The 60948-nt window shown below is 40.2% G+C and overlaps 4 protein-coding genes and 1 non-coding gene across 7 annotated transcripts in view; 2 read left to right on the top strand and 3 right to left on the bottom strand.

Moving 5' to 3' along the window:
* The first annotated feature begins 2417 nt into the window (after positions 1–2417).
* LOC120560836 (ras-related protein Rab-14-like) lies at positions 2418–10422 on the top strand. Of its 2 annotated transcripts, none has more exons than XM_039803709.1 (8): positions 2418–2572; positions 3057–3115; positions 4890–4943; positions 5241–5418; positions 5522–5588; positions 6334–6421; positions 6543–6573; positions 7066–10422. In XM_039803709.1, the coding sequence occupies exons 2-8, from the start codon at positions 3064–3066 to the stop codon at positions 7241–7243; spliced, it is 648 nt and encodes a 215-aa protein (XP_039659643.1). In that variant the 5' UTR covers positions 2418–2572; positions 3057–3063; the 3' UTR covers positions 7244–10422. The 2 variants fall into 2 exon arrangements, with proteins under 2 accessions (XP_039659643.1, XP_039659644.1); XM_039803710.1 differs by having other exon boundaries at positions 2428–2540.
* A 2957-nt stretch (positions 10423–13379) lies between these two features.
* On the bottom strand, positions 13380–21080 carry mak16 (MAK16 homolog (S. cerevisiae)). Of its 2 annotated transcripts, none has more exons than XM_039803706.1 (10): positions 20944–21080; positions 19599–19648; positions 18664–18773; positions 18466–18530; positions 15857–16008; positions 15534–15588; positions 15337–15411; positions 15057–15185; positions 14865–14930; positions 13380–13934 (listed from the first exon to the last, which is right to left on the bottom strand). In XM_039803706.1, exons 1-10 carry the CDS (start codon positions 21043–21045, stop codon positions 13716–13718), a joined length of 1023 nt encoding a protein of 340 aa, XP_039659640.1. In that variant the 5' UTR covers positions 21046–21080; the 3' UTR covers positions 13380–13715. The 2 variants fall into 2 exon arrangements, with proteins under 2 accessions (XP_039659640.1, XP_039659642.1); XM_039803708.1 differs by lacking the exon at positions 20944–21080 and adding an exon at positions 20047–20245.
* LOC120561495 lies at positions 20837–20938 on the bottom strand. The gene has a single exon (XR_005639607.1). It is a non-coding gene; the product is annotated as a small nucleolar RNA U13 (small nucleolar RNA).
* Positions 21081–23252: 2172 nt separating the features above from the next.
* spinb (spindlin b) lies at positions 23253–37515 on the bottom strand. The gene is given in 8 exon segments (XM_039803705.1): positions 23253–27685; positions 27930–28163; positions 30966–31121; positions 31382–31476; positions 31596–31644; positions 31889–31916; positions 31918–32303; positions 37407–37515. Coding segments are annotated over 7 exon segments (792 nt in total). The 5' UTR covers positions 31948–32303; positions 37407–37515; the 3' UTR covers positions 23253–27485.
* A 3780-nt stretch (positions 37516–41295) lies between these two features.
* mfsd14bb (major facilitator superfamily domain containing 14Bb) overlaps positions 41296–60948 on the top strand; it is a 25570-nt gene continuing 5917 nt past the window's right edge. The window contains exons 1-10 of the mRNA XM_039803704.1: positions 41296–41702; positions 44724–44810; positions 48785–48847; positions 49528–49655; positions 53454–53568; positions 56997–57215; positions 57692–57805; positions 58189–58260; positions 59633–59745; positions 59950–60047. Of these exons, the coding sequence (XP_039659638.1) occupies positions 41646–41702; positions 44724–44810; positions 48785–48847; positions 49528–49655; positions 53454–53568; positions 56997–57215; positions 57692–57805; positions 58189–58260; positions 59633–59745; positions 59950–60047 (1066 nt within the window). The 5' untranslated portion in view covers positions 41296–41645. The remainder of the gene's footprint in view (positions 41703–44723; positions 44811–48784; positions 48848–49527; positions 49656–53453; positions 53569–56996; positions 57216–57691; positions 57806–58188; positions 58261–59632; positions 59746–59949; positions 60048–60948) is intronic.

Genomic DNA, 60948 nt, shown 5'->3' with positions numbered 1-60948 from the left:
AAGCTCACAAAGAGACGGTGAAAGAGCTGAAAACCAAACTCCAGTTCAGCCAAGATGAACTAGACACCATAAAACACCAGACATGTGACAGTGAGACAAACGCCAGGAAAGTTGTAGAACCACTGAAAGAGTATTTAGATTCTGCTGTATCGAGACTGCAAGCAGACCTTGAGAAGAGGCAGGCGGAGGAGAAAGACGTGCAAAATGGAAGTGGAGTACTTGAATAAACAGTTACACCGCAAACAACAGGATATTGGGACATTACACCTTCTGCAAGAACATGATGAAAATATGATTAAACGTTTAATGCATGCCAATCACCATTTAATAAATATTTTACTGGATAGAAAAGATTTCAAGGTCCATTATATATATGTCAATGGGAAAACCCAGCAACGGCGATTATGAAATTGTCCTCCATTTTCACGGAACTAATGTCTTGGTAGGAACAAAAGTTTATATCGTATGTTTCTCCAGAATCAGCCAGCGAGAAGGACGTCTTTATTCAGATTGGTTGCTGCAGTTTGCCGCTGCACCGCGTCATAGCTCATTACCATAAAGTTGACCAAAGTTAAACTTTCTGATTGACGCTCAAAACGCCCAAAACGCCCAAAACGCGACGCCGACAGATTTGCCGCTCCAGATAGCAGACACATTTGGGCCAAATTTGGGCCACTTTTGGCACTTATGGCTCAGTTCCGGCAATGGCAAATGTCGTGTGGGCCAGATGTGGCCCACTTGTAACCAGCCGCACCCAACTTGGGTTACGGCAGCTGTCGTGTGGGCCAGATGTGGCCCAAATGTAAGGAGCCAGGCCCGGCCTGAGTTATGGCAACTGTCATGTGGGCCAGACGTGGCCAAAATGTAAGGAGCCGGGCCCGGCCTGAGTTACGGTGAGTGCCATGTGGGCCAGACGTATGGAGTTATATTCCTATCTTTATTCAAGAGCGCATTCTTTCAATTTGAGAGCATTTCTCACTGATATTACGTTCAGATTTTGTAAAGATGTCCCTCAAAACCTTGCTCTCACACTCAAATGGTCATGCTTGCGCATGGATTTGCTCTGCTTGTGCTCAAACGTTGTGCTCGGATTCAGATATGTTGTTCTGTGGACAGATTTCCTGCTCTCAGCTTTGAACCTTCTCCTCGCACTCAGCCTGATTCTGCGCGCTTGCAAATCTGCTGCTCTCGGATCTCTCCTGCGCGCTTGGATTTTTCTGTGTTACAACACTATCAAAATTCCACAACCAATAGAATGCCAGGTGTAGTGTTGACCAATTAAATGATCCCTGCTCCGTTGAGGGTGCGTTCGTTTTATGTGAGAAGATCCGTTGTACATCCTCTGTAACCATGGGTCTGTAACCCAAGTTTATTTAACCCCGCCGTCCATCGCTTTATTATTAGTATATGTCAATAATGTGCACAGAATGGTCGACGGTCTTTCACCTGCACCCATCAGGAAACGGGAGAAAGCTTTGAAGTGGGACATATCAAGTTACGTAGCTACTGTTAAGAATTCTCTAAAAGACGTGTTCGTTCTGATTTCTGGAGGAGGAAGGAGAGGCTTGGGTCTAATTGAAAGTCAAGCAAAAGGGTTTAATAAAACAACATGAGAACGACAGTCCAAGCACAAATGTTACACTGCAGCTGACAGCGGACTGACCTCATGCTCTCCTTGCGGAGTCACATAAGACAGTCCTGAATTATTCTCAAGATCACACATTTATTCCCTTTGGAATTGTGGGTGTTTCCTTGACTGAAAAGTCTCTCAGTTTAAGGACACACCTTAACTCCAGGTCACAGACGTTTCTCTTCATATGTTAAATGTCGGTTTTAACCTAATCAATTTAACCAAAGACAGGAAAAGAGGGGGAGAGAAAATCTCTGTCTTTACCTTTTGTTTACAGAGACAAAAGGTGGTGACTGTGTTAACCAAATCAGTCTCGACATTAGCAGTTATATAGATATGTGCTGTTCAGCTCTCATAACGGGCCAGGTGGGCAGCGCACTGCCATGAGTTCATGACGCTAATGTCTGATTACTCCACATTTTCATTGTGATATTTTGTGATTACATTCTGAATCTGCCCCGTTCTCCGTCAGGTAAATACAGTAGTAGGTAGGCCTACAATGTCTTCATCTGATGTAGACGTAGCCAACACTGTAAGTCAGTAGTGGAGTAAGTCGTTTGGGGTCCTTCTGTAAGTAATTTTGGGGTACAATTTGGTTTTGAAGAATTCTACAAGCAGCAATACCACACGCCTGTTCCAAACAGGCACATTTTCAACGGGCTCTGTACCAGAGTGATAGAGAGAGACCTATATCTCTATGGCTCTGCTCTGTTAACTAAAAACTCTGTGGATTCAGGTATCAGTCTCCTCTCGTCCGCTGGGCGGCGGTAGACACCTGTCAGTCTAGCGGTGTTTCGCCGCATGATCGCTGAAGAAGAAGAATCGCGGAAGAAGGGAAAGGTTTCCTGACGGATCACCGGGCTAACCAGCTAACAAAGATAACTACCCGTCTTATCGGCAATTTAATCAGGTATACCGGTTAGATAGACACCCGGACCGAAGGTAAACATCCGCATTTATAGCTCATCCTCTCCTTCTGTCTGCTTAATTATATATTTAATATTTTTTTGTTGTGATAAAAGTGGCCTCCTGCTTGTTAGCAAGGCGTTGACAGCACTGCAGCTGTTAGCCGTTTAGCTCCGGAGCTAAGCTTTAAAAAAAAGGTTTTCTGAGAGAGGGAAGTCAGCTGATTGTGTTTAATAGGTCTGCTAAAGATGACTGCTTTCACGCTTCGGGACTGTCATGGTGTTTAACGTCTCATGCTAACTCTGAGCTCGCTGTGTTAGCCTAGCTGTGTGTTAGCCTAGCCGGTTGCTTCCTTTTGTCTGTTGCCCAGTTAAACGGTTTCTGATCAGGTTGTTTGACCGCAGAGGTGGTTACTGACACTGGTTCGGTCCAGACTATCGGACAGTATGTGTACTGCTTTGTCTGAAGTCAGAGTTTTGTTTAAGTCAGACTTCTTTTCCTGTTTTCATTTTCCTCACAGTATCAAGATGACAGCCGCACCTTACAACTACTCCTACATCTTCAAATACATCATCATCGGTGAGTTTTAAAGTCTTGTAGTGGGAACTAGCTAAGCTTTAGGTGTGACGGAGCCACGGTTCCGTTCATACCCTGGTTCAGGAGTCACGGTTCGGTGTGAGTTGTTCGGTACAGCGTAAAAAAACAAATACATCAGGATCCATTTGTTTTTATTAATTTTAACAGACTTGTTAAATGTAAAAAACAGACACAACCCTCTTGCTGAGGAATCTGGTAACATTTTGCCCACTGGCAACTATTTTAATTATAAAATTAAGGAATATTTCAAACACTTGTATATTACACTGTACGAACAATGAACACTGTACGAACAATGAACAAACACTTTCCCAAAAGACAACAGGTCACAACAGGCTATAAAACTGAAAGCCATGTCTTATACTGTGAAACTGATAAAAACACACCAAATAAATAAAATTATTTAAATTCCAAGCAGAATAATCTGTTTTAACTACAAATTGTGCACGCTTCACTTTGCAGGACCATTTTCTAAATAACACCATCAGTTTTTAAATTGATTTTCTAACTTCCAATCAGATATTTGCTCGGTTTTATGTGTGGGAACATTGATTTCTGGAGACATGAAACCTTCCAGTTCCAGATGACCAGTCTGTGACAGACTGACTGCTTGTGTTAGCTCGCCTGTTAACCTCATAGAGCTGTGAAGTTGGAGGAGTTATATCCAGAAGTCAAATTAATTTCCTCATACTGTTTTGGTGACAGGTGGAGATGAAACTCTCCTGGTTGAATCATCAGAACAAATATTTGTTTTTTTGATAGAAGTTAATAAGGTGCAAAACATCAAAACGTATGTAGAATAAGTAAACTACGTTTCCCAGGGTGCATTTCACTAACAAACAGCCAATCACAGAGCTTCACAGTATGTGATGTGCTCCGCTAACATTAAGCTAAAGCTAAAGATAAAAACATTCAGCAGTTTAAATCGGTTCTCATAGAGCTCAACAGTGACTGCCCCGACTTTTTGAATGGCTCCGGTTAAACCTCTCCATTGACGTTTCATTAAATGTTTATTTAAAAAGTTGTAATCCTGGAACCAGGCCAACTAACTAATAGCTGAATCATGGTCATTGGCGCAAAAGAAAATTTTGATAAGGGCAAAGGTACAAGACTGTGTACAGAAACGACCATAGACTTCAAAGGTAGCAGCTCACTACAGCGGTTCGTAGGTTCGCCGGTGCTGTAAACATTACCATGGTAACAGCAAACTCCATCAATCAGAGACGTCGCTGTTACACTTAAGATTGTGGGTAGTGTAGTACTCCATGACATAGAAAATAAATCACTTTTTCTTAAAACAAGGTTGATCTCATGCAGACGTGTGGCTTCTACAGGAGCAGAAACCTTCGTTTCACAACCTCGGGAACTCGCGGTCAGTCTACCTCGGACGGTTTTGACATTATGGCTGATCATCAAAATCCTTATGGAGAAAATGAGTGGGATTTTTATTTCCGGAACTACTCTGTTGAGCTCTATTCACATTCTGGATCAGCAGCTGAGGCTCCTGGGTATTGTAGTATTTAGGACCATCCAACAAACTGACAGACGAAACCTGATTTCTAAGAAACAAAGTTGAAATAATTTAAACTGATGGTCCGAACATAAATCTGTATGACTGTTACGTTATTAGACTCCCGTGCTCATTAAACGCAGACACTATTTTAAAAATAAAACTTTGAAATCAGGAAAACCTCTGAACTTGTGTTTTTACCTTTTCCCTCTCTCTCTGTCTCTCTTGCTTTCTCTCTCTCCCCAGGTGATATGGGAGTAGGGAAGTCCTGTCTGCTGCACCAGTTCACAGAGAAAAAATGTAAGTCCTTTCTTCTTCTTTTCTCCTACTGTCTTTCACCTCATAATGTATAATGTCCATAAAGCTGGACCTTTAACTAATAGAACATTAAAAAGAAGTAATAGTATGGTGAGACTTGCTCTTTATTGTTCCTGTGGGTAATCTATTCACACAGTTTTTACATTTTACATTGCAATTTAGCTTTCAAATCCAGAATGCAAAGGCTTTTACTCTGAAAATAAAGCTGCTAAAGCTTTGTGTCAGTGTTGATAGTAACTGTCAAAATAAAGTATATTTTCTGTGTGTGTGATCGTGCAGTCATGGCGGACTGTCCTCACACCATCGGGGTGGAGTTTGGGACGAGGATCATGGAGGTTAACGGTCAGAAAGTGAAGCTGCAGATCTGGGACACAGCCGGTCAGGAGCGCTTCAGGGCTGTCACCAGGTCCTATTACAGAGGGGCTGCCGGGGCCCTCATGGTGTACGACATCACCAGGTACTGTGTGTGTGTGAGTGAGTGAGTGAGTGAGTAAGAATTAGTTTTTTTTGTTTTTTTTTATGGATAATTTAGTTTTTGTCTCATTTCCTCCATGTTTTAGGAGAAGTACTTATAATCACTTGAGCAGCTGGTTAACAGATGCCAGGAACCTGACCAACCCAAACACAGTGAGTTCACACACACACTCATATACAAACACGTAAAGCCCAGGGGCTGTATTCACAAACCGGTTCTAGGAGCCAGAGTAACTTTTAAGTAATTTCTCTATGTTCCTATTTGGGTTTCTACCACATCTAAATAAAGACAAAACACGTGGCTGTGTTTGAGTTTTCACTTACAAGAGGACATCAGAAAGTAATATCCCTAGAGGTGGGACTTTGTTGAGTTGCCTTTTAGCGACGTGCTTTTATTGTGAAAGGTAAGGGGTGAAGCTGTAATGCAGTTGTCAATGTCAATAAAGAGTTGATCGTCTTGGTTCAGACAACTGAGCCTCCATGTTATTATTTTATTACCTTAATAAGTATAGGCACAACTCATAACTCTCGGCTACAGTAGTATATTGTTCTTTATTTAAGGCGTATACCATGAGGCAAGAATTATTTTTAAATACCACCATTCAAGACAAAATAACACAAACGGTTTCTGCAGTCAGAAAAGGAATCAGCTGAAGCCATAGCTTTTTATACCTTTTTCACACACACACACACAACACACACACACACACACACACACACACACACACACACACACACACACACTGTTTGACATCAAGAGGGAAAAAAAGATTGTTACATTGGTCCTCACAGTTAGTTTTTAAACCATGCTTTCTCCTCTTTTATAGTTTTTATTAATAAACCTCATGTGATAGACTCCTTGTCCTGTGTAGTTTCTCAGCTGTGTGTTTATGTCCAGGTGATCATTCTGATTGGTAACAAGGGCGACCTGGAGGCTCAGAGAGACGTGACGTACGAGGAGGCCAAACAGTTTGCGGAGGAGAATGGTAAGAAGTGTGTTTGTGTGACATTATGGGACAAGTATTGTGTGTGTGAGAATCTATAAATATATCCAAGCAAAAATTAGGATTAATTAAAATGTTATTTCTACTTCCTGTTGTTGACCAGGTTTGCTGTTTCTAGAGGCCAGCGCTAAGACGTAAGTACAAACGCACACACATACACACTTTCATCAACTATCCATCACACACAATAGGCTGGTTGTGGTGGAAAGAATATATAAATACTTAAGTATATATAAGTACAAATTTGAGGTACTTGAACTTTACATGAGTATTTCCAGCATTTTCTGCTACTTCTACTCCACTACATCTCAGAGGGAAATATTGTACTTTTTACTGCACTACATTTAGCTTTAGCTTTAGTCAGGTCAAGATTTTATACATTAAACATTTGATCAGTTTATAAAATATAGGTAGACCCAACAGTATATACAGTTGTTAAAATTAGCTCTACCTTGACAACATTTAGATGCTGCTCAGACAGTAATGCATCAGGAATAACATTCCAATAATAAATATATAGTAAAGTTAACACTTTGAATACTTTTACTTGTGTTACTTTAAGTATAATTTGCTGCTAATAGTTATATGTTTTACTTGAGTACAATTTTTTTACTTTTCTCCCTCAGAGGGGAGAATGTGGAAGAGGCCTTCCTGGAAGCGGCAAAGAGAATTTACCAGAACATCCAAGATGGCAGTCTGGACCTGAACGCTGCCGAGTCAGGAGTCCAGCATAAACCGTCTGCACCACAGGGAGGTCGCCTCAACGCCGACAGCCAGCCGGCCAAAGAAGGCTGCAGCTGCTAACCACAGACCCATCAGACAGACGGACGGACGGACAGAAGCAGACAGATAACGTACACAGAGATCCACCAGGCACTAACATGCATCTTCTATCCAGAGTGCGTCAAACAGGATTTAGCTGGATTACATTTAACAGTCCAACCAACTGTTGTCAAATCCAGACCTCAGTTCAATACCCAAAACAAGATTCAACCATCCTCCACCCAATCAGATATTTACCAGCTTTGGTTAAATCAGGACACCTGCTACCAAATCCAGAAACTATCCAGATGTATATGTGCCACCTCTGGATCAGTGTTGGTCAACTTCCAAATCAGGACCACCCTAGACCTTAGCTGGATCACTGTTTGCACAAATTGAATCCCTAAGCATAAATCCCGGCCACTCTTGGTCCACACTTGGATCATGCTAGGTCTCATTCCAGCTTAGTCACTATGCCCATCGCCAGGCAAACCTTTCCCCAAAACTGGATGACCCTCTGGACCTTCCAAGATTAAAGTGCTGTTGGCCTGACTCAAGTGAAGGTTGTCCAATTTAGGACTACTCTGGTCACACTTGATAACAATTTATTCATTATTATTAGTTAACAAATAAAGATACAAGACTCAAATTTGAATCAACCTACAGCCCAAATCTGATCTACACTTGCAGATCACCAAAATGCAGATCACCCAAAAAAACGTACACTTAAACTTTTGACATTTAGATTAGCCTCGACTCTTCTTGGTTCCAATTGAGGCCGCCTTCACCCCACATCCAGGCTGGCTTGGCCCAAAGGTAGGCCAAACTGGACTGTTGTAAGCTCAGAATAGCACCACCCTTAGCCCACCAACCGAAAACCATTTTCCCCAAGACTGAACCCAACTCAAGTGAGGGTATTCAAACTACTTTTGTCCCATATGTTAAACACCAATGAGACAGATAAAGATTCAATGCTTAAATTCGGACAAAAAAACGGATCACCCAAGTCTCAACTCCAGACATTCCTATGGACAGATTCAAAGCCTTGGCTCAAGCCAGACTGCTTACTGGTCCAAATCGAGGACCACCTCTAGTCCAAATATTCATATTTAGCTTTAATCTGATCTGCTATAAATCCAGATCGTCCAAACGCCCAACTCTGGCGTTCATGCTTTGATATAAACGTTGGGATTAATAGTCGTACTTATGTCTTATGTGTGTGGTATCCCATCATTTGTTGTTCAGTTGGAAAAGTCTTAAAAATTCATGCTTCAAATCCATTAATTCTAACCGAGTGGCCTGGACTCTCCTCATATCACTTGTTTCCAAACAGCTGCCCTTCGAGCTGACCCGTTGCATTTACACAGTGTCGGTAATGTGGATCCGAAGATGCATTTACACTGTAGTTGATGATGTGGATTGGAGACTTTTGAATTGAGTTGTTCTGTTGGAGTTCCAGCAATATTCGCACCTAAAAGCTGATGATATAATTTTACTTGTTTGACTACCAATCACCTCGAATGCAGGTTAAAGGGGTACTCCATGCTTAGTACACTTAACCTCTGAAAATACTTGTGTAATGTCTTCTGTGGCTATGGAGGAGCTTCCTAAAGTCTGCAAAAAATAACTCTGATGTAATTTGGCCTGGGTTAGAAGACCACCTATAACGAACGCCTGTTTCAAACAGCAGGTGTGCAGTTTGAAAGTCGTGGGCATTCACCAGGCTAAGTGGGTCTACTGAAAGACGGTACGAATCTGCTTAACGAAAATTGTAGGATCCATGGTTTTGGAGTTTGTCCTATATTATTTACTAAAAGTCAGAACACCTCAGCTTTTGCTGCTTCAGTTTTGACCAGTCTTTCTTTAACATGTCTCTCACAAGTTCCCCAACTTTATAAAAGTGCGATAAAAGCTTTAGCTGACTTCAAATACACTAGTTTCAGTCACGTCTAAATCACTTGAGTAGCCCCTTTAACCCCACCTGGAAGAGGGGGTCACAGAAAAGATCGGAAAATGTTAACCGAAAAGAGCCAGGATCTCAGTACAGATAGACCCACATATAAACACACATGCACAGATTACAGGTCTTTGTGGTTCCAACTTTTAGGACCTGATCCAAAACGGACCTGAAACCATATTTGGATCCAACGTGCATAAAGAGTTTTCTTTTTTAAGAAAGACTAAATCTGAAATGTTTTTGAGGACACTACACCCCTGCCCGACCAAATGATACTAAACCTTATCTGGACCCGGCCTTACTTGGCTCCTGGGTCTGGTCTCTGTTACTAGGGACCAAGTGGATCCTCAAAGACCTAACAAACATATGTTCACAGACAGGATCCTCCAAACCCACCATCTCTGCATCTCCACACTTGCCTTTTCTTTTTTTAAATCGTAAATATTTTTTAACTAAATAACTTAAGGCGACTTTGAATATTGATCATTCTGTGGAGAGATAAAGCAACTGATTGATGAAGGTGATGATGAAGAACAAAATTACTTACCTGAACCAGAATGTCACTACTGGCCCCACAGTGGATCACAAGTTAAGAATAGATTTTATTAAATTCTTGTTAATGTTTTTTCCTAACGTTTTTCCAAATATATAAATGGTTTTTGATTGAACGTTAGTCTGGGGAGTCTGCTCTGTATTTTCTACTGCACAAGAGGCGTGATCAACGGGCATAGTTCAAATGACTCTGTACGCAATTGGATAGTCCTTCAACCAATCGGACCAACGATCCAGGTGACGTAGCAGCGACAGCGGCATCAACGGGTTGCTGCCATGGATGTATTAAGAGAGCGGTTGCTGCGCTTCGGTGGTCGCCATGTTGAATGTAAACAAGAAGCTGCTTGGTCGCTCCTCTATCGTCATCGCGTTAAACTCGCCAATAGCGCGCCAGGTGGATAAGGCAGTTTGTGATTGGTCCCTGCAGATTTGTAATGGAAGCAGGACAGATAAACGTACAGGTTTCCAGCCTGAGCTGCAGGGCGAAATCAAATCGCCGGCAGATTGGGCTGGGTTTACCCGGTCTAGCGCGAACTAGCTACAAAACAGAAACCCCAACACTTTTTAAATATTTCAAAGCTGTATTCTTTGATTTTGTGGTCACTGGAGGGGGAGAAAAGCCAAAACAAGCCACCAGATGCGCACACAGTATACCATGTAATGTATCGGTCGTTTGAGTGTTTTAAAAATAAATCGATGAATGCAGCTTTGACCTGATATGATTCTGTTCTCGTTGATGGATTAACGTTTGATTTACATTAAATGGATCAGCTGTCCAGTTTACAGTTCATGTGTGTATCTGCAGCAGGGAAAACACACTTTAATATATTCAGTAAATCTGCTTAAATACCAAGAAAGGATTTGAAGATTTTTAAAAAGCCTGAGAAATGTTTCCCCTTGAGGTCCGATGCAACAGATGTCATCTACAAGCTATCTGATGATACACGGACTCAATTAGTCAAAACAATTAAAGAAGGCTTTTTAAATAATTTTTTTTTACCTTCAATCAGTTGATACATTTGATTTTTACGGGTTTTACTCACATTCAGGCTTTTTTTTTCTTCTTGGTGCAATCATACGTAGTATAATTATTTATCTACGTTACATTTTCCACATGAATTTCCTTTTTTCAGTGTTATAAAAATGGGAAATATTGAGGAAAATAAGAAATGAAGGGTGAAAGATATGAAAAGACATAACAAAATGAAACAGTCAGTTAAAACTAAATGTGTTGAAAGAATTGAAAAAAAGAATCTGAATTTTAAAAATACTAATGGCAATTATGAGATACTAAGTCAACATTTTTGCTTTTCTAAGCCAAAGTTATAAGTCCATTTTGATTTATTTACTGGCTCATAATCATGATTTAAAAAGTCACAAGTGATCATTTTGACTTATTAAAGGGGACCTATGCAGTTTTTTTTTTTTTTGCTTAATTTACCGTAACTGAACAGCTTTGGAGTCATTGGAATGGTTATATGACTTTTTTCGAGTTGAATGGTGGACGTCTCGCTCCCCCCTAGCGCCTGTGAGCGGAAAAACCACCCTTGCGACTTTCGGCCGGCGAGCCGCCAGCCTCAGCGTCGGGAAGTATCGCGTGATATCAGGTCTCGCGATGTAACGAATTGCTTTACAACACTGCACACATACACATTCCGCTACACGCCCCCATCCAGGAACCGGCTAGCTATAAGAACAAGGTAGCGATGGAGTTTTTCACACTATCGTCATGGCTGAACCAGCAAAAAAGAAGCAGAAAGCAAGGAAAGCATTTTCGGAGGAACAGAGAAAGAGGAAACGGCAGACTGACCGAGCAAGTTTTTACAGTGTTGCAAAATATCTATTCCAAAGCTGTAGGGGGAGCTCTATAGAGAAACCTGCGAGCAAAAAGCGAAGAAATGGCCAAAACTGCATAGCGCCCCATTTATCAAGCTTGACATAAAAAAAAAAAAATCATAATTTTGACAAAGTGACATGACTATTTTTTGTTTTATTGTTCATTGTAATTTGTTAGTAAAGGTAAATTAGTTTTATATTAATTTAAAAATATATAATAAATTGAAATTATTTAGCTCTCCTACGTACACACTTAGTTTCTGTTTACTGTTGACTCCACAGATAAGATGTCAGATAACTCATGAGTGACATTAGTCCCCCCCTGGGTACAGATGTCACTCATGAGTACTGTTGTGAATGATGTAGTTCCAGATTCTGGTCTGGTGGTCTCGCTCAGATCTCGTGTACATAGCCAGTCACAGCTGAAGTGTTAAGAGTATTAAAGCCTGTGCTGTTTGTGGGTCCAGGTATCACTGAGGTTCTCTGAACCACTTCAACAAAACCCTGGTTTTTAACTGTGTAATCTGTCTGAATGGGGAGTGATTTTACTCTTCGTTGTCCTCTGATTGGTGGACAGCAGCCTTCTTCAACTGTGATGCTTGATTTATAAAATTAAGCCCCCCTCCCCTCTTAAAACACACCGGACTTTCAGACCTCTCATTGCTTTTCGTCACTTAATAACCTGCACGCCACATTTCACTGGGGTAAAAAAAAAACATAAGGAACTAACTTAAGTAACAGTCCTTCCAGAAAAATGCGCGGAAATCTGCAATTTATGCGGCGTATTTGAAAAAATGCGGCCCACGCATAAATAAGCGGACTTTGGCTGATTATGACCGTTTTTTGAAATTTCACTCTGAAAGATTTTAACAAGCTTCCAGAAACCAAAAGGTCACAAACGTCAACAAGAAGTCACTGAAGAAAAGCCTGTCGTTTAAAGCTCTGGTGTGACCGTCGCCTTAAGCTTCTCTCGCCAAAGGAAAACAAACGTTTAATTTAAGAAAATATTCAAAAATGTATTAAATGCAACAGCATTGCCGGCTCTGTAAGTGGCAGGGTTGTTTCAGCGTAATAACATTTAAATGGAAAAGTTGCATTAAAGAATTCAGTTTAAAGATCACGGATTTTGTAACAGCGCCAACATTTGATCAGAACATCTTCATATAAATTTAACCGCTAAATTACTTTTCATAACAATAACTGTAACAAGAAAAATAAATTAGTATGTTTGGAAGCCAAATGGAGGCGCTGTAATCAGGCTGAAAAGTGATTCAATCCGAAACCAAGTCAGAATTGGAGTTTTCCAGTTTCATCCCCGCTCGCTGGCTGTAAAACGCTCTGTACATTTTATTCTTTTTTTTTTTTGTCCTGCAATGTCTTTTTCTGTTTGCTAAATTTATAACATGCTTCTTATGATTCTTTGATTATTTATATTCTAAATCTGTAATGGTTTTCTTCAGCTGTACCTTTTCATTGTACGACCGCGGGGGTTCAGTTATTTGTAAATAAAGTATATATACTGTATATACCCTGATATCTCGCTGTGCTTCTTTTAGATTGATCTGACTCTGCATTGAAAAATGCATCAAAATGCAAAAATATCACAACTAAATTAAAGTGCCTGCACATTATTTTTCAGTGGAACTTCATTGACAATGTTTCCTTTTTCAGTTTCAGTTCAAGTTTTGTTTTAATGCCTATATTGAAATATTTAAAGTCACTGTCCTGGCTCCACAGCAGAGCATCATTAAATGTGATAAATGGGTTTTAATAACAAAATGTATTTGTTACTTTATTTATTTTGGACAAAAATATATTTAGACAGTTAAGAAATATTTTTCTCCAAATGTCATTGTTTAATATGAACGTATAAAGCAGGTTTACAGTTTGTTTTCTTCCAAAATTGATTTATTGTCATGTTCATCACCTGTTACTTTGTTTTCAAAGAGGATTCTGGACTCAATATTTAACAAAACAAACAAAGTTATTTTTAAAGTCACTGTTAAGCAGACAAAGCGTTAAAGTCACTTTGGGTGTTTTAATCAGATCTGATTCCAGGTCAGATCCGTCCTGTGTGTCCATTAACAAACAAACTTCCATTTACAGTCTCTGTACGAACAAACTGATGACCACCGTGGAGGGGGTGTGTCCTCAGCACAGGGTGTGACATCACGACGTGGCTCTGCTCTTGGCGACGGGCTCTGTCTCGTACTCGATCTCTACGTATGCTCGCTTCTTCCTCGCCGCTGAGCCGTTGGCTGGAGATTTGCCTTTAGACTTAGAGGCCTTCGTCTTTGTCTCCACTTCCTCCTCCTCCTCCTCCTCACTGGACTCCTCTTCCTCGTCCTGTTCCTCCTCATCGCTGCTTGTCTTCAGTTTGTTCATGTCCTGAGAGAAGAAACAAAACAGTCAGATTCAAAATGTTCAACGTGAACAACAGAAATGATTTAGACTTATTGATACTTCCTTGTTTAAAACAAGCCCTCAAAATCTTCTTGTCTATAAACTACATTTTGTAATTAACTAAACTAACAGTTGATACTGGTCTTGAAGAGCTCCTTTCCCAAATACATTTTAATGGAGGAAATGGCAGATAAAATCCACAGTCCTCATTCTGTGCAAAAATATTCAATAGTTTATCTAAAGCTAATAGACAGATATCTTCCAAAGTTAAGACTTTTTAATATGAATTCGGTTATATTTACATTGAAATGGATGATCACAGAGAAACATGGTTAAAGGTGGCCTTTTACACACAGTTGAGCTTCACTCACTGAGCAGCTTACGTCAACGTGTTCTTAAAGCTTAGCTTAACACCAAGCAGGTGTTCTAAGATTTGAAATTTGTATTATGGACGGAGGGCTGAAACTGAGAGAAAAAGAAGCTTTTACTGATGTAACCGGCTTCATGTGGACGTAATTTCATACTAAAAGATCTTTAACGTCTTACGTTCGCTTCAGATAACATTTGGAACAGGGCTGCAACTAACGATTATCTTATATATCTATTAATCGGCAGATTATTAGCACGACTAGTTTGACTAATGGTGACTTAAAATTATGATCATAATAGTTGTCAATTCGATTTCTTTCCGTCAACTAATTAATAAATTAACTCACAGTTGCAGCTCTATTTTCAAATTCATTTTCACAGAGAATGATGACTGTGGATTTTGTCTCATTCTAAGCGAGTTCTTCATGTCCAGCATACAGGAGGAATAATTACAGAAGGTTCAACCTGTTTAAATGTCATGTTGTTTTACTCCACTGATCCCTGCACACAGATCCACATAGTTCACCAATCAGTGAGATGATTTACCTCAAAATCGCTCAGGTCGCTCTCATCCACTTCGTCGTCTGCTACAAACTCTCTCTTCCCAGTGTCCTGCAGACACAAAGGAGACGCGTTCACATCACCACACGCTAAACGAGTCTTCTGACTGCACATACAAACTCAAACACTGTGTGTAAAGTCAGTTTCAGCAGATATGAGGAAAGTGTCCTTCATCACCTCATCATCTTCTTCCTCCTCCTCCTCCTCCTCCTCCCCCTCTTCCTCCTCCTCAGACTCGCTCTCTGCGTCCTGCTGCTCCAGAGCTTTGTCGAAGGCGTGGACTGGGAAGTTGTAGATGTCTCCGTACTGAAAACACACATCAAACTTAATACATATAATCGTATTTATTACAAGAACCCATTTCACGGTCTGCAGTTGCCTGAACTTTTTGAACTCCTTTTAATGCTGTATTGTTCTGCTCCGGGTGAACTTGAGTTAAAGTTTCAGAGTGTAGTACCGTTCCCTGTTTGAGTCTTTCCAGAAGCTCCTTCTCGATGGCGTTATCCAGCTGAGCGGCGATCAGAGCTTTCTCCTACAAACACAACACGCATCAATGAATGCCCCTCCATCAGGTTAATGCACCTTTAATGTTGGAGTCTAACCATGTCAAGAGTTAACAATATGCTCTCCTCGTGTGTGGAGTTGATGGCTCACCTCTTTCCTCTTCTCTCTCCTCTCCACCTTCCTGCTGAGAGGAACCAACTTCCTCCTGAAAAAAACGTCAGAAAACATATTTTTGTGATCCCTGCCGTTAACCGGTTTACATTCCTGGCATTGTGTACATTTGGTTTGCACCTTATTGTTACATCTTTTATTTGCATGTATACTTTGTACTGCAGCTGCTTGACAACAGTTTCCCTCTGGATAAATGAAGTTTGGTCTAACGTTAAATCACTAAAACGTCATTCTTCCTGTTCAGTACTTTAACTGTAGTAGTATGTTGTAGTATTTAGTAGCAATGTGTCAGCAGTACTTACTGTCTCTTGAGGACCAGTTTGCGCATGCGGATCAGGTACTGAGTGATTTTTGTGAAACGTTGTTTGCATTTGTGTCGGATGAATCGAGGCCAGTAGATCAAATTCTCATCAATCTGTTCCAGAGCTTTCTCGTAGTTCTTACTGAGCTTCACCTGCACGCACGCACACGCACACACACACACACACACACATTTAAAAATAAAGATTAAATGTGCAAAACACACAAGTGAAAATGTACATTTTAGTTTGAAAAGTCTGTGTGCATTTGTCAAACATAAAACAACAGAAGTTCTTCATTCGATAAAAATAAAATGTCACTGAATGTTTGTTAGGATTACAGACAGAGGTTAAACTGGGCCGGAGCGCAGCTCCGCCTCCTCAGGTCCACTACACACCCTGCCGGAGCTCAGCTCCATCTCCTTCAGCATCAAACATTTTGCCGGGGCTTCAGCCCCAAATGTATTTTGAAAAGTTGACTGACAAATATGAAACTGGACGTCGCTTTGTGTCCACTCTCGCTGTAAAAAGCTGGGCAGCTTCAGGTTTATGGATGCGCTCTGCTGGCGACATGCTGCGGCAGATGTGTTTGTTTGTGCTCCGTGCATTTCTGCCATAAATTTTGGGTTTCCACCTCCGATGTAGAGCACCGGATTACGGCCTGCGGGTGTGTGTCGGACGGGTCGCAGATCTACCGTATCAACGCAACGCAATCGCGAAGGCAGACTACGGTGCAGGTAGATTATTTTCTGAAATATAGTGACTTTATTCTTGTAGGCTAATAGCCTATTATAACTTTATTTTTCACAAAATATCACGACTCCTCCAAATCTCAGAGAGCACAGATGGGATGAGTTATATTTTGAATGTGCACAAAGTTTTGGACATGAGCAGAAATCTTGCTCAAACATCTGAAATATTACAGTCCAAGGATTTATTAAATGAATAATGTATCACTGAGGTGAATAACTGTCATATGCACATTTACAGAGGTTACTTCCCCAACAAAAGATGCAAAAGAGGGAAGAATAAATGATGCCTAAGCTACATGTGTGCTGACTCAGATATAATTAGAAAAGTCAATCTAAAGGAGAATAAATAGATGAAAGCAATACAGAATGCCTGACAGTCTTGCTGCAATATTTTCCATTATGTTTTTATATTGATTGTAATGTTTCCCTTTACATAAAGATATTTCAGACATATTTATTCAGAAAAAGGTAGAAATAGGTGCATACAAATTCACTAAAATGCAGGAAATAAAGTGTTTAATGCTAAAAAAAAAAAAATTCTGGGGGAGGACCCCCTGACCCCCACATCATAAGTCAGCACACAAATCTGGAAGCAAAACCTTGGCCTTTGGGTTGCCAGGCCAGTTATGATTAGACCAAATGTTGGTGCCATCTAAAAAAACTGGAAGCTAAAATGAACATACACTGGCTATTAACAAGCTGGGAAAGCCAATCACTGTTAAAAAGGCTATAATAGTGGTTTCTGATTCTCTTAAATCAACATAATTTTCTTGTTTAAAAAGATGTTTACATATTTGCCAACCAGTATTTTCAAACATGTTCAATTTCATACATTTCCAAGGGTGAAATCCGTTGCCTGCCTGTTAACATTAGCCTATAAAAAGGTAAGAAATAATAATAAAGTAAGTGAATTGTAAAGTATTTCTCTTTGTTTGAATAACTACTCAACCCTACCTTACACATTAATACTGGAAAAAGAGCCCCTTTGGTGTAAAAACACATTAAGTCATTTTACGGCGCGATTTTGAATGACGACCATTCCCCGTAAATAAGGGCTGCCCCTGCCTACAAAAGCCAATTTAACCATTGATTACAGAGAATATTGGATAATCACAACCTCATGAAAATTTACAACCACAAATTAGAGAACGAAGGCATTCAGAGGCTGAATGGCTTTCCTAGATATATTGACAATAATGGGGTTTCTGAGGAATTTCCAGAACAGAGGGTGCTCGCTATCCAATTGCCGAAAAATGCCGTTCTTGGTGTCAAATGTTTTTCATACCAAATCACAGCATGAATTTTTCTGTGGTGTTCCTCAAGGTCTTGGTGTCTTAATGTGGTATTTCGGAGCGATTTCTGACCCCTTTTATCAATTCAACCAACTCAATTCTTGAGTGGTCAAAAATTGTTAAAATTAGCATAAATTCTCTGTAACAAATGGTAACAACACAAAAATGGCTGAGACAACCTATGAGACATAATAGAAAATGACAATGGGCATCATATACTTCAATCATAATGTTCTATCTTTCTTTTACTCTTAAGAAAAACATGTTTATTACAAATTTATGACGAGAACAACTTGAGTGCTGAGCTGCATCTCAAATTAATATTAAGGACCAGCCATGTCCCCCTAAAAAAAAAAGACATAAATGGATCTACTAGGGTCTCAGAGGGTTAATGTAGTTTTTCTTTAAAGCTGCCAGTGTGCTACATCAGAACTGCTCGTCAGACGCTTACATAGCTTCATAATGCTAAACACAAGTCACTGATAGCAGCTCCTTTTAGCATTTAGTAACTTATATTTAAGTACGTTTAAAGAGCCTCTGGACAAACTGTGAAATAAATAAAGCTTACCTTCTCCCACATCTTGGCAGGAAAAGCTGCTCTCTCGATCACCTTCATGTAGAGGAAACACTGACCTGCAAGAAAAAGACACCATTATTAATGAACTGATTGACTATAGTTATTCATTCTCTTGTCTTGTTCATCCTGAATATTTCCCACCAAAAGTTTACAGATCGGTCGGTTAATGTTAGCGCATAAAGTGTGTACCTTTCTCCTCTCTGATGGTGGCGTACTGACTGTTGGCCAGCGGACAGGACGAGCGGTTACACAACCCTGTGACATTGTATTCATTACGACAGAAGCCCTGACTCTTCGTCCTGGACACAAAGAGGAAGAAGATAGTAGTTTACAACTGTTTAATTTCACGGTCTCATTTTGTGCAACGCAAGAAATTCTTAAACACGTTACAGTAAATAAAATATGAAACACTGGACAGTAACATATACAATGTTTTAATTTTGGTTCACATCACAAATATTGCAAACAGAAATGTGATTTCCAACTACCATTTTTGTTTGGATTAGGACTAGGGTTGCAAAATTCCATTATATATATATATATATATATATATATATATATATATATATATATATATATATATATATATATGTGAAAACTTTCCATGGTAATTAACTAGGAACGCTACACTTTTAGCCTTATACATTGAAATTATTTATTTTGGTATTGAGTTGAATATATAACATTGCACATATGTTCACATTCCAACCGCACCTTAGCATATTACTTGTATTTATTTCCAACAGTATTACTTGTATATAACGCCACTACAACTCAGCAATGTGCTATAGCCAAAAGTGCAAAGTCTCAAATATGTGTTAGTCACAGCAAGTGCATATTTTTTTATTTTTAACATATGTTAATATTTTTAAACCTATATTTAGATTTTTCTCCATTTCTTATTACTGTTTATATGTGGGTATGCACCGTCAGGATTGCTACTTAATTTCGTTGTGCAATAATAAGGGAATTCTATTTCATTCTATAGCCATTTTACTACCTGTTTACATCTCTGTATCTCTTACACAAACAGTGAGAAATTCATCTCTAAGCTACTATACAACTCTCTTACTGAATGACTGAATAAATGAATGAATAAGGAGCAGATTAAATTAGAGACTTACTTGACTTTGAAGGAGCAGAACTGTTTGTTTCCAATAATGTCCCAGATCACCTACAGGAAGCAGATTCAACACATAACACACATGCACTGAGTTTCATAAGGAGCCATTCGATTTGCAACAGCACTAGTATAATAATCATCATAATAATAATAATAATAATAATAATAATGTTCATACTTTTATGTGACTTTTTAAATAAGAAATGTTATAGTAACCTAGTGTGTTCAGTCTCATAAAATTGTATATATGCCTTTCTAAACATGTTTCTACGCGTATATATTGGTAAAGATAATAACTGTTCCGTAGCTACTGGAGCTCTTAAACAACAGATGTAATTCATAAAAAATAACCTAGATTTATCAGCTTCTAAATAGTTACCGGTTAGCTAACGTTAGCCTGAAGACTTAGCAGAGCACATTAGCAGCTTTACATTTAATTTAACACTTACGTCGTCGTGTTGCATCTTTACTTCCTCACAGAGCTGCTTGCAGCTTCACCCAACCAGACTATTGTTTGTTATAATTATATTAAATAAGTAAATATGAAGTTATGAAGGAGTTTTTCTGTCTACGAAGCCACATGGACGGTGGGTCAGGGAGCCACCATTTCTGTTTGCACGGGCTAGATCTCCGAGTCGTGACGTCAATGTGAAGAAGTATCGCGATAAACTAAGTAAGTTTACATTTGCTTTTTTATTTTTGTGTATACATAATACCATAGATATACATAATAAAGGCCTTTATTATGTATATCTATGCATAATACACCATAACTTTTAGAAGAGCAATGCGACATCCAAACACGTTTAATCCCTTGCATTATTTTATTGTATTTGTATAAATCGTTTGATTTTTTTTTCTAGTGTGAAAGTGAACGAGATTCAGATATAGAATACCTTGATTTCCATTTATTTATAGTTGTAATTAATTATGATATAAATTATTAATATTTAATTATTAATACACTTACCATGAAACATGATTTTAGTCCTGGAGATGCTAAGTAAGACACCTAGTTCGTAATACTACAAGAATATAAACATTGTAACACTTATTAGTGGGCCATAGTCTCAATCACCATTGTGTTGGGTCCTTATGCAATAGTTGGGTAGCGGTATACGCATATATATATAGACTATACTAACCTCAATTTTAAGTTATTACATTAGTGAAATGTAACAATAAATTTGTCTTTTCTTCCACAAAACACTTACTAATAATTAAAACTTTCTGGTTCTGGATCAGAAAGGCTGAGGCGCAGAGCGTAACAAGGTGAGGGCTGCACCTATCACAGAAAAACTGTGAATACACCAATCATCATTTTTCATGAACCAGAAAGATCATACCTTCCAACATGGCGCTGAAGTTGCCTGTACCGCCTTACCAGCTCTCTGAATGACGGTGTCACAGTTTAATATTAAACATTTGTTATTTCCATCTTCTATCATCTCACAATACACAGAGAAAACAACATACAATCAGCCCGTGTGTTTGTATTTCGATTGAACAACTAGGAAAGCAGAGTTTTGTACTCTATCTGAAGCGTTGCATTGTGGGAGTGACCTCTATTACTGGCTCCATAAAATGAAGCAGCAGCGAAACGTGGCGGCGTGGAGGGCAACTGCATCACCATATTTATGTTTCAATGTGACTTCCTTTTTTTAAAATACATCTTCTGTAACACGTCACCACCAAATTATCGTTAGCCTCATGCATTAATGTAAAAGCAGGATTTCACTGTTGCAGTTGGGTGAGTTTCGAGCTCATCTTAAACTATTAACTAATGATTATTTTCATTATGGATTAATCTGCTGATTATTTTCTCCATTAATCGATTGATTGATTGATTGATTGATTGATTGATTGATTGATTGATTGATTGATTGATTGATTGATTGATTGATTGATTGGTTTGTAAAAATAGTGCGAAATGGCGTGACAATTACCTAGAACCCAAAGTGACACCTTTGCAAAGTTTGTTTTGTCTAACCAACATTCCAAACCTCAGCATTGTTACTAATGCATTACAATTATTAACATTATCAAAAGGAAAACCTGGAAATGTTTTTACATGAAAAATGTCTTCAACCATCAAAATAGTTTCACAACAAGTAGCCTACAGAACTTGAGTAAAAAGTTACATTCCATTGCTGCTGGTACTGGCTCACACTGACAAAGATGGAAGAACTACTCATCTTTTACTGAAGTAACAGTAGCAATACCAGTCAGTAAAAAAGACTGTTACAAATAAAAGTCTTATATAATAATAAGTAAAAGGACAAAAGTATAAACAGCAAAATATACCCAGAGTTATACTTGTTGGGCAGAATGGTTCCTTTCAGAGAGTATATCATTAAAGGCCTATCATATTATTGGAATATTATTACTGATACGCATTTTAATGTTACAGTTGGAGCTCATTTTAAGTACTTTATATTGTGTTTTGTTGGAAAATGTAATCCATAGCACAGTGTCATATTTTATAAATTGATCAGGTTTTATTTGCAGAATCTAAATCTGTAAAGCTGTCAGATAAATGTTGTAGAGTAAAAAGTACAATATTTGTCCCTGAGATGTGGTGGAGTATGTAGTAGCATGAAATGGAAATACTCAAGTGAAGTATAAGAACCTTATTAATCATCAATTATTATGTAAAAATTAATATTATTAGTTGCACTTGTTCTTCCCTCTGTAACAAATAAACGTTTTTTTTCTCCAAAATTCTTTGGGCATTTCTGCCTTTATTGGATAGGAAAGCTGAGCTATGAAAGGGGAGAGAGAGAGAGGGGGGAAGACATGCAGGAAAAACCATCACAGGTCAGACTCGAACACTGGACCATCTGCATTAAGGAATAAACCTCGGCATGTGTGCGCCTGCTCTACACACTGAGCTAAACAGTCACCAAATAAACGTTTTTATTCCTGAAGAATTCTGCTGTTCTTCAGTTATTAATATTTCTCATATACATATCACAGGTCTCAATACATCAGGAGATAATTATGGTTACACAGACGTTTAGAAACGTTTTACCACCAATTAATGTCTTCATGTCCAAAATAATTGTAACTTTTGTGATGAGTATATACAAGCTCTCTACATACTGACTAATTCTGGAAAGATTTGGAAGAATATTTCTCAGTGAAATGTAATGTCAATATACTGTATGGATATATTATTCTACTAGTCTATCATACATTCAAATCTTAAATTTAGCATCATTTATGAGATGACTCAACAAAAAGCTTATTTACCTCTGAAGATTCATGAAACAACACGTATCTAATTGTAGGATTTTAATGTTGTGACATTAGTATATTAGTATAAAGTCCCTTTTATTGAAGAGCCTTTTCCTGATTTGACCATCATGTTGAAGGGTCAACAGGCTTATTTTTTAATATAAACACAGCAAACATGTTTGTTTAGATGGATGGATTATGACAGTTGATCTTGGTCTTTAATGGTCTTTATTCATGGCTAAGAATCCTGTGTTTATTTTTCTTTTGTTAACTCTTTCCCACTTTTCATGTAGGCTATTTCAGCTCGTCTTTTAGTAACGTCTCCTCTGAATTGAAGATATGCTTGTTGTTGTGACGTCTCTTTAAAAGTTCATCAAAATCAAATCTAAAAACAGAAAAAAAGTGACAGACTCGGGAATGAAAAAAACAGAGAAATGGTTTATTTTAGTAAATAGTGTAAGCTTTTCACTGCTGTACAACACTGGCATCTGTAGTTGGCACACTTTAAAGGGACAATCCACCCAGAAACTGAATTCACACCCGTCATCACCTCATGATAATAACTGCTGTCAATTCTGTTTGGAGGAGGATTTTTCTTTGTTTTCATTTTCTATTTTTTGCTCAATAACCCCAAAAAACAGCAGCAGCAGCCTCTGGAACACACTGTACAAACAAACCGGGAAAGAAAAACGGAGAAATCAAACGAAAGGCACCAAAAGCCACAACAGATAGAAGTCAGCCAAACAACTGAAAACTACACAGACATGCAACTCACATCGATTTACACCGAGCTATATAGGCATGCAAAAACAACACTTCTCTGAACAGGGGCTGATCGACAGCACATACACTCATTCTCACACGCACGCACGCACGCACACACACACGCACTCACGCGCACACAATAGATCAATGTTTTTCTGTAAAATACGAACAGGGTGTCGCCTCCGGAACAGACGACTACTGATGTCCACATCATGAAGGGTGAAGATCCACGCAGACACTGGTCTCCACCCCCCCATCCATCGCCCAGGAGCCTGACTACGGTCTAAACATCCACTGAAGCCAGGTGCATTGTGGGTATCCAGGTTAACTTTGGCGGTTTAAACGGCAGCAGAGACTAAATCAGCGGACACCGGCTGCTTTCTCTGAATGGGACTGAAAGACAAACAGTCCAACAACTTCTGGACGTTTCCTAGGTGACCGGAGTAAAGATTAGATAGAAGAAAGCGAGGAGGGAACCAAGGCAGAGCTAGCTAGCAGATCAAACAAACATTTCTACCTGAAACAAAGAAACAACAGTGTCTGCTCTCTGAATGTTGGAACTGTAGAGGTTTCCTCTGTCATAAGTGGTTTTCTTATGATTACAATACTATTAATTGTGGTTTACGGTTTTGACATCTTAACGCCAACATCTTTATGTAGTTAATAAATCACGTTTGCCCTTTTTTGTCCTCTCCGTCTGCAGATGTTTTGAATAGATTTTCAATTGAGAAACCAGACGTGTTCCTGAATCACAACGCGTGGGTTTCTGGTCTCAGTGTTCGAGAATTTGTAGCTGTGTTTTTTAGGGAAATCAACACAAAAAAATAAAGATTCTAAAAGGAATGTGGTCAAATTATTCTAGAATCCCGGACCCCAGACTTGAGAATGCACATATCCAAACCAGATTACAAAACCAGTCTCAGTCTCTCTAGAATCTGAAGCTGAAAGCAAATGCGTTCACCCTTCAACATGTGTTTGTATAAAAATGGCTCACACGATTTTTTTTTTGGGATGCGTTCTAGGAAATCTAATGAATCGAACATGTGCTTCCTTCAACATTTTTTTGTCAGAATGGGAGGGTTCTATACATGTTGCACACATTGTGATGGGACACATTCCACAAAATCAAAGTTTTCCAAAAAAATTGAAGAAAAGTTTCTGGAACACCACAGCCTGACACTGATAATTTAGTATGTGTGGGTTACACTGTGAGAATTTTGTGTTATTAAAAACTCCACAGAATGAACTTTCATATTCCGGAGTTTGCATGTTCTAGAACTAGAATTGGCAGGTTGATGGAATACGTTCCACAATATCAAACAACATATTCTAAAACAATAATGCAGGTGCTTTCAATTCTAGAATCAGAACACATCATATTCATAACTGAACGAAATGTTGTGGAACCCACATCATAGACTTGAACCAGGAGTGTCCTAGATTTAAAACAGTTGGCATCCAAAAAGAAAAAGCACTGGTTTGGAAACATTTACGCTCTTTTAAAAAAAAAAACAAAGAAAGAAAAAAAAAAAAAAAGGAATTTCAGATGTTTGAGTCCCTTCAGGCACACGGGACGTGGATCAGGCAACATGGCTGTTTATGCTAATGTTAAAGTTATGTCTGTGGTGGGTGAAGCTACATCAGGTAAGAGCACAGCATTGTGGGAGATCGAGTATCCTCCATCAACCCCTGACTGAGGTCTAACTGTTAAAAGAGTGGTTTATAGGGAGCTAGGAAGTGATTGCAAGGGAAGAGCGCCCCAACCCAGACTCCATTCAGGGAAGGAGAGATTTGTCAGTCAGCAAACAGTTAGACAAAATAATCCTACACACCAACAGATCTGTGGAGTGCAGTTTGGATAAAATCTTCAGTCATTTTGGATGAAATGTGAATTTCAGCCATAAGCCTACAGCTAACTGGGTCATATACAGTATACACAGATCAGAAGAGATGTGACATAAAACCAACAAAGAGATAATATACAAAGAAAACAAGGCGATCTGAATGTGCCGGCTCATATAAACAAAGAAGTAACTATACAGGGCGTTGATGGGAAAGCAGAAGAAGAGATAAGAAGGGAAAAGATTTTCTTTTATAAAAACATATAAATCAACTTCCAACAGATGAACACTGGATGACTGGTTTGGACCGTAACAAACCACAGCTGTGCTTGAGTCCAACCAATCAGAAAAGTGCGCCTCAGACAGGGGGCGGGGCATCACGACTGCTACAGTTTTACCTTCAGGTTCAGTGATTTGTCAGTTGTGCCGGCATTTTGGCTTTTATTAAACTGATCAATCCTGCATCAGCTGTCCCAGGGAAGCCATTAAAGGAACATTCAGACATTTTGTCTTTGCTCCAAAATAAACTCAACACCTTATTTAACATTTATAAGCAGTAATAAACATGTAATAAAGGTTTATAACACACCATGTGAGTGTTTATTAATGTATTACTTAAAAACTATAACTCGTAGAATTATTGTCTTCATAGTAGAAGTTAAAATTGTTGACAAATACTTAACATTAATAAACCCATATCTACTTACAACTACATCCTAGTTTGTTATAAACCATTAAGTAATGGTTCTATACTGATTATAAATGTTAAATAATCTAGGACCAACAAGAGTGTTTCTTTGACCTGAACTAGTTCTCATCTGGACCAGAATCCATGAAAAGTTTGTGCGAACAATAGTTAATCATCATCCTGCTTATCGAGGTTCTAGACCACTTGGGAAGTAGCTCGTTAGCATCATTAGCATTCCTACTGAAAACTGAATCTGGGCGGCGACCACGAGCAGTTTATGAGGACAGCCAACAATGCTAACAGGCCACTTTGGACCAACTGATGCAGCCAAACAAACACACCTGAGCCTCTCCCACTGTCTGATGCAAGTCATTATGGGTAATGTAGGAATCAGCAGCATCAGGAAAAAAAAAAAAAAAGCCAAATGCTAAAAGAATGTAAAAAGAAAACAGTCTGTCTCTGTATCCTCTGGTTTTTCCACAGCTTCCTTCACACTTTATTCCACTCAGCGTCTTTGTTTGTGAACAGGTGACCTGCAGGTAGGCAGGTTAAGTAAAATCCTCTGTATTTGGACCTCTAATAGCACAATAGTCCACCTACACTTTCTATAAATACAGATGGAGACAGACGATGGGTCAGCTTTCACTTCATCAACAGGTTTCTGTCTTCCTAAAGTCCCATCCCTTCATTAACCCCGGCAGACTCAGACCTGTCTGTCCCCCTTCCTCTGACGACGGAGAGCTTAAGCGGTCTGACAGGGTTTCAGGAAAGGGGGGGATGAGGTCTTTCTGTTTACCTTAATAGTTTCAGACCTGCTTTGACTCTGGAACAAATGATATTTGGGTCAGAAAACGTTTTTGTTTTGTCTGGAGGATCTCAGGATCCGGTCTCCGCTTCTTCGATTTTAGCCAAGTTTTTGTGTATTACCGCCACAAATGTTCCAAAATAGTATTTAACAATACAGGTTTAAGTTATTCCATATAACACAGGATCCCTGGTCTTCTTTGGGGCCCACAAACCAGTTTTGTGTCGAAGGAAGCATCCAAACAGAGTCAAAAGAAATCTGGACAATAATGATGGATTATAAGATGACTGGATACACCTGAAGACTTGGAGCTGGTTGTAGTTTTGTCTGTCTTGGCAAGGGGCTGGGCTTCCATAACCGCATTTGTTTTCTTGTGTTTAAGGCGAAAGAGTAAAGAATGATATTGTTTGTCTCAGGCGTCTCTATAGATCGTGGATGTTTAAAACCCTAGCCGTAGTTTTCCTTCACTGGGGGATTTCGGTAGGGTTATTTCGGTGGGTCTAGGCAGGTCTCAATAAGTCTTTTTGGGGGTCCTGGACCGGCGTTCTGGTCTTAGGAGGTCTTGACCAGGTCGTAGACGTAGATGTGAAAGTCGTCGTCGAACTTGATGAAGTAGACGGAGGGCTTGGCCTCCACCTGGTGGATGACCATACCCGACCGCTTCCCGCCGTCCTCTTTGGCGTACTCCACCTGTTTGCCCACCAGACTGTCGACCACCTCGCCGGGTTCCCGCTCCGCCGCCACGCTGTCGTCTGCAGAGGGGAAGAGAGAGAGAGAGAGCGAGAGAGAGAGAGAGAGAGAGAGAGGTGATGTGTCTGGTAGTACTAACTCATGTAAAAACATTAGTTATAAAAACCTCTCGTTTCAGAGACAAATGACTAACTCAAAAACTAAAACTTTAGTTGAAAGACTAATAGTGAGCCTAAATGAGGTGCTGAAATGAACACTGGTGGCACTGGTGCCCAGCAGAACCAGTTCCAGTCCGCTGCCACTCACTGGAGTCGGGCATGATGCGCAGGTCTCCCTCCTTGTAGTCGTCCAGCAGCTGGTACATGTAGAGGACCGGGTCTTTCTCGTAGGTGATGTAGAACCAGGCGGTCATGATGGGAGCTCGAGCCAGCACCATCCCCCTCCACTCCTCCTTCGGCCCGTCCTCCGTCTCGAACATGTGCTCCACCGCTTTACCGATCATTGTTTCAGCCAGCATCGAGTCGCTGACACGGGCCGGAGCTGAGCCAATCACAGAGAGGGGGGTTAATACTGACATCAGAGTCTGTGCTCACTCACTACACTACATCAAAATAGCAAACTGTGATAAGAGCTAAAACTATTAGTCGATTGGGTTGTGCCGATGGACGATATCATCGTCGTAGTATAATCTCAGTAATGATGGTATATTAGGTTATTACTGTCGCTCTGTTAAAGGCAAACGTTCCACTGTGCTGTCGTTACGCAGATCACGGAGATCTGATTGAGTTTAGACTTTACGGCAGGGGTCATCAACTACATTTTTTCAAGGGCCAGAATTTTTCTAAGCAGACACTCTGGGGGCCGGACTTTGAAATAAAATGAATTTATACCTAATACGCCTATTCTTGTTTGAAATTTTCACTTTCTTACTGAATTAATGCTATATTCTTTTTACATGTATTAGTGTGAGCAAACTCCTAAAAAACATGGAAACTCCATAATGATAACTGGCTCTTTAACTAGAAAATGATCTCAGACTAGGAGGCAGTTCACTGAGGAGTGATGGTTAAAGTCTGTGATTATGGAAAAATTATTGTACTATGCAGCGTCCTGATTGGTGGAAAATGCTTGCAGAAAGAAATGGCTGTTGTCAGGTAAACATGTCACTGTCAAAGAGGCTGAAGGGAAAAGTTGATGTGGAAAAGCCAAAAGCCCAGCTTTAATGATGAATGACTGATAAGCAGGCTATGCACTCGTCATGTATGCCTCATTTGCAATGAAAAATAATACAACCAGAATCATCATCATCATCAAGAATGAAGAACTCGAACATAACAATCGCGTCATTCACGCGCATATTAAGTAGCCACTTATAATACCTCCATAGATTTACCGCTCCAGCGGAGAGTTTGGTTTGTTCAGCCAGCAGTGAGGTTTACAAGAATTTTTGTCAAAATTTAGATAAACAGACTAAAAACCGACAGCTTTTGTTTTAGCTTGTTTGTAAAAATTCGCTATTTGCAGAGTAGAGCTGTGTTTGCGTAAAACAGCGCGGTGGACAAGAGTGGACTGAGCAGACAGAGCAGATTGAAATATCGCTTTCTACATGTTTATGCTGGTCTACACAGGTGAGTGCATTGATAAGTATTGACTTTTTACTCACGAAGGTTTAATTGTAGCCTATTTACAGAAAAGAGACTAGCGTGAGTTCATCTGCCCCAGCGGCCGTTGGTAACTCTCTCTGTAGGCTATCGTTCCCAGTCAGGTGCTGCGTGTTTTAACAAACACACATCCCGGCTCAGCTGTGTGTGTGTTTTAACGCACACACATCTCGGCTCAGCCGTGTGTGTGGAGCTCGGGCATCGTTGTACAGAATCCTGGCATGTGAATAGAGATGCAAATACAGGGGGCTGGGTTTTTGCTCTAAATGCTTGAAATGATAAATAACAGCACGCATTTTTTCCTCTTTACATTTTGTGAATTCATGATTATTCTGCGGGCCAGATTATAAGCTTTGGCGGGCAGGATGTGGCCCGCGGGCCACCAGTTGACGTTCATTGCTTTACGGCACCGTAGTTAAGTGAAAGTGGGTCAAGTTGTAATTTATTGCCCCAACCAGCAGGGGGCAGCATAGCCATGTAATACTGTCTATTTACAGAGGGCATTTAAATGTATGTCTGATCTATGTAAACTGTTAGCCCACAGTAGTAGAAAAAAATATTTATGTAAAGAGATATAGTAAAACAAAAAGTGCTTACCAACCCCACATCAATATGAAATTAAATAAAAAATAACTTAGCATTTTGAAACCAGTTCCATGTCGAAAAAAATTGCTAACTATCAGTTAGCAAGAAGCTCATTTCAGTCCAACAACAAAACTGCGTCAGAGCTTCAGTGTGTTGAGCTGCAGTTCCTCCAACATCCACTAGATGCTGCTGTTATCAAAATCTGACTATATATCTATCTAATAAAGCGGGACGCCTCTGTGTGTGTGTGTGTGTGTGTGTGTGTGTGTGTGTGTGTGTGTGTGTGTGTGTGTGTGTGTGTGTGTGTGTGTGTGTGTGCGTCTGTCTTTGAAATATCTCATGAACCGTTTCCTGGGTACCCAATGAATTTGGGGTTTGGAGCAATTTGGACAGCATTGGATATTAGATTTTTCAAAATAAAACTAAACGGCCCAACAATAAGCTGCTCGCAGACACACTCTGGACAGCACCCGGCCGGCGGACACACGGACACACAGACACACGGACGGACACACACACACACACACACACACACACACACACAACACACACACACAAAAACACACACACACACACACACACACACACACACACACACACACACACACACACACACACACACACACACACACACACACACACACACACAGCTGGTTGATTAACGCAGATATGTGCTGATTAGCTCTCATTACCGGGCCGGGTGGGTAGCACACCGCCATGAGTCCATGAGGTAACCGTCTGATTAGGTACTCCACATTTTCATTGTGATATTTTGTGATTAAATTCTGAATCTTCCACGTTCTCTGTCAGGTAAATATGGTGGTACCATGTCCTCCTCTGATGTAGAAGTAGCCTACACTGTAAGTCAGTAGTAGGCTATACAGTGGAGTTGCATATTAAGTGGTCCGGGGTCCTTCTGTAAGTAATTTTGGGGTACAATCTGGTTTTGGAGAAAGCTTCAAGCAGCAATACCACAGGCCAAGCAATCGGCTAGTAACAAACAGACACGTTTTGAACGAGCGCTGTACTAGTTGAAGTGAATGGGAAAACCCCAAAAGTCTGTTCAGCGTGGTAAGAAGATAACAGTGTTCCTCACCCACTCTGTCAGGAAGGACCTCCAGCTCCACCACCCTCTCATCACTGTGCAGCTCCAGGCCGTAGATGCAGTCGAAGCCGTCGTATTTGATCAGGTAGAGGGATGGGTTCACAGGGACCTGGTCCAGGACCGTCCCCTTCCACTGAGACGACTTACCTAAGAGGAAGCAGAGACACACACGCAAAGATGTATTAGCTACACAAGTAACTAAGAAACTCTGACTCTGATCGAGTACTTTCTTTTGTAACAACATATGTTTGTTCTGAAGTTTGAGTGTAAACTAACTAACTATATATTCCCCATCGTGATCACAAAAAGGCTAAGCTGAGAATAAAAAATCTAGATTAGAAGTACAACATATTGTCTTTCAACAGCTGATGTCAGACCCCTAAAACAGCTCTTTAAATCAGACTTACTGCCCTCCTTCCAGATGTGCTGGATCCTGCAGCCCACAATATTCCTTCTGGGCTGAGCCAGAGTCTTACTGGGACCAACACTGGTCCTCTGTTTCCTGTAGGAAGACAGAGGAAAACACAGCAGGAGAGATATATTTTAAAAAAATCACTTTTATAATGAATGTACAAATGAAAAAAGGAGCTCAGAACATCCGATTACATTCATCAGACTTACTTGTGTGAGTTTTTCTTCTTCATCATGTTTGCAGACACACCTGAATGTCCTGAAACACAAACACAAACATTCAGCATCCCTCATACAGACGAGTGGTGCATTCAAGGACATCTGAGGTCAGCAAAACATGAAATGTTCTAATGTGAAAAACATTATCATTTTTATGGCATCCATGTTTGAATATTGTTTGACATCCAAAATACGATTCTTTTTGTTTTTCAACTTTGAGAAGAAATCGGTCAGTGATCCCCAGACTGACATAGTCAAGTGTTTGATGCTGTTTTGTAACTCACCCCCGTCTGGTCGGGGGGGCCGTGGGGCCGCTGGGCTCTTGAATGGGGTCTTCATTCATCCACCTGTAGGGGGGCAGCCAGCCAGGCCGCCGGTCCGGGGTTAAATGCTGGTAGTCAGTCTGCGTGACACCAGGCCGGGGGCTGTTTGTGTGTGTGTGTATGTGTGTGCGCGTGTGGGTGTGTGTGTGTGTGTGTGTGCGTGCGCGTGTGTGTGGGTGTGGGGGTGAAAATGGAGGGAGGGGGCAGAGGGGGGAGGAGGGTAGGGAAAGGAGGGAGGAGGTGGTGGAAAAGTAAGGAGCACCAGGAATTAGGCTGGGCCCTGGACAGGCTGCATACAGGCTGGGTAGAGACTAAACCCTGGAGACTCAGGCGACGTCACAGCTGATGGACGCGATGAGGAAACAGTGTGTTCAGCCTGAGGAGGGAAACCAGACACGAATATTAACTTATTAACTCACCATTTTCATTTCTTTCATACCTCATACATTTAAAAAAAAAAAATGTACATCCTATTTTGAATTGATAACATCAATGATTTTATCTTCTGAACAGACTATGAGTAAATGTCTTTATTCTAAAAGGCAAAATACAGAAAGGTAGTAAAGAAAAATGACACCACTTTATTCAAGCAGGAAAACTGTATTTTTAAATATTTTTAATGTAATTTTCTATTTTATATGTATGTGTCTCGTCTATGTACCAAAACATCAAAGCAAACTACAGGACAGACGGTCAAAGGTCAAAGGTGAGGGAGTCCTCCACCCTGCTGCCTGTTACACTCCTCAGCACTTTGCAGTAGTGGAGGAGGAGATACTCACATCCTTACAGGCACAAATATCCCACTGAAAAAGTAGAGCTACAACGATAATTCTCGTCATGTATTTTTGCAATTCATTTTTTTAAGATTGGTCTACAATAGAGAGAGAAATTTCCAAAAGTCTCAGTTCCTCAGAGGTCAAGTTTACGTCTTCAAATGTCTCGTTTGCTCCGACTAACTGTCCAAAACCCAAACAGATTTAGTTTATAATTAAATAAAACTAAATCTTCACATTGTAGAAGCTGGAACCAGACAATGGTCGTTATCTTTGCTTGAAAAATTATAACTATTTTTATTATGACTATTATTTTTATAGGTCAAATGATGAATTAACAAAACACTGGCATTATTCAATAATGACTAGCTGCAACCCTATTTCCATGAATAATGCTAGCACACTGCAATCGTTTAATATGTTGCATTATTATTGTTTTTTTCTTGTTTATTATAGTTTATTTCATTTTTCAGTTTGTATCTTTTGTATGGTCTTAAATTTAACTAGCCTCCTAAAAATGTTTTCATCCAGGTTCAACCATGTGGAGCACGATGTAACTTTGAAAAGTGCTGTAAAAAAGATAATTGTTATTCATTAATCTGCCAAAATTATGCCTTAATTATTGTTTAAAAATGCCAAAGAACAGTGAAAAATCACTATCACAAGTTCTCGAGTTGACATATTCAGATGTCTTGTTTATTATTATTATTATAATAACAGACAAACTGTTAATTAATCAGTTATCGGACTGACTTTTTCATATGTAGTTTAGTGAAACTACTAAGCAGGTGTCTGAAACATCCCAGCAGAACGTTTCTCATCACTAACTTTATGTAAATTATCATGAGACTCATTCTCAAAACCACAACTAATGACTCTATCACTTCATGTCTCTGAAGCTCAGTGACGTCTATACGAACTGATTATTTGCATTATAAAAGGTCACCAAGAGGCACAGAACAGACCTTGTGTAAAAATAACACCAACATGTCAGTAAAAATCTGAATGAACTTGAATCCAACAGGCAGCAGATAACCACAGATATAAACTGTCTGACAAGGTCACAGATGCTGGCAGCAAAAACACAGAATTCTGGGAAACTGCAGATATGATAACAACTAGGGCTGCAAAATATATTGTTTTTTTTAATCGTCATCGCATTATCAACTGCCGCAATCGCGAAAGGCTGCAACATATCGCAAAAGACACTCAGAGATTTTTTGTGTTATCTGAAAGAAAATATCAGTAAAAAACTTTTTTTTTAGTGATGCTTTTATTTGTTTTAAAGTCAACATGCAATTTTTTGTATTTTAGCAGAATACTGAAAGCGGCAGAAAAGCATAACGGAGTGCACTTTAATATCTGTTTATTTATCGCAAGTAATGTAACGTTATCACATATTTTCCTCATATTTAGCCCTAATAACAACACACAGAAACACTCCTGATGTTCACAGATAAACTGCTTTATGGAGATAAAATAACCTTAGAAGAGCTGCAAGCTGCACAAAAACAACCACAACTGCAACACAAACCTGCTGCTGCTGCTGCTGCTACATGATCACATACATGCAGCGCTGCAGAAACACTACACCGCTGCAGCACTGGCTCAGAACAGACCAGGATCAGACCAGGATCAACGCGACCACAGAGGCCACATAACCGCGTTTCCAACAAGCACTCCACTTCACTTAACTTCACTTAATTCCACATTAGAAGGGTTGTTTTAGCGTTTCCATTAGCAAAAGTTGTGGATTGTACCCGTTACCTGCTACTTCTTTTGTTACCACCTCGGTTCCAAGCAAGCTGAGTCGATAATAGAAGGTAGGGCTGGGCGTTAAGGCCAAAATCTTCTATCCCTATATACAGTAGGTCATTACATATATCGAAAACGATATATACCAAGGGCTGGGTGATATAGAGAAAATCAAATATCACGATTTTCTTGACCAAATACCTAGATATTGCGATGATTTTGTATGGTTGCCTATTGGTGCTTTAACAAAATGTTATTTACACAATGACATTTTTTATAAATAGTCTCCAGAAATGACTTAATGACTTAGTGGGTAAAGGTAAATAATAGAGCTGCTAGAACAGTCTGGTAAGTTCAGAAAATGACATCACTTTACTGTAATGCAGCCTTTAAAACCAGGAAAAGACAACACTTACCATATTACGATATCCAAAATCTAAGACGATATCTAGTCTCATATCGCGATATCAATATAACATCGCTATATTGCCCAGCCCTATATATACTATGGTATAACATGCTTTCTGGTAATTCAATGAACCAAAAGCTTACATCAAACCACACGGTTAAGCCTGTTGTATACTCCTGTGTGAACTAAATAGTTAACAACGAAAAGTACTCAATAATTTCTTATTTTATTAAGAACATAACATGCAAGCATCAGAACTAAAGCCTCGTCCAAATGACGTAAATATTGGCGCAACATAGTTCGGCCGTTGGTTTTAAGACATTGCGATATAGAAACCATACAGAAAAAAGGTATACAATAGACATTTTGATATTGTTTAGGGATTAACCGTTTACCGTTAACCGACAATAGGAATTTTGACCGATTATCACACACATCAAAGTGGCTGCATGTGTCCACGACAATGCACAAAACATCGTGGCTGTGCGACGACTACTGTACAAGTTTTCCAGCTGTCCTCGGATGGGGAGCGTGTAAAGCGCAAGCCTCCCGGGCAGGAGAACTGAGACTTTGTTGCCTGCTTGTCGGTTAACGGTAATGATTGGTTAACGAGGGTCCGCTATCGATCTGAAAAAAATATCTAAATTAGCATCACTAATGTCATTGGGACAATATACATCGTCATATCACCCAGCCCTCCTAGAAGATGGAGATGGGAAACAGGGCAGACCACTGATGGGTCAGAGAGAACTGAGGGGTATAATGGTTTTCTGACTGGAGAATTGGCACCACCTGCTGATTTTGATGAATCAACTACCAATAATCGCATAACGGCAGTGAATGGAAACAACATTTAATATTTTCTTTTGCCGATTTCCTTGACAATCGGTTACAATTTGCAATACATTTGGATGGAAGCCTTGTAATATTTACATGTATCGAGGTTATTATCTATTATTATGTGATGCAAACAGAAATTGAAATGAAGAGACTATTACTTCAGATAATCCTTTTTGTTGATAAGATAGATGGATTAATCTGCTCCTGTGGCGTAATAAACACCTGGAGCCGTGTCCACAAAACATCTAAAGATTTGGCAGCTCCTGACTGGCTGAGTTAGGAGAAACTCCTAAAAATAAGGGGTGTAAGTCACTCCTGACTTTAGGGAGCATAAACTGTGACCTCTGGACGGTCATCTTCATCAGGAACCAAAACAACGAACAAATCGTATTACAAGTTGTGCTGTGTATGATCGTATATATGTGACAATAAAACTTGATTAATATTTCTTCCTTAAAAAAGAACTGAAACCAATTAGGGCTGGGTACCGAACTTCAATACTTTTTAGGCACCGACCAAATTGCCTCCATAGTATTGAGTATCGAAAAAATGCCTTGTCATTCAATACCAAATTTCAATACCTAAGGAGTAAATCTCATCGGTGTCAGTGAGCCAAAAGGCATGCAGCATGCTTCTACCAAGATCTAATAATGCTGCTGATTGGCTGTCTACACATCACAGAGGCATGCAGGAAAAACTCTACGATAGTTCAGAGACGGGGCTCCCGTGTCTGTTGTTGTATTTTGAGAGGGTTGACTACAGTGTGCGTCATTTGTAGGCCTAGTTAAAATGATTTCTATAAAATTGCTATATAAAAAAATATATCGCTCAGGAACAAGTATCTAAGTCACAGTATCGTATTGGTGCCGGTATCAAAATCTTTGACCGATGCCCAGCTCTTTTGCTGACTCATTTTCTGTTTATCAACTAATCGATTAATAACTAATCACTTCAGCTGGAAACTAAACTAATTTCATTTGAGCATAAATAGACTTACTGTTCCAGACTCCCCAGGAGAAAAAAAATGTCATGGTGTTTTGGGAGTGACAACAAGTCATCTTCACAAAATGATAATCGGTAATGTGTCGGTAACATTTAGGTGTCACTAACCTCACCTGAGTTTACAGGACAGTGTCTTGTACTCTGAACACAAAGATTTGTGTCTTCCTACATTGTGTTTGTATATCGGACATGATCCTCTGCACACTGACACATGCATTCAATGTGTATGTTTGTTTGTTTGTTTGTGTCTGTAGATCACATTAAAGTATGCAAGTCACATTACAATACAGCAAGATATCATTAATGTGTGTTTTTGTAAATATAACTGTGTTTTTGGCTGCTGCTGATGAAGATGACCATTCAGAGGTCACAGTTTACCCTCTTCCTCTTCCTCCTCCTCCTCCTCCTCCTCCTCATTAACTGACCACCACACAAACCTGCCCTGCTGTGACACTACAACATATCTAAATATGTGCAGAGATAATTGGTCAACCCCTCCAGACGGCCGCCATATTGCACCAGTATTTACAAAACCCGCATCAGTGCAAAAAAAAAAAGGCGCAAGCGAACAAAGGGAGAGGGAGGTCTGTGAGGAAGAAAACACAGGCGCTAAGCTAGCTGGTTTGCGGTAAAACGTCAAACTGGACAAACGGCCCATTAAACGGCTCGTTCGGCGGTGCCAGAAGCCGCACTTTCTTACCGATACAGCAATCAGTGTCGCCGCATAATCCCGATCAACCGCCGTGGCTCCAAATTGATCCGCTCTGCCTCCGTTTGGTTCTTCGCTGCGACAAGCTAGCTGCGCTAAGATGGAGGGATGACGGAAGTCAGGCGACGCGGCCTCCAAAATAAAAGCGCGGGTTTTACTGCAATGTGATATTTTTCTTTCTTTTTTTACGAATTAAAGGAACATATCAACAGTCTATGGGTGGAATGTTAAGTTAGCCTACTCAAATAGCCTAGAGTACGATTAGGGCTGGGCGATGTGGCCAACATCTTCTATCCTGATATAGGTCATTTCATACACGATATAGAATGTTTTCTGGCAATTTAATAAATAAATAGTCCATACGAAATAACCACATGGTAAAGCCTGTTTATAGGCTACTCCTGCTCCTTAGCCTAAATACTTGAAAAATGAAAGGTATAGCCTAGGCCTACTTAATATTTTCTCATTTTATTAAGAACTTTAGTGGGAAATAAACATAACATGGAAGGATCAGTATGTAAAACATTGTCAAAAGACGTAAATATTGTTTTTGGACATCATGAACGATTTTGAAAATATATACATACTATTTTTACATCGTTTTAGCAATATACATCTTCCTCCTATCGTCAAAGAAGGACTTTATCTCAATATGTCACGATGTTGGTTCATGTATGTGAAATCATGGGTTATGTAATACAATTGGAGTTAATCGCATTAAACTAACACTGTTACAGTGTGTTAATATAAAGTTTGATTATAAACCAAAACCACTTTTGGGTTGAAGAGGAACAATGTGGATTCCGTCCTGGTCGTGGAACAACGGACCAGATCTTCACTCTCGCAAGGATCCTGGAGGGAGCCTGGGAGTATACCCATCCGGTCTACATGTATTTTGTGGATCTGGAGAAGGCTTATGACTGGGTCCCCGGGAGATACTGTGGGAGGTGCTGCGGGAGTGGGGTGACGGGGTCCCCTCAGGGCTATCCAATCTCTGTATGACCAAAGCGAGAGCTGTGTCCGGGTTCTCGGCAGTAAGTCAGACTCGTTTCAGGTGAGGGTTGGCCTCCGCCAGGGCTGCGCTTTGTCACCAATCCTGTTTGTAATATTTATGGACAGGATATCAAGGCGTAGTCGGGGTGGGGAGGGGTTGCATTTCGGTGGGCTGGGGATCTCATCGCTGCTCTTTGCAGATGATGTGGTCCTGATGGCATCATCGGCCTGTGACCTTCAGCACTCACTGGATCAGTTCGCAGCCGAGTGTGAAGCGGCTGGGATGAGGATCAGCACCTCTAAATCTGAGGCCATGGTTCTCAGCAGGAAACCGATGGAATGCCTATCCAGGTAAGGAATGAGTCCTTATCCCAAGTGAAGGAGTTCAAATACCTTGGGGTCTTGTTCGCGAGTGAGGGGACAATGGAGCGGGAGATTGGTCGGAGAATTGGCGCAGCAGGGGCGGTATTACATTCAATTTATCGCACCGTTGTGACGAAAAGAGAGCTGAGCCAGAAGGCAAAGCTCTCAATCTACCGGTTAGTTTTCGTTCCTACCCTCACCCTTGGTAACGAAGGCTGGGTCATGACCGAAAGAACAAAATCCAGGGTACAAGCGGACGAAATGGGTTTCCTCAGGAGGGGGGCTGGCATCTCCCTAAAGCTAGAGACACACTGACCAGACGGCCGACCCTCGGCAGAAAAGGCATTGGACTGATCAGTCTCCCCGAGTTGGTCAAAAAAGTGCCTCGGAACACACCAAAGCGATGAGACGTCATACGGCTCCATAACAGCAGGCGGCGCTAATCTGTATTGTCGCCCAAAAATGAAAAATGGCAGCTGATTGGACGAACGTGTCACGTGGGTCTGATTTCTCCAGAAATTCAAAGACAGACTGTCATGGTGGCTTGTTCAGAATACAATCTCATATTGTACTAAAATAGTTCACTGAAACATGTTTCTGAAAACATTTTAAAGCAGTTACACGCCAACCAGACGGCCGATCGTCGGCAGAAAAGCCAGTCGGACTAATCAGTCGGGACCTCCCCGAGGTCCAAAAAACTGCCTCAGAACACACTGAGGCAACACTGACTTGAGTGTACGCGAAACGTAATACGTCTCCATAGCAGCAGGCGGCGCTACTCTGTATTGTTGCCCAAGAAATGAAAACCGGCAGCTGATAGGACAAACGCGTCACATGGGTTTGTTTTCTCCGGAAATTCAAAGCCAGACTGTCATGGCTGGTTGTTCAGAATACGATCTCATATTGTACTAAAATAGTTCACTGAAATGTGTTTCTGAAAACATTTTAATCGAGAAATAGGCCATGCAGTTGCTGAATCTGTCTTCATTTCAGATCGACAAAGGGCAGTTTAAAAGATTTTCGTCAGATTTTGAGAGACTCAGTCACGCTCATTCCGCTCGTCATTTCCGGGTGAGTCACGACTGCCCTGTCTCCGACTGATGTTAGGTCGGCCAAAATGAAGGCCGACAGCCCCTCAGACGGACGACGGTACGGGACACACCGAACAGACTTTAGTCACCTACCTCGCAGACTGTCCAAAGGCTGATTATCGGGTTGGTGTGTCAGCGGTCTAAAGCGAGAAATAGGCCATGCTGTTGCTGACTCTGTCTTCATTTCAGATCGACAAAGATTTTCGTCAGATTTTGAGAGACTCTAGTCACGCTCATTCCGCTCCCCGTTTCCGGGTTAGTACTCTACCAATCAGATTGGTCATTTGAGTCTGACTGCCGGTAGTGCACGCCCCGACGATTATACATGTGAAATCGGCCAACTGTCCAACGGCCGATTATCAGCTTGGTGTGTCAGCGCCTTTAGGGTGAGAAGCTCAGTCATCCGTGAGGAGCTCGGAGTAGAGCCGCTGCTCCTTTGCATCGAAAGGAGCCAGTTGAGGTGGTTCGGGCATCTGGTAGGGTGCCCCCTGGGCGCCTCCCTAGGGAGGTGTTCCAGGCACATCCAGCTGGGAGGAGGCCTCGGGGAAGACCCAGGACTGAAGGGATTATATCGTCAACCTGACCTGGGAACGCCTCGGCACCCCCCAGTCGGGGCTGGTTAATGTGGCTCGGGAAAGGGAAGTTTGGGGTCCCCTGGTGGAGCTGCTGCCCTCGCGACCCGACCCCAGATAAGCGGACGAAGACGGATGGATGGATGGAACCTTTTATATTGGATTTCATATTTTTTATTGTATTTCTTTCTTTGGCAGTACTTGCTTTTATTTCTATTTTCTCTTACTATGTTTGTTGTTATGTACTAAAACACCAAGGCAAATTCCTTGTAAACCTTATTCTGATTTTAAATGTCTTGTTCACTTTAATTAAAACCATCAAATTTTGTATAACTGTTTTCAAGAGTTGCAGCGCTTGTGAGGAGGCTTTTATTTTTTAAATTATAACCGGAAGTGTAATTTATTATGCTGGTTGCCTTGACACTGGTTGTTGTGCAGGTTTGCGTTGAAGCCAAAAATTCTTCAACGGCCGAGTCCCGCCTTTCTGGCCCTTGCTAAATAGTGATCCAAGAGAATGTTGGCAGCTTGGTTTGCTTCTCTGTCTTCCTGCCAAATACTGAGATCCTCGGTTAACCCGTTTTTCTCACAGACGGAGGCGTAAAAGTACAATCATTTAACTGCAGATAGTATTTGGCTTTTGTTATGTTATTGAATTTATGACGCCGTCTTCATACGTTGCTAAATTAATCAAACACCATCTGCATTGTAGTGTGGACGGTGGCACAGCAGGGGGCGCTCTCAACTGGTTAAATATGGGTGGGGTATAAACTGACCCAGAGTTAGATATTTCAGCTTTTAACTATGTAATCGAGAATCGAATCTGAATAAGAGCTGATCTGGGAACAGCTTGCGTTTCACTGTCACGAAAAGGCGTTCGTTTTTCTTCCGAGACGGTCCCGTAGGGCGGCGTTTAAAACACTTTTGAATGATAATTAACGGAAATGAGCCGACCGCGCCGCTCAGCCGGGGAACTCCGGTGAATAAAAACACGGTGACAAACTGTTAAATTACAACCAGAGCGGAGGAATTTCGGTGAAAAACAGAAGCTACCGAGCCTTTAGTTTACCGCTGTCAACGCTACAGCTGAAGTCGATAGCGCAGACACATAGTTATAATTCACACAGCGGGACACCCTGGAAGAGACGGAGAAACCTCAGGAGGATGCTGAGCAATACGAACTTGATGTGAAAATCGTTACGGCAAGATGTGAGATGAACCTGGAGAAAACTGCGACCGAGGCCAACGACATAATGTTGGTCCGGAGCTCGGTAAGAAGTGCGCTAGCTTGGCTGGTTAGCAACTGTAGGCTAATGTTGGTCTTTACGAAAACGTCCATTTCAATTGAAGCTAATCAGTGGATAGCAGCTGGAATGTGTGGACAAAAAAACAGATGTCATGGCCGTTAACGTTAGTTGTAAATTAAACGCTGGTAGCTAGCTAAATCAGAGGGGTAGCTAACTCGTAATCGTTTTGTCAGTTAATTTAAGCTAGCTAGCTTACTAGTTATGTCAGCTAGCTAGCTTCTGTTTACTTCAGGTGAACCTTGATAACGAGCAGCGCTGATTCACAGGTCCAAGCATTAACGTTAACGTTAGCTGTCACTCCTTTCTGTTCGGAGAAAGGAAGTTCAGATGTTACCTGAATGATTTAGCTCAGATGGCAGCTATAAATGCTTCTGTGTTTGCAATGGTAAACCTACAAGACTAAACCGCGTTAATTATGTTTATGTAATGTAATTGATTCCTCCACAGCTCCTTTTGTTGTAGAATGTTACAGTTTTAGTACAGTGCAGTCTTTATGTTACGTTACAGATTTCAGTTTGCCTTTGGCTGTATTGTATAAGCTCATACAGTAATGCATATAGGGTACTGGCCTGTCAGTGAAGGCATCATGCAAATGACAGTAGGGTTAACCTGTCTGCATAGAATCATCTCATCCATCCAGCTAATAATAAGACTTTCCACTGTTTGTTGTGAGATGCAAAACACATTTAGCTTCCCATGCAAAGAGTCTAACGCTGCAACTAACAAGTATTTTTATAGTCTCTTATCAGCAATTTTCCTGATTAATCAAGTCCACGTCTTTAAATATCTTTTGTCCGACCAACAGTCTAATCCCCAAAGATATTTAGTTTACAGTTATATAAAACAGAGAAAAACAATAAATCCTCACATGGGTGCTGACACCACAGAAAGATCGGTGTGTTTGCATTAGGGCTTATATATAAGATATATGATAAGAGACTATATATCGTCTTAGATTTTGGATGTCATAATATGGTGTTGTCTTTTCCTGGATTTAAAGGCTGCATTACAGTCAAGTGATGTAATTTTCTGAACTTATCAGACTGTTCTAGCTGCTCTATTATTTGCCTTTACCCACTTAGTCATTATATCCACATTACCGATGATTATCTAAGCCTAATTTATGGTCCTCCGTTAAATGACACCATGGGTAAGTAGGTACGTGTAGATAGGGACCCTACGCCGTAGCCTGACGTGCACCTCAAAAACTTACTAACAATACTTGCTCAGAAGCTAATCCCCGTCACTCTCCCTCGCTCTACCACACATTCCCCACGCACACAGACATGCCGGCCCTGCTATTCTCTTAAAGAGATCGACGCACACCAACGCAAGTATAAACTTCAGGCCACTTACGTAGCCTTTGACGAAAGATTTGCGTGGAGCCTCCACAGAACCATAACTCAGCCTTAAGAGAATAGGAGAGCCGGCATGTGTGTATGTGTGGGGAGTGTATGGTAGAACAAGTGAGAGAGTGATGGGATTAGCTTCGGCGCGAGTACCGACTCTGGAGGCGTAGACGAAATATATGAAGATTACTGTAGCCTATTTTAACACAATTCAAATTGTGCAGAGGGAATAATTCCCACCGGTCATTCTGACCGGAGACTATTAAAATTTTCGGTCCTCATCACTTTATCTCATTCAATGACAACGGAAACATAGATCTACATGTACATACGACATGGATTTAACGCAGGACCATAAATTGCTCTTATGTTTGCATGAAACATGACTTAGGAACTTCGAAAAATTGTTTTGGATTCATTGTGAGTTATTCCACCTCTGAAATAGTCCAAAATATTTTCACTTTGACTTCAGATACATTTTACTGATTTCTGAACTTTATGCAAATTTACTCTACTGATACAACCATATGATATTGTTCACTGTGAAGCTACACAGCTCCATGATTCATTATTGGGGAAAGTGAGAGAGGTAAAGGTTGTTTTCAAGTCGGGGTTTATTTTGTAGTTCAGGTGTGCCATGGGTGTCTTTAACCAAACACACCAACATGTAGGAATAAATTCACCAACACCGACCTGAATAAGGTGAAACTGCTGTTTTTTATTTGTGGAACTTGTGTATTTTAAACGTCCTTCATACATAGAACAGAAACAGCTCTACTAATCTGTTGTTTGGACTTTCTTCAGAACTACCAGAATAAACTTACCTGTTTTTGTAACTTTAGATTTTACGACCGTACCTGCATAAGCATTTGAAAAAACATGACTGTAGAGGTTTCGTGAAACTTTTAAGTGTTTTTATTTTTATTTTTTTAAATCTATTAACCAGTACATCTTAAAATGAGAACATTAATGGAAACTTTCTTGATCACCAACACGAGAAGAAACACTAGAGAAGTCATCATGCCATAATGTAACTGTGCAGTGATTATGTTGGAGTAAACTGCTGGTGGAAGGTATTGGGGGAGACCGGTAGAAGACATGAGTTTTGATCAGATTGTACAGGAAGTGAGGTTGAAGGTCCCATGGCACTTTGAGGTTTTTTAACATTAATATGCGTTCCCCCAGCCTGCCTATGTGTAAACCGAGCCCTGGGTATCCTGCTCTGCCTTTGAGGAAAAAGTAAGCTCAGATGGGCCGATCTGGAATCTTGCTCCTTATGAGGTCATAAGGAGCAAGGTTACCTCCCCTTTCTCTGCTTTGCCCGCCCAGAGAATTTGGCCCACCCATGAGAGAGAGAGAGAGAGAGACATCATGGCTTTCAAACCCTACACCTTGCCCCCCCCTCTCTCCTCCTCAATAGCTACAGACACAGAAATGGCACATCCTGAAAGCTCATTGTGGACTGGCTCTAGTGGCTGGAATTCTGTACCAAGGCTGAATTTCGGGAAAGCGACACAGATCCAGTATAAGGAGACCACTAAGGCCTATATAAAAGCATCCAAAGAGCACCATGTCATGGGACCTTTTAATTCCCACAGATGAATAGTTAATGTTTTTGTCTCGCTTCTCGCCACAGCACGGCCGAGCCAGAGTGACTCATGCAGTGGTGGTGATCTTCCTGGAGTTTTTCGCCTGGGGGCTGCTGACCACGCCCATGCTGACTGTAAGTTAACACACACACACACACACACACACACACACACACATCGCTTCTTAAAGTAAAGGTTCAGCAGCCAGTTTCACTGTTCTGCCAGTAGGGCATCGTTTGGATTTCAACGATTCTGATTCCAATTCCGATTCTTCCTTTCAATTCGGTGCTTATCAATTCTCGATTCTGATTCTTTGAGGGGTAGAAGTTGAAACATGCCTTTTTTCACAAATAAGAGGAAAGTTTTATTTTGAGTCAATGGTGGTTTGCAGTTTTACAGCTTTTTCAATGTAAAATAAAGCCAGATTAGAGCGCTGCTTACTGTGCTCCAAGGCTGCAACACAACAAGCGCCTGGCTGCTTCGGAAACCAAAACTTGCACACGTTAAAGGTCCCATGGCATGAAAATTTCACTTTATGAGGTTTTTTAACATTAATATGCGTTCCCCCAGCCTGCCTATGGTCCCCCAGTGGCTAGAAATGGTGATAGGTGTAAACCGAGCCCTGGGTATCCTGCTCTGCCTTTGAGAAAATGAAAGCTCAGATGGGCCGTTCTGGAATCTTGCTTGTTATGAGGTCATAAGGAGCAAGGTTACCTCCCCTTGCTTTGCCCGCCCAGAGAATTTGGCCAACCAGTGAGAGAGAGACATCATGGCTTTCAAATGAGAAAAGTGGCAGTTGGTCAAGGCCCACCTTGCCCCCCCTCTCTCCTCATCAATAGCTACAGACACATAAATGGCACATCCTATGGAAATCTCATTGTGGGACTGGCTCTAGTGGCTGTAATTCTGCACCAAGGCTGAATTTTGGGAAAGAGACTTCAGATACAGTATTAGGGGACCACTAAGGTCTATATAAAAGCATCCAAAGAGCACCATGTCATGGGACCTTTTAAATTTGGAAGCGATGATCGGATTTGAAACCAAATCCTCTAAAACGATTCCAAAAATGTTTGAAACCATTCCAAGTAGGAATCGGTTCTCGATGCCAAATCCTATCTGCCAGTCAGCTGGGTGTTTGTAGTTCAATCTCTCTGTGAAGATGTGGACAAGGACTACGTTTACATGCACATAATATTCCAGTTTTTGCCCATTATTCCGAAAAAGACAATATTCCGACTAAGCTGTTTACATGGCTAATGAAAGTGAATATTCCACTAATATTCCTGTTTACATGTAGCCGTGAAAAATACAATGTTTTCTAAGTGGTGGCGGACTAGTTGGGCTGTGCGAACACAGCCTCCCTCTTTCATTCCTTCAACCAGCTTCTTCAAAAAAGGTTGGCGTAGCACATATCCAAAAACCTGTTGGTTTGTGTACAGCAATCATAGCAACCCACAGAGCTGACCATAACCCGTAAACAGACGAGGCCATAAACTGAGACACATATTCCGAATTCCGAATGCACTGTATACATGTCCAAAGAATGCCTCTAAAACCTGAATAATACCGGAATATCCCATGTCTTAATCAGGAAAGGCTATATTTGGAAAAGGGCCTAATTGGGAAAATCCAACCGGAATATGCTGTTTACATGACCTCTATCAAATTATATATTATAATATACAATATTGTCATATTCGGAACAATAATGGAATATTGGTGTATGCGTAAACGTACTCAAGGTTCTTCTGTCAACAGTCGTTTTCATTTTTCCCTTAAACGATTGCCTTTCCTCAAATTCAGCAGCTGAGTCTTCTGCATTTGTAAGTCCTTTTATTAAATAATAGATTCACATATTTCATGAGTGTCTTAATTCAGTGCTCACATAGCAGTATGTACATCGAAAAGGGTTAGTTATTTTTTTTCAATTACAGTTGAAGACAGTTAACAGCAGATTGTTCCACAACTGTCATATCACAAGGATTTGTTTAACAGAGCTCTAATGGAAGTTATGAAGGATCTCTGGACATGGGTCATCCACCTACCTGATGGTAACAACTAGAGGTGTGACGAGATCTCGTCCCCACAATATCTCGCGAGATTAAACCTGACGATATTTCTTGCGATATCAGTACACAAGTGCAGAGCAGCAGCCTTGAAATTAGCATAGAAGGTCCCCCGCCCGTTCTCCAAAGTTGACTCCGAGTTTACTTTTGCAGAGCGATGGCGGAAGATAAAAGCGGCCTGTAAAACCCAGCGTTAGAACGTTAGAGAGTACCGCTCTCCCTCTTTCTCCCTCCCTCTCTTGGCCGAGACACAGCGTCAATACTAGAGTTGCCTACTTCCTTGTTTATTGCTGCACTTAATAAAATGCAGAGGAGGAGAAAAGAGCATCGGTCTTCACAAAAAATCAACTGTTGAGTGTTTGATGGTAATTTATTTGTGCTTTAGAACGTAATCAATGTGAAACTATCAAAATAAGCTTTATTTCTCTGTCTACTGTACAATGACAAATTCAAGTACAAAACATTTGGTCTCAACTACTGCCAGAAAACGCTTAGTTATGTTGTAACCTTGGTTCTCTGTGTGAAGAGACTCTCTCCACCATACATTTGGAATAAGTAACAGTGTTAGTTATACAGAAGAGAAGCCAGTTATCTGAGTTTGTGGCAATTTTTGGGACTTTCGATTGAATAAAGGACTATTTTTTTCCAGTCTTTGTAGTCATTGTAGTTTTCTGTAAAATAGTGTTAAAATCTCGTCTCGATCATGTGAACCCAATCTCGTGTCTCGTCTCGTGAGCTGGGTGTCTCGTCACACCCCTAGTAACAACTCCTATTCACTATAGAGAGTTATTGGTTGCTGTAGTTCTTACTACTTTTAATCTAAAACTATTTCAATGGAAGTGGTGGATGATAAAGTCAGTTCAGAAGCTTCAGAAGTCTGACTGCGTCAAATAAGTCTTTTTAGTACAAAATTCACTCTTTGTACTTCCACAGACAGCTTCCTTGCTAAGCCATGACAGAGGGACAGTACCTCTTGATGAAACCCACTTGATTTGTCTGTATCACTTTAGAAGTCTCATATTTTTTTTTAACAACGTTTTGAAGTCATTTTTACACTGAACAAGAACTGTGGATTTTTGTCCCCGATCTCTTACACTGGGATTGCTTTAAGAGGGGATTGTTTTGTGGCCAGTATGACCATGAGAAACAATTACAGCAAACACTGTACTCGTGGGCATGTGAGGGTTTCAGGCGGACTGTAAAAAATGTGAACCGACAGAACTGGTTAATCCATCACATGACGTAGACTAGAGCTGGGCAACATGCAGAAAATCAAATATCATCATAGTTTTGACCAAATGCATCGATATTGCGGCGATATTGTAGGGCTGACTATTGGTGCCTAAACAAAACATATACACAATGAGATTTTTGACTAAATACTCATTAGTAATGTGGATATAATGACTAAGTGGTTAAAGGCAAATAATAGAACAGTGAGGAAGTCTGGTAAGTTTAGAAAATTACATCCCTTTACTGTAATGCAGCCTTTAAAACTAGGAAAAGACAATGCATGTCATATTACAATATCCAAAATTTGAGACGATATCTAGCCTCATATATCGATATTGATATATTTCCCAGCCCTAATGTAGACCAGTTAAAAAAAAAAAAAAAACGACTGTTCTGTTACGCAACTTTCAGTCTAAAAATAATACCAAGGTACAGGTGAGAAGATAATATCTGATCCATGAAGTCCAGTTTGAGAGGCAGATCCATGAGTTTAAAGGTTTATCAAAGACTAGAACACTCATACTTGGTCTTAGTGCTAATGTATCAGAGTCACAGTATGTGTTAGAAGTGTGTGTGACAGTCATCATAAATGCATTTCCTTGGTTAATTTTCTTAATAAGTCACTCAACTGACCCATTAAGATGCACTTTAACATGATCCACGGTCACACAAGTGACTGAAAATATAAGTAGTCACAGACTTACAGATGGTTGATGTCTAAATAGTGAGTTAAATAAACACTAATTTTTTAATTTTAATTTTTTATTTTTAAAGACCTGTAGACGTGACTTTCTGTTTTGTTGTTTCAGGTCCTCCATGAGACGTTTCCTCAGCACACTTTCCTGATGAACGGCCTGGTTCACGGGGTCAAGGTAAGCCCTCTCTCAGCACCAACACATCAGACACATTCATATGAAACTCTGCAGGATTCCTGTTGGGGATATTTGTCTGTCACAGCAGCAGATATAAGAGTAAATGTTTTATAGATAATAAAAAGATGAATCAGTGGTGATGGGAAGACGTAAACCTCATGGAACTACCAGCAGAATGTATAGTGACGTAGAATAGAGAAATGAATGTACACTAAAACAACATGAATGCAGTGTTTTTCCTGCATGTTTACTGGGGTAAAAAAGCATTATCATATCTATCTATCTATCTATCTGTCTCTATCATAATGCTTTTTTACGTGTATATATATATATATATATATATATATATATATATATATATATATATATATATATATATATATATATATATATATATATAAATATATAAATAAATAAATAAAAAAAATCATGTGAGACCAAGGAAAGCAGCTAATTCTCACATTCTAAGACCTATCTGTTTGGGATATTTAGCTTGAAAATGACTGCAACTGTTAAAACGATTATGAAAATTGTTTGATCATTTTTCTTTCGATCAACTAATGGATAAATCGTTGCAGGTCGTACATAAATTACATTTACATTTGAATGTCGTGTGGAGACATGGAGGGAAAAAAAATGTTGTCACTTTTTTTCTTTTCTTTTTTTTCTTTCTTGTTCAGGGCTTTCTGTCGTTTCTGTCAGCTCCTCTGATTGGTGCCCTGTCAGACATCTGGGGCAGGAAGTCCTTCCTCCTGATGACGGTCTTCTTCACCTGTGCCCCCATCCCCTTCATGAGGATCAGCCCCTGGTGAGACCGTGTGTCTTTGTGTGAGAGACAGTTGATGCATAACTTGCACTACCAAGAAAAGATTTACAGCTATAAATCAGTTTTAAGTCAGACAGCAGCCCAGTCTGATGAAGACAGGGGATGTAGAAGCAATATTCTAAGCTTTTTAAATTTAAATGACCAACTTTTATTATCATTTAAATGTTTCACCTGCAATTTAAAAATATTTTTTTCATGTCAGCAGCATTAATGTCAAATACCAGTTTGCTTCCAAATGTATTATTCTTAAGAGCTTCTGAGCAGTCCTTTCCCAAACAAGTCTTTGTTGTTAACTCAGAGAAACCTCATGTCTAGCCTGGAAATCCAGACCCAAATCTGAAAGATTAAGGGTCTGGCATTGAGTAATGAAAATGGCCCAACTCGTGATTGGTGCAGCTCGGCTACAAGGGCATAGGTAATGAGCATCATTACTGAATGCCAGAGTGACTCGCTGAGCAAATTCAAATTGTGCTCTTGTGAGAACTCTGGATTTCCAGGGTACCTCATGTCAGCCCATTGGAGACAATCTGAATCCTCCTAAAGTCTTCTAAACCTCCTGTACAGCTGCTGGTACTGTACATTTAGCAGACACTCCTCTGTGATCGGCTCTCTGTTGTCTGTCTCTTCAGTTCTGCTGAAGTCAGTTTGTTCCTGGAAATAATTTAAACTGATTCACTGGCATCAGATGAGATCAGGTTACAGTGCAAACTGAGGGTGGCATGTTTATGAGCAGGACTGCAACTAATCATCATTTTCATTATTGATTAATCTACTGATTGGAGTTCTTTTCCGACCAACAAACTCAAAGATTTTCAGTTTAATATCTATATTAGTGCTTTTCTCTGTTTTATATCCCAGTAAACCGAGTATCTTTGGGTTTTGGACATTTTTCACTGTTTTCTGATGTTTCATAGAATAAACAAGTAATTGCTTAATCTTAAAATAAAATTATGGATCCCTGGTCTGATCTCACTTGAGTCAATAGTTAGTGGAGGGTCTGTTGGAGTTTGAACAGTCACATGTTGTTCATGTGAGCGGCTCAGGATCAGCATGTATGCTGCAGAGCAGAGAGCAAAGAACACTTTCCTCTCCTGCTTCTCTCACAGCTCAGCGTCCCAGTGTTCAATTGCTCTTCATGTCAGCGCACAGTGTTTGCTCTGTTTTTAATTATTCATGAAACATGAGCAGTGTAGCATATCCCTCTAAAAACTCAGTTATTACACAGAAACAGTATAGTATTTAAACCACAGCAAAGGACACCTTTATCTTTGTTTCTCATCAGACAGAAAACATGATTTTAGTTTCTTTATTCACATTTAAAGTAGCTCTAAAATACCATTTTATTGAATTGAAGTGATGTCATCAAAGGTCTTGTTTATTCTGACCAAAAGTCCACAAATATTCAAATTACTATCTTGTGAGACCAAGAAAAGCAGCAAACTCCCACATTTCATAGTGTGGAACAATCATCCTATTTGGTAGTTTTTCTTGAAAAATTACTTTAAAGCTGCTGTAAGTAAGATTGTGAAGAGCCAGGACTTTGCTAACAAATTTGAACATCGACAACTTCTCAGTCCCTCCCCCCTTTCTGCTGCAGCCCAAACCGTCTCCTAAGCCCCTCCCACACAAGGGAGTTTGACAGAACTGCCGGCATGTCAGACAGACAAAATTTTCAATAACTAAACACTAACCCAATGTTAACTTTACTCCCCAACAGTAAAACGATGCTAACTAGCAGGCTAGCGTTAGCCATTTCAGCATCATATTAAACCGACCACTGTGCAAACGTTACTATTCTCCTCACCAACGTAGCTTTGTGGACTTTTGACGTCTAATAACCAAGTGAAAGATAAATCATTCATGGTAATTATGTTACCTGTCGAGAAGAAATGTGGCTACATCTGCATCGTTCTTCAGATCTTTAAAATCCCGGAGCTCACGCCACCTCTGAAAAGCCACTCCAATATTCACCGGAGTTTTGGGAAACCTTTCGGCAGCTCGTGCACGGGGAAGGGGGAGGGCAGAACGGCAGATATGCTTGTACGTGCCTGAGCAGTGATTGACAGGCAGATAGACCACCCCTGTGGCCCTGATTGGAGAAAATCAACCGGGAGCGGTGGAATTTTGCCAATTGCAGTACAGGCTGTAGGAGGTGCCAGAGGAGCTGGATTTATTTTTTTTTTTATATATTACATAATTCATGTAGTTCTACTGGAACATAGGGTCAGTTTCAGCAAATGTGACAGAAAGTTAGTTTTATAAGACTTACCTACTGCACCTTTAAAGGAACACGGCAACTTATTGGGAATTTAACTTATTCACCGTAACCCCCAGAGTTAGACAAGTCGATACATACCCTTCTCATCTCCGTGCGTGCTGTAACGCTGTCTGACGGCTCCAGCATTAGCTTAGCCCAGCACAGATCCTGCAGGTAACTGGTTTGCCAACCTGCTTCGACTGCGGATGCGAAACATAACGCCAACATGTTCCTGTTTACATGTTGTGATTTGTAGAGTCGCAGCGTGTACCAATAACAACGTAACATGAGACACAGCCATCTTCTAACCGTAAACAAACCGGGAACTATATTCTCAGACAGGCTTGCTGCGAGCATATCACTCCGCCCAAGTACTATATTCTTCCGCCTGAGAATATAGTTCCCGGTTTGTTTACGGTTAGAAGATGGCTGTGTCTCATGTTATGTTATTTTTTTGTACACGCTGTGACTCTACAAATCACAACATGTAAATGACAACATGTTGGCGTTATTTTGTCACTATTCGGAGCAGTAGGATTACTGGAACCATTCACCTGCATGTTCTGTTATGGGCTGATGCCGTTGGAGCCGTCAGACCGCTTTACAGCACGCACGGAGATAAGAAGGGTATGTATGGACTTGTCTAACTCTGGGGGTTACGTTGAATAAGCTAAATTCCCAATAAGTCGGCGTGTTCCTTTTAAACAATAATTGATTATCAAAATAGCTTTCTTTTAATCCATTAATTGACCGTAATTATCCTTATAATACAGTATTGTGCATCAATTTAAAAAGCAAATGGTAAATAAAATAGGCAAAGTTTTATTCATCAGTCATAATTTAGTGATTTAAAGGAATCTAACCGGACGGCACCGAACCCCCAACTGCTCGGGGCGCCTGTCCATCGACGGCTGCAGCCACCTCACTCTGACGTTAGTGCATGTGTAGGTACTGAGCATGTGTGTGTAATTCAGGCCTGTGTATGATAACAGAGTGAAAAACATTGCAATTTTCCTTGCGGGATTAATAAAGTATATAATATTATTATTATTATTATTATTATTATTAACTAAAAACCCTTTCACATTGTGGGAAGTTTATTTTTAATCGGTTCCTGATTATGTAAATGACACCAAACACCTATTTTACACAATCTTTTTTTTGCCAATAATCTGATTTACCATAATATTACATTATCAACATAATACAGCTCTGAGAACCTGCTTCTTCCTTTTCCTGAGAATCTGCAGCTTTTTTATTTTGAAGAATCTGGAAATTAAGGAAACTAGGATGATGACAAATGTCCTCCTCCTGAAGTGTGTGTGTGTGTGTGTGTGTGTGTGTGTGTGTGTGTGTGTGTGTGTGTGTGTGTGTGTGTGTGTGTGTGTGTGTGTGTGTGTGTGTGTGTGTGTGTGTGTGTGTGGGTGTGTGTGTGTGTGTGTGTGTGTGTGTGTGTGTGTGTGTGTGAATTCTAATAATATTAGATCTAATATCTGATGTTTTGATACCTATTCTGTGTCCAGGTGGTATTTCGCTCTGATCTCAGTCTCAGGAATCTTTGCGGTGACCTTCTCGGTGATATTCGCCTACGTGGCTGACATTACAGAGGAGCACGAGAGGAGCACCGCCTACGGACTGGTAACTACAGCTACATGGACAGCTTAAATCATTCAGCCTTTAGTCACTAACACAGGAAGTGGGTTTAACTTTGTCACAAGACACTTTCAAAAAGAACGTCCCAGGTTTAAAGATAAAGCTACGTCACAGCTCTGATATCTGACTGAATGTTATGTAATTATGTGCACATAATGGAGCAGCACTGCAGCCCATGTGCTTACTGTAATATAATATTGTGTATATATAATGGAGGTCCTGCACATCTGTTTAATGGTGTTTCCTGCCATTATGGAGCTCTGCAGTGAGCTGGTGTCACAGGCAGGACAGGAAGTACAAGTACAAATGGACTCTTTGAGTTGTCTGAGTGGTTTATGTTGAGGTGCAGAAACCTATACTGGTAGTGCCAACAGATTAAAGCTGCTGCAGTGCATTCTGGTCTGTCCCCCTGCTATGGGTGTATGCTGGGTGGATTGTGGCTCTAGAAAAAAGTATTTGTGACTCTGACTCACTGGTTATTGGCTTAAGTTTTTAAAAGTTAAGGTCAAAAATATATATCTTAAGACTTTTTTTATTATGTTAAATGACCACATAGCCTGTCCCTCCAAACTAATTTAGAAACCGAATCTTTTACGGTTTAGTTTTGATAAAACAAGAGGAAGAATGTGCCTGTTATGAAATAACTGGATCTATGTGGTGCTACATGAAAACACCCATTTAATATGCACATAACGTGTTTATAATCGATGACACATAGGGCTGGGCGATAAAACGATAACGATATGTATCGCGATAGACACATAATCAATATCAAAGAAATAACGGAGGCAGACGTGCTGAGCACTGTCCAGAAGCCAGGTTACCAACCTAGCACTAAACCTGCAGAAAATTGTTCTTCTCAGGTTTCAGGTTTCTCTATGTTTATATTTAACACTTTGCACCATTTTATTACACCTTATTAAGCAGTTCTTACTTATTCTTTCTTCACTGTGATTTTAGACTTATGTTTACATTTTAATTATTTGAGTGATTTCCATGGTTGTGTTGACATTTCTGCTTTTATAACTGAGGGGATTATAATCAGAGGAAGGTTAAGTTTAAAATAAAAATGTTTAAATTTAATATATTTTTCTCCTGGTCCTTATTTTAAATAGGTCACAAAAAATATCAATAATTATCGATATCGACCGATATGAAACACTTATATAGTGATACAGTTTTCAGCCATATCGCCCAGCCCTAATGACACATGAAGTCATTAACTTGGGTAAGATTAATGACTCACACAGAGGTTTGGTCCACTGGCGTGTGGTTACTAACATGCACTCATGCATGCAGCTCATATGACCGCAGCATATGACCACCGAAAGGTTCATGTTTGAAGAGAAGCAAAGAAGCCGAGCTGCTGTTCTCATGTCTCAACTACAGAACTATTATGAGTAAATTCAAATACACAGAAGGCATACGACAGTATTAACTGAGATTTAAATCAGTTGGTACTAATGACTAATTGTTGTCTTTGAGACTAAGTCGGTCACTGGACCTCATCTGTTGTGAATAATGAAAAAGAAGTAGATGACAAAATAATGATTTAAAATGCACATACAGTGCCTTGCGAAAGTATTCGGCCCCCTTGAACGTTTCGACCTTTTGCCACATTTCAGGCCTCAAACATAAAGATATAAAACTGTAATTTTTTGTGAAGAATCAACAACAAGTGGGTCCCAATTATGAAGTGGAACGAAATTCATTGGCTATTTCAAACTTTTTTAACAAATAAAAAACTGAAAAAGTGGGCGTGCAAAATTATTCAGCCCCTTTACTTTCAGTGCAGCAAACTCTCTCCAGAAGTTCAGTGAGGATCTCTGAATGATCCAATGTTGACCTAAATGACTAATGATGATAAATAGAATCCAGCTGTGTGTAATCAAGTCTCCGTATAAATGCACCTGCTCTGTGATAGTCTCAGAGGTCCGTGTAAAGCGCAGAGAGCATCATGAAGAACAAGGAACACACCAGGCAGGTCCGAGATACTGTTGTGGAGAAGTTTAAAGCCGGATTTGGATACAAAAAGATTTCCCAAGCTTTAAACATCCAAAGGAGCACTGTGCGCGATAATATTGAAATGGAAGGAGTATCAGACCACTACAAATCTACGTGAGCCCGGCCGTCCCTCTAAACTTTCAGCTCATACAATGAGAAGACTGATCAGAGATGCAGCCAAGAGGCCCATGATCACTCTGGATGAACTGCAGAGATCTACAGCTGAGGTGGGAGACTCTGTCCATAGGACAACAATCAGTCGTATACTGCACAAATCTGGCCTTTATGCAAGAGTGGCAAGAAGAAAGCCATTTCTTAAAGATATCCATAAAAAGTGTCGTTTAAAGTTTGCCAAAAGCCACTTGGGAGACACACCAAACATGTGGAAGAAGGTGCTGTGGTCAGATGAAACCAAAATCGAACTTTTGGCAACAATGCAAAACGTTATGTTTGGCGTAAAAAGCAACACAGCTCATCACCCTGAACACACCATCCCCACTGTCAAACATGGTGGTGGCAGCATCATGGTTTGGGCCTGCTTTTCTTCAGCAGGGACAGGGAAGATGGTTAAAATTGATGGGAAAGATGGATGGAGCCAAATACAGGACCATTCTGGAGAAAACCTGATGGAGTCTGCAAAAGACCTGAGACTGGGGCCGGATTTGTCTTCCAACAAGACAATGATCCAAAACATAAAGCAAAATCTACAATGGAATGGTTCACAAATAAACATATCCAGGTGTTAGAATGGCCAAGTCAAAGTCCAGACCTGCCTCAATCGAGAATCTGTGGAAAGAACGGAAAACTGCTGTTCACAAACGCTCTCCATCCAACCTCACTGAGCTCGAGCTGTTTTGCAAGGAGGAATGGGCAAAAATGTCAGTCTCTCGATGTGCAAAACTGATAGAGACATACCCCAGCGACTTACAGCTGTAATCCGGCACAAAAGGTGGCGCTACAAAGTATTAACTTAAGGGGGCTGAATAATTTTGCACGCCCAATATTTCAGTTTTTTATTTGTTTAAAAGGTTTGAAATATCCAATAAATTTCGTTCCACTTCATGATTGTGTCCCACTTGTTGTTTATTCTTCACAAAAAATTACAGTTTTATATCTTTATGTTTGAGGCCTGAAATGTGGCAAAAGGTCGAAAAGTTCAAGGGGGCCGAATACTTTCGCAAGGCACTGTATTTGAACTAATACTTTTTACACAACAAACAACCAAAGTCTTCTTTAAAAATGGGGGGGTTTAAGGCCTGAAACCTTCCTTTTCAGGTTAGCCTGCTGTGCTTTTGCAGGTGTTGGCCCAGTTGTTTAGTCCAAAGTTTAGTTGAGATCTTTCACACCAGCTGAAACAAACTGCCACAATATAAAGGTCAGTAAAGGTTTGTGTTTTTGTGTCTCATCAGGTCTCGGCAACCTTCGCGGCCAGCTTGGTGACGAGCCCGGCCATCGGGGCCTACCTGTCGGCACAGTACGGCGACAGCCTGGTTGTCCTGGTTGCCACGGTGATCGCTGTGGCCGACATCGCCTTTGTGTTCTTCGTGGTCCCCGAGTCGCTGCCAGACAAGATGAGGCTGACGTCCTGGGGCTTCCCCATCTCCTGGGAGCAGGCCGACCCGTTCGCGGTGAGTTCAGAGACTGAAAACGCCACAGTGTGACAGAGCGGGGTCAAAGGTCAAGTATAGTTTGTTGTAAGGAAGAGGAGGAAGAAACATGTGTATTAGTTACACGGTTATTATGATGCTTTATAGCTTAACATATAACATTCGGCAGTTCAATACCCAGTTTGTTGCATTTTTATTAATAACTGCAGTGGCACAAATAGAGTTGGTAATAACTGCTTAATTTGGAAGACACAAGTAGATCATTCAAAAAACTTAAAAACAGAGACGACGCTTAAAGAGTGTAGCAAAAAATAAAGTACAAGTGAGAAAAAAATTATTTGGTCAAAGTGTAATTTGGCAGCTGAATGGTAAGACGCTAACACTGCCATCATGCAGCAATGATATCTTTGGTAGTTAATGTAAATGTGTGTCAGCTGATTGATTGACAGACAGTTGTATTGATGAGTTGCCTTGACAGCAGATTGTTTTGTGTTCAGTCTCTGCGTCGGGTGGGGAAAGACACCACAGTGCTGCTGATCTGTGTCACAGTGTTCCTGTCCTACCTGCCTGAGGCCGGACAGTACTCCAGCTTCTTCCTCTACCTGAGACAGGTAACACACACACACAGACTCACACTCACTCACTCTTTTTTTTGTCTAGTTGGGACGGTAGCCACCATCATGCGAGATGTCATGACCTGCTTTAATCTTCTTTTCAACTTCATTTGTTGACTCCTCCTTCTGGTGAAAATCAGGCTGGATGTTAAAATTGCTGTTCAGTGTTTCACCGTATCTCTATGATGAAAGTAAATGACATTAGTACATTTAATGACATTAATATCAGTGTTCAGGATTTTTTCCCCCTCAGAGAGTTGATGATTTTAAACCCATTAGTGTTTGTTTATTCCTGAACATGTTAGTGTTTCTATGAGGTTCTGTCACTGGTGAAATGTAAATTATTCGCTCACTGTAAGATATTTTATTCTGTATTTCAGGTGATTGAGTTTTCTCCCGCAGCCATTGCTGCCTTCATCGCTATGGTGGGAATCCTCTCTATAGTTGCTCAGGTACAGAAACAACCAGCCGACACCATCATGGTGGTTTTGTCACAGAATTTATCCTCAATCTGTTTTCTGTTCACGTATGAATGTTTGTGGGTGTGTCACACAAATGTAAACTTTTTTCTCTGAGCTGGTTTAAATAGATTTTGAACAGTTCACTGCATATATTTCATCTCATCATGGACAGATAGAGGGCTACCTTTTTAATTAAGTAATGTTTTCCTTGCTCTCTCTCTTGCTCTGAGATTTGCAGCCAAATTCAAATTGCCTCTGTGTGTATAATTTAACTTTAATTTAAAAATGTATATCATTATGCGCTTGTTCAATCACAAGATTTGGATTGGCTTATATCGAAATAAAGTCTCCATTTATGTAGACAGATACCTGAACAGTATTCAGTTGAATTAATGCCAAACTGGGGCACCATCATGAAACCAAAACCAAACCAAACCATAATAGGAATTTAGGAATAGGAAAACAAGGGAAGTGATTTACAGAGCAGATATGTTGCTGTAGCAGACAAAAACATGTAATTTAGTTTCAGCTGGACTTTAAAGGTGCTCTAAGCGATGTTGGGTGACGTTATTCTTGTTGACGTTCAAAGTATTTTCAAACAAAACCAGACTAGCTCGCCCCTCCCTCCTCCTCATCCCGTCCCCTCCCCTCCCTTCCGTGCTTCAGAGCACTAACCCCCCAATCCTTCTTGTCGGTTATTGGCTGAACGCTGGAACACGGTTTGTTAGGTTTTTGTGGTCCAGGTTGGCCACTTTGTTTTTGTTGGAGTTAGTGGACCCTGGGCTGTCTACAGAGACCGCGTTTTTTTACAGTGTGTTCAGTGTGTGGGGACCGGCAGCTCGCGGATAGTGAGGAGATGTTTGCTGTATGTGACAAAAAATGTTGTAGCCTAAAAAATGTGTGACATCGCTTAGAGTACCTTTTTAAGATGTTATAACATAGGGCTGCTCAATTATGGAAAGAATCACAATCATGATTATTTAGGTCAATATTGAAATCAAGATTATTTAACACGATTACTCATTGACTTTTGTTAAGATGTTGCAATTATTGAACTTAAAAAAACAGTGAAAAGTTAAACAAATCACCAGGGAAAACACCTACAACTGTAAAATACTTTCCCCATTTGAACCTTTTTTTTTCATTCAGAACACAAGACAAAATAAGAGTTTATTTGCAAAACGCAATGTGCAAAATAATTGGTTTTTCTAGGTTTTTTTTATCATTAAGAGTCAAAATTGTAATCGCAATTTAAAGTTTTGATTAATTGCATAGCCCTATTATAACATAGTTTCATGTATTAGAAAAATGTCCAACACTTCTGTTGTACCATAATCTCTCTCTCTCTTTCTCTGTCTGTCAGACTCTCTTCCTTAGTGTTTTAATGAGGACTATTGGTAATAAGAACACCGTTCTTCTGGGTCTGGGCTTTCAGCTCTTCCAGCTGGCCTGGTACGGCTTCGGCTCCGAGCCATGGTGAGAACACCCGCTGCTTTTTTACTTGATGTGACTTTTGGTCTTTTTCTCACAGTATAAATTTGTATTTTCTGTTATTGCTCAAATGAAATTATAGTATTATAATCATAAAAATATTACTATAATTGTATATCATTCCTTCATTCACACTTGAAGACAAAACTAAATGTTTGTTTGATTGTGTTTTATTCATCTCTGTTTTAGGATGATGTGGGCAGCAGGAACGGTAGCAGCTATGTCCTCCATCACCTTCCCAGCAGTCTCTGCTCTGGTGTCACACTGTGCATCCCCTGACCAGCAAGGTCAGTACATCAGTCTGTCTGTGTATTTGGTAGGAAGGAGAACCGGTATCATAGGAGAAAGATGCTTGTCTTTTTCTTTTGTCTTTGTGCTGATTTTTCTGTCCATGACTGTCTTTTTTTTTTTTTTTTTTTTTTTTTTTTTTCTTATAATTTAAAGCTAGGGCTGGGGGTAAACGGTTATTTTTTAAACGATTAATCGGGCAATTATTTTATCGATTAGTCGACTAATCTAACGACTAATTGGACGATTAATCTAACGTTTATTTTTCTGTTGCTGGATTAATAAAAACCATAATGTACCAAAAAGAATCTTAATATACTTTATTAAACAGTTTTGCACAGCAAAAAATCTTCTGCTTAAATAAATACAATTATTTTACTGTTATACAAAATGAAAGGCCCGCCTGTTTACTCTTTTACAGTACAAACATAACTCTCTCATAACTCTAAAAAATTAATAAGTTGTAGTGCAAAAAAATACTGTGCAGTGCAGTATAGACATTCCTGAGAGTGTTTAACACAATATAAAATTCCTGTTTTCAGTTTTACAGTCCCAACATAAATCTCTCCTGTACAAAGCTACCGCAATCTGTTTGCTACCGTTAGCTAGATCTAGCAGCTGTGCACTTTGGTGGTGCAAGGCTAACCAACGCATCTTAGCTCTCTGTGCAGTTTGTTCGTGCTAGGTTAGCTAGTAGCTAACGTTAGCTACTATAGATAGCTGTGTTCTGCAGCCGTACGCTAGCTACGATTCAAGCCAACATTAGATGATAACTAACGTTTGCTAAACACAGCTGTCTAGGCACCAGTAGCTAGCTAACGTTAACGTTAGCTACTAACCTAGCACCAGCCTAGCCCGAACAAACTGCACGGAGAGCTAAGATAGTTAGCTAGCACCACC

This window comes from Perca fluviatilis, chromosome 6, assembly GCF_010015445.1.
Source record: "Perca fluviatilis chromosome 6, GENO_Pfluv_1.0, whole genome shotgun sequence".
In the NCBI taxonomy this organism is placed as follows: domain Eukaryota; kingdom Metazoa; phylum Chordata; class Actinopteri; order Perciformes; family Percidae; genus Perca; species Perca fluviatilis.
Note: the sequence above shows the minus strand (reverse complement) of the source record. Positions and strands in the feature narration are given on the sequence as shown.

Bases quoted from the DNA above. Each gene is read 5' to 3' on its own strand.
- mak16 (XM_039803706.1), bottom strand. From the start codon at position 21,045: ATGATAGAAGATGGAAATAACAAATGTTTAATATTAAACTGTGACACC. The intron at 15,589-15,856 runs GTAAGTACTGCT...CGTTTTTTTCAG, and splicing joins AAACTGGTCCTCAAGAGACA to GAGGAAGTTGGTTCCTCTCA. The intron at 15,412-15,533 runs GTGAGCCATCAA...TTGTGTTTGTAG, and splicing joins GGAGAGAGAAGAGGAAAGAG to GAGAAAGCTCTGATCGCCGC.
- LOC120560836 (XM_039803709.1), top strand. From the start codon at position 3,064: ATGACAGCCGCACCTTACAACTACTCCTACATCTTCAAATACATCATC. The intron at 5,589-6,333 runs GTGAGTTCACAC...GTTTATGTCCAG, and splicing joins ACCTGACCAACCCAAACACA to GTGATCATTCTGATTGGTAA. The intron at 6,422-6,542 runs GTAAGAAGTGTG...GTTGTTGACCAG, and splicing joins ACAGTTTGCGGAGGAGAATG to GTTTGCTGTTTCTAGAGGCC.